Consider the following 72,089-nt stretch of genomic DNA (forward strand, 5'->3'; position numbering starts at 1 on the left):
CCTCATAGTCGATATCTGCAGCAGTTGTCGGAGTAGGGGCAGAAGCTCTCGTTCCCCTGAGGCAGAGCAAAGCCGACCGAAGGAGAGAAAAGGACAGTCGACATCTCATCCAGGCTGTGACATAACTTCTGGGCTGCTGCTTCTGTTCGGAGATCAGCTCCGCGAGTCTGGCGTAGAAACCTCTTGCACTTGGGCCCATCCCACCAGAGGTTGTGAACACTAGAGGAGTGAAGCTGCCTTGATCAACATTTTGAATTCTCTCCCCATATGCCCTTCTCTTGTCGTTCTCGTTCCTCCTATGCGCAGCATCGAGAGCTAGGTTACGGTGACAAACGGCCATGGGATCAAAAATCCTGATGTCGAAGAAAGCTCGCTGTCCCCGCGTCCAGAATCCTCGAGCACTGACGTCCACACGGGCTTCGTTAGATGTGTTTGAGGTCCTGTGTTGGAGGATCTCGCCATCCAGTGGAAGGAGTGTCAGTTCTACCATGACGTCCCGGCAGATTTCCTTCAACATATTTGCTGTGAGATCCCTTACCTCGTCATGCCTCATGCATATGAAGCCCCCCTTCTTGCAAACCATGGCGTGATCGCCATCATAGGAATAGCCACACACGCATTGGGAGGGCAAACCATCTACTGGCCAGCCGTACCTTAGAGCAATGGCATCTGTAAATTCTTGTTTGTTAAGGCTGAAACCATTTGCCCTTATCGGTAACGTAGTTAACCAGTTCGAGGCGCCCACCTCCTGCGCTATAGCTACTTTTTTTGTCAGATTTTCTGGAACCTGCAGCAATAGTTGCTGCAACATGTCATTTTGGCAGTGCTGCCGATCTGTTGTAATGGATCTACGGATCTTATTAACTTCGCTGGTGTCCACTTCCCCTGTTGCATTCTGGGCTATTATGTGGTCAGTGAGGGCTGCCGTGAGCTTAAATGAATTTTGATGTTCAGAGTCAGCGATCTCCTCTGGATTAGTTAGTCCCATCCCTCCCAATCTTGGTGGAAGTGCAAGAAGTGTTCTTTCTACTAGGGTTAAGTCGTGGTGTTTCACTAGTTTGGGAATGAACTTGACACCGATTGCTTCTTCCAAAGGGTGGAGGAGGGGTCGGATCTCAGGGATGGTACGCATCAGGTAGTTCCAACGATGCTTGACTCCATGTGTGAATGCTGCAAAGGCCGCATGTGGCTCTGTGTTAGCAATCTCCGATAGAGCATGGATTTCGCTAACCCACTCATTCACCTTTCCCCCTACGTACTGGGTCTTGAAGTCCGTAGTGCCAATTACTGCGCCTAGATGTCTTTGGCCGTCCTTAGTTATTTTGACCTCACTTTCGCCGAAAACCTCCACAGCCCGATCATAATGATCTGGCTTCACGATGAGGAAGGATTTGCTGGCGTTTGGGTGGTACCCTATTTGTGGACCTCGCGATGTTACCAGGTCCCACCACTTTTTGATGTCCTCCACTTTTCCTGCTCCTGTGAGGTCATCAGCATATGCCACTTGTTTGACCCCAGTTGTTTCATACTTTATTTCTTGTTGGAGCACTGATAGGCCTATTGCATACATTGCCATTGCAACGGGGTCCCCCTGTGTTGTTCCCTCGGTCGACTGTAGGATGGTATCACCTCGTAGAGCCTTGTTGTTTACTACGTAGAGGTCTGAAGGATTCCTATACGAATTTTCAACATACATCGCAAAGCTAGGACACTTGATCTTGATGTTGTGCAGTGCCGCCTTGCGGTTAAGTATGTTGAATGCGTTTGAAGCATCCACCAGGAGAACGGCCTCACAATCACGCTGCTCAAATATCAATCTCATGGCGTGAATGGCCGCCTCCCCACCAGCCTGGTGGCCAGCACACACTTGTAGGTTCCCTGCTGCTGCCCTGACATCATCCTTTACCACCTCCATTATACACTTTCCGATGATCCGCCTCAGCACTTCCCCCACCCCTATAGGTCTACATCCTGGTTTCTTTTCCAGAGGAATAAGGCGGCAGGCCGTCAGAGCCTGGAGGTGATGGCAGCAAGAGGATGCAAGCTTTCTTGCAAGGGTGGCAATGGCAGTGCAGAGATCGCTTGCTACAGGGCCAAACTTGTTTGTGCTGAGGATGACTCTCCAACCGTTTGCATCCAGACCTGAAGGGCCGGCTCCGCCTCGAGTCTTCAGTGCCTTTTTCCACACCATCTCTCCTGTTATTTTCTCGAACAGGACAGCGTTTGGTGGGATATAGGCACCCTGGAGCCTGATGCCTTCATCTTCGCTTGCAGGGGGATGTTTCTCTTTCAATAGTTTTAATGTCGCTCTGTTTATTGGCATCACTCCACCGGAGGATTCATGTGTGAGAGATCTTACCGCGAGAGACACTTTTCCCACACGCATTTTGTTTCCAAATTTTCTTGCCACGTCATCGGTGTTTTGCTTTCCGTCACCCGTAAATTTTAGTCTCTCCTGCAGTGTTCTTGCTTCACATAGGAGATCATCTAGGGCCCCAGTCTGCCACATTGTCAATCTACTACTACTACTACTACTACTACTACTACTACTACTACTACTTTTTTTTTTTAACGTGGCCTCCAGCCTCCCCCAATAGCCACACCTTCGCCACCATTTATTTACCTTAATATTAAATATCCTAATACATAAGAAGCTATCCTATCTGTGTTATACTACTACTACTACTACTACTACTACTACTATTACTAGCATCACCACAGGTATGTAAACACTAATTGGCCTTGGTGTTACAGGTGACGGGCGTGACGGTGATGGTGGTGGGGGTGTGGTGCGTGGCGGGGGATGGGCGTGACGTCATGCTAGCCCTGGCGCCCACACCCGCCCATATGCCCACTCTCATCCACCTGGCGTACGGACTGGTGGGCGCGGGGGGCGTGGTGCTCCTGACCTCCGTGCTGGGCGTGTGGGCGGCCTTCAAGGAAAACCAGTGTGGACTTGGATTGGTAAGATGAATGGTATTAGGTACTGTGTGTGTGTGTGTGTGTGTGTGTGTGTGTGTGTGTCATAACCCTGGGAATCATTTAGGGGCGTAGCGGATACAGCACACTGAATACCAAACCACCAAGGCACTGTACTCGACCGCTTTCACTTCCCCAACAATAAAATTAGGTACCCATCCACAGCTGGGTCGACTAGGAGGGGGAGATGCCATGGGTGTGAACTAGTGTACTCTTATAACAGGAAGTGAATGTTGTTTCCACTCACCCACTCTACTATGGTGTACAACCTAAACTAACCTAACCTAACCTAACCTAACCTACCCTAACCTAACCTAACCTACCCTACCCTACCCTAACCTAACCTAACCTAACCTAATATTAACACATGGTAAAAGATGTGTTGGTATTAAGAAACCTGATACAATGTAAATTAGTTTAGTGAAAGTTGATTAGATTTCATGTATGTATGTATGTATGTATGTATGTATGTATGTATGTATGTATGTATGTATGTATGTGAGAATGATAGTGTTATGCATAAGTAGAAGACCTGACGATAAATATTTGTTTATAGAGAGTTTTGATGCTGTCTGTGTGTGTGTACGTGACGTGTGTGTACGTGTAGGTGACGTGTGTGTACGTGTATGTGACTGTGTGTACGTGTAAATGACTGTGAGAGTACGTGTTGGTGACTGTGTGTGTGTACGTTCAAGAGGGGAGGGTAAAATGGCATCAGGAAATAAATCATTCTTACGACATCGTTTAGAATGTTTTAGGAGACCGTTCATCCCGTTTATTCCAACAAGTAAAATTCACTTAAAAAATGTCCCTTAAAATGTTTAGGTGAACATTCTATCTATTTTCCTCTAACGGTTAAATTCCTTAAAATAAAATATACCCTGAGATTTATAAACACAAGATGGAGTACTTCCCGCCATCTCCTCTCTCCCTCTGGTGGCGAGATTCACAAGCTTACGACATAAACACACACACCTGGTTTATTTAATGACGTCACGTATTAAAAGTATTATTACACAAACATGACACCTGTGCGCTACTAACCCCGTAACCATGTGAGGCTTTTTGATGAGGTGACGGTGTTACGTGTTGCTGGAGAGGGAGGGAGGAAGAGGGGGGGTTTGGGGGTTCCTTTTGTACGTGACTTGTGACGTTGGTAGTGGTGATGGTTGTGGTGATAATGGTGGTGGTGACAGTGGTGGTGACATAGGTGACGGTGAAGGTGAAAATATGATACTGTGACGGTATCTTAATCATTCTATTCCAGCAAGTGACGGTGATTGGTGACGCAGTATGGATCTATAAAGTGACGGTATGACGGAAACCCAACCCCAATCTAACCTAACCTAACCAATTCTCTTTCAGTACGTGACGTTGGTGGTGATGGTGATTGCTGGAGAGGTGACGGTGGGGATCATGGGAGTCTTATATCAGATCAAAGTGGTGGAGAACATGGCAGCCTCCCTCACTGCTCGCCTCAGGACTCACTATGCCTCACCTGGCCATGAAACCTTTACCTTGGCCATCGATTACGTCCAGTACCAGGTAAAAGGGTGGGAGGAGGGGAAGGGGAAAAGGGGAGAGGGGAGGGGGAAGGGGGAAGGAGAGGGGAGGGAGGCGGAAGAAGAAGAGAAAGGGGTAGGAAGGGGCATTATTGTATTCTCTCTCTCTCTCTCTCTCTCTCTCTCTCTCTCTCTCTCTCTCTCTCTCTCTCTTTCTCTCTCTCTCTCTCTCGTCTAGTGATGTAATATTAAAGGCGGTAAAAATATTACCACACACAGTGAAGAGATAAATAACAATGTCAATATGAATGGAAAAACAATGACCAAATTTTAAATGGTTTTATAATAGAATTTGGGCAGATCTTTTTCATGACCCTATATATCTTCAAGATGGGATCGAACCCGAGTTCTTTCGAGTGTAAGGCTAGTGTCGTGCCAAGCTTTCATACGGTGGTAAGCTATCATTCAGCGCCAGGCTATCACCGAATGCCATATGTTTTATGAGTCGACAAAAACTATATAGTACTCTTGCTGCTCGATATAAGCTCACACAAAAGAATATAAGGCTTTTGTACCCATAGCTCTGTCTGTCTGTCCGTCTGTATGTATGTATGTCTCGCTTCCTCTTTCTCTCTTTATCTCTCCCTCCCCTTTCGGTCCCTGCTGCTCCTTGTCTCTCTCCTTCTTTCTCTCTCTCTTTCCTATCGCTCTTCCTCTCTCCGTCACGCCCTCTATCTCTGTCTCACTCCCTTCTGCTTTCTCTCTCTCTTCCTCACGCCCTCTCTCTCACTCCCTTCTGGTCTCTCTCTTTCTCTCTCTCCCCCTCTCTCCCCTCTCGATGCCTGTCTCCTCTCTGTCCAGGAAATATTGCCAGATCTCGTATTGTGTGAGGCTGGAGCAGAGTAATTCATTTTTGAGCTCCCAAGCCAGCAGCCAGAGACTCAGAGGACCTTACGTTAACTATGGCTCGCCTCAGTATACGACAAATTACACTATAAATCCTGAGCTAAAGTCTAGTCTCGGGGCAGTTTTTACGCCATATTGACGCCCAGGTTAGTGTTACAGTTTAATTAAGGTATTTACCAGGTATCAAACACACGTAGTAAGGGAGAAATTGAGAGTGAAAGTGTTTTTGTAAATCCAAGGACAGATTAAAAGCGTTACCCCTGAGGCTACCCAGCTGACCAACTCCCAAACAGAAAACGGTATTGTGAAAGTCTTGGGACACGAATGAAGGAAATAAATAATTACTTTTTTCCTGTCTTTGTTTTTTTCTTCTTTATATTAAATCTTCCATCTTGTGTCGTTGTTAAGAAATATTCTCCACCCTCTAAGAGTATTGAAACGTTTTATATAATTGAGGAAAAAATGTGATGGGGGGGGTTTGTAGTTTGTGTGAATGTAATTATATGATGTGGTTTTTCTTGCTATTCAAATTATTATTATTATTACGTAATTTCCACATATATAGTTAATACAAATAATAATATGTACCTTTATAAATATTTAGATAAACAAACAATACCAATAACAAACAAGGGGAATTTTATCTCTTTAACCCCACGTCATTAATAACCAGATAATCCTCACATTACATCTGTTAACACAACCCTTTAATCTGGATAACATAATACACACACACACACACACACACACACACACACACACACACACACACGAGATAAACATCTTAACGACAACTTGGGCGTCCGGGTACGATAATCAACGCTGCCATTTTCCTTGCAAGTAAACAAGTTATCGTACTGCAGAACATTAACACTCTCGTCTGCGATATTCCAAATGTATGAATTAGCCCCACTAATCATACATAATCATTCTGGAGAACACAGTGCTATGTCTCATACATTTCGCACGACAGATCACACATACGTCACCGTGAGTAATGAGTCCTACGTCTGGCACCTCCTGTTGGGTATTATCCCTTGTCTGTTTTATTGTTTTTGTTGTATTTACACTTTTCTTCTCTTTTTTTCTTTATAATTGTCTTCTCTTTTCTTTTCATTATTATTATTTTTATTAGTTAATTTTACTGCTACTGGTATTATTATTATTATTATTATTATTATTATTATTAGCACAATAATACAGTAATTCACAAGTTACATTGATCCATTTGGGACTATCAGGGAGGCGCCTTGACCAACTGAACTAGTGACCTTGAACTCTGACCCAGGATAACCTAAACTGATTCAAGGTCATCTTCAATGTTATGTGAAAAAGGTTTAAGTTAGGAGACTTTTCTTTATGGCATAGATTTTTGTTCAATTGGATTCAAAGTCAATAGGGTTCATAAGCAGTGTATGGGAAATCAATTTATGATGTTTGGCTGTGATCCTTACTATAGAACTGTAGTTATTGTGCTGACACCATTAATATATTGACTGACGGACAAACCAATGGATGTACAAGACCCTCAATCTATAAGGGGAATAATAACATGAATAAAGCACACGATAGGCAATAAGAAAAATGGCTAAAATAAAAATCAATCATTACAACCATATAGTAAAGTAAATACACTATACTTTTACTTACTTACAATACTTATACACGTACTTAAAAAAATACATGAAAAAAGTGAGGCCTGATGTCTGTATGTCCATCCATTTAATTGGCAATACAATAACCATCACATGGACGAATGGGTTAATGGCTTTGCTAGATACACATTTAGGACTCTGTAACTGGTCAATGTTCCTTGATCTTCCCAGTCCTTGTGTTGTGGCCCTGAGGTGAAGACTGGTTCAAGTGGGATCAATGTTAATATTGTGTTCTTTAAAGGCGATGCGTGTGTATTACCGATCGTAAATATGGACTTAATTGACACTGTTCTTCCTTTACGTTAGTCTAACACGAGGGATAAGTGTGTGTGTGTGAGTGTGTGTGAAGGAGGTAGGTGTAAGTGTGTGTGTGTGAGTGTGAAGGAGGTAGGTGTAAGTGTGTGTGTGTGTGAGACGATGAGTGCAAGAGGATTCGTGTGTGAGGAGATAAGTGTGAGTTTGTGAGGATAAGAGTGTGATGGGAAAAGTGTGTGAGGGGGAAAGTGTGTTAGAGGATAAATGTGTGAGGATGAGTGTGTGTGTGTGTGTGAGAGGATGTCACCCGCTGCAACAAACCAATGTACAGTATAATCGCCTTTACAGAACTCAGCCACAACCCATAGCTACCCATGATCCAAGAAAAAATTAAGATTAGCAGAGCCAATAACCCATTACGAGAAACCCATGCAGATCTTAACTATAGCGAGTGACTTTTAACTCAGCAACAACAAACCCATTACCATACGACCTAACCTAAACCTGTGCAACATTGACCCAAAAAATCCTTCGTCTAGGATTCGTGCAATTGGACCAAAAACCTTCTTTGCAACAACATCAACTCTCCCCCTCGCCATTACCCATAATCCATGCAACACTGCGACAACCACCCTCCCCCCCCTCCCTTGCAAGAGCCTTTTGTCGGAGTAAGAAAAGGCTATCCTGAAGGAAGCAGCAAGCCTCATTCCTACACAATGTCGTCTTTAAAATATGCAACTTTCGGGAAGGTTACAATGCCCAGTCGCCCCTTTTAACTTCAAGAAGAATTGATCCTTTCCAGAGATGAATGTCGGGCGCCCAGGGAATGAGGCTCGCGTGCCTTCCACCTTGGCCAGCGAGGGAGAAAAGTTTACAGGGGCAAATCTATTTCATCCTGGGTAATATATATAAAGAAATATACATACAGACGTTTATTGGTCGCTGGAAATTTTCAATATCCGCAAAGAGAATATTTTTCATTAAGTAAATCATACCTGCAATATATTCTGGGAACAGCTTTAGAGAACTACATTTCACCTCTCGGATATTTGATACATCCAGTTATTCTTTCTCAACAAACACGTATGTTATTTTCACTGGTGATTTGCTATAACCTTAAGAGAATGTTTTTTAGTGATGTGTCTACCATTACATACGAGATTTACTGTAGGTTGAATGTAAAATTGCTGGAACATTATTTGATCTAAGGCAATGTTGTGTGTCGCTGGTATGTGAACTGACAAGACCCTCAAGGATGAGTGAGTGTTTGTCAAGGTATACATCATCTTCACAATGACTCTAAGTAGATGTTTGAGGTGATTTTTCATGTTGACGACTTGCTACAACATTCCTTCGTAATTTCGTAGTGTTAACCCTTTTATTACGTTGACTTAACCCCTTGAGTAATATAATTTAACTGAGTACGATATCTGAATCTCTTGAGTACGATGCGCAAGATTACTTACTATTTCATCTACAGGTTTATTTTATTTGTTAGCTTGTCATCCACACTCACTTTTACCCACACTCACTCACTCACTCACGCCTCTCTCTCTCTCTCTCTCTCTCTCTCTATCTCTCTCTATCTCTCACAGCTGCAGTGTTGTGGTGTGGGCGGCCCTAGCGACTGGGCGGAGTCTCTGTGGCGCGTTGAAAGTATGGGCGGACCTGGGAGGGAAGTACCTCTCACCTGCTGCACCCTACACCCCGCCCACGCTGCCCACATCAACCCACGACCCATCAACATGACCCTATGCCAGAGTACCAAGCCCGCCTCTCATCAAGTAGCCAGGAACCAGCAGGTGTGTGTGTGTGTGTGTGTGTGCGTGTGTGTGTGTGTGTGCGTGTGTGCATATCCCTCTTGGTATTGTGGTGCAGGTAAGAGGTAGTTACACCTGTCCTCTCTCTCATTACAGGTATTGTACAGGTAACACCATGTTCGGAATAATAAGAACGGCTGTACGATTTATATTCGAATGATATACGATTATTTTACACATACACACACACACACACACACACTCACACACACGCACACACACACACACACACACGCCAGTCCCGCCCACACAGGAAGTGCACAACTACGACGCAACAAAGACTGACCTGCGAACTGACACACACACACACACACAACACCTGTCCGTCCTTGGTCAAGATTAAGATTATGTGTACATGGATAATATGACTATGTGTGGTGTAAGGTCGAATACAGGACACTAATCCCCCATAAATTCTACCTTATTGACACTTCTAGGATGAGTGTACGTTTTCCTACCAGAACGAGGTATTGACACGCATGACACACACCCCATGACACCACAACTAGGTATTGACATGCATGACACACACCCCATGACACCACAACTAGGTATTGACACGCATGACACACACCCCATGACACCACAACTAAGTATTAACACGCATGACACCCCATGACACCAACAGTATTGACACGCATGACACACACCCTATGACACCACAACTAGGTATTGACACGCATGACACACACCCCATGACACCACAACTAGGTATTGACACGTATGACACACACCCCATGACACCACAACTAGGTATTGACACGCATGACACACACCCCATGACACCACAACTAGGTATTGACACGCATGACACACACCCCATGACACCACAACCAGGTATTGACACGCATGACACACACCCCATGACACCACAACTAAGTATTAACACGTATGACACCACATAACACCACAACTAAGTATTAACACGTATGACACCACATGACACTACGATTAGGTGTTGAAGATAGCCGAAAATTGTGATGAAAGAGAGGGATTGTGTCACTTGGGGTGAACCTGACGCACGTAGCCAGGGTGAGGGTGTGTATGAGTTGGCTTAAACTAGAGAGGTATGGTGAAGCGAGAGTCTTTTATTTTTCTCTATAACTTCTTCAATAAAAAGGTAAATCAAATAATTGTGTGTTAGTGGAGTGTGTTATATTGTGTGTGTTATATTGTATGTTATATTGTGTGTTATGTTGTGTGTTATAGAAGAAAATAGAATTGTTTAGTATCTGTTAATTTAAGGAAGAATTTTGTGGGCTGTGGGAAAGCAAAAAATTCAGGACTTACCAAAAATTGTCACACACACACACACACACACACACACACACACACACACACACACACACACACACATGCATTATATAAGCCCATCAGGTGGAGGAGACAGAGCACCTGGGGCCAGTGTTTGTACAGGTATTATACTCTAATTAGTAATTAAGAAGGATGCCGCCTCCCCGTTACTATGACAACACCTGACGAGTCCGATGACCTCCTGATGGTGGTGTCGTGGTGAGACTCATTACTGCCAGGTGTTGGAGGTACGGCAGGGCATATGGTGGTGGTCTAGGGAAGGGATATTGGTCTCTCTCTCTCTCTCTCTCTCTCTCTCTCTCTCTCTCTCTCTCGTTGTGTTTTGCTCTAAATTTATTGTTTATGTCTCATTTTCTCACTTCTCTTGTTTGATCTCGTTTCTGTCTCTCTCAATCTCTACCTCTTCTCTTCTTTTACTACCTCCATCTCCTCCTCCTCCTTCAATCTCTCTCCTTCTCCCCTCCTCACTCCCTCCTCCTCCTTCAATCTCTCTCCTTCTCCCCTCCTCACTCCCTCCTCTTCCTTCAATCTCTCTCTCCACATCCAATCCTTCTTCAGCATCGTCCAGGGTGGGGAGATCAAGTGCCACAAGTGCCACCATGTGTCGTGGAGGGCGCGGCAGGAGCCAGATAGTGTCACCTAGGAGTGCCACTTACTCTCAGCTGTGCCTCCAGAACTTGGGTGTTTCCTAAGGGTCATTTTTCTCCCCAGTGCCGCCATGGTGCCAGCTGGGTCATTTAATCTTCACCTTCTTATATTTGATGGAATCTTTTTTTTGTAATTATCCTCCGCAGACAATGATAAAGCTGTCTGTGTGTCTGTCTGTAAGTCTGTTCTGTGTGTCTGTGTGTTGGTTGTGTGTGTCTGTCTGTCTCTGTACAATGTGTCTCTGTGTGTTGGTTGTGTGTGTCTGTCTGTGTGTTTGTCTATTGTGTTTATTTGTGTGTGTGTGTCTATTCTGTGTGTCTGTGTGTTGGTTGTGTGTGTCTGTCTGTATGTTTGTCTGTGTGTTTTGTTGTGTGTGTGTGTGTCTGTTCTGTATTATCCTGTGTGTTGGTTGTGTGTGTGTGTCTGTGTGTTGGTTGTGTGTGTCTGTCTGTCTGTTTGTCTGTCTGTCTGTTTGTGTCTCTTTCTGCCCTCAACTGGAAAATTCGTGAGTGTAGAGTCTCGGTGTAGTTTGGCCGCCATTACTGACCACACATACCATCCTTACAATTTCAGTAACGAGGGAAATTTACCGTAAGAGCCTTTGAGAATTCAGGTGTTGCTATTACCACAGAAACACTATTAAAGGGAAGTGATATGTGTTGCGGTGACCGTAAACAACACAACACAACACAACACAACACACACCTGATACCTGACGATTACCTGGCAAATACCTGTGTAATTAGAGGTAAGAATCACCTGAAAATCTATGAATAAATAAACACTTAAAAATGATTCACAGATGTTATGAATTTGAAACGTGACGGCCAAGTCTTTTACCGCGATGCAAAAAATATAGAATAATGCGGATCAACGTGGAAATCAAGCGTGGTTGGTTAGGTTAGGTTAGGTTAGGTTAGGTTAGGTTAGGTTAGGTTAGGTTAGGTTAGGTTAGGTTAGGTTAGGTTGCTGTAGTTGCTTATAAAGTCTTATTGGTGGTACATGTTTGACATTCGACTAATACCCAACTGAGACACACTCGACTGAGACAAGCTCGACTAAGAAACACTCTGAGATATACTCGACTGAGACACTCTGAGACACACTCGACCAAGAAACAGCCTGACACACACTCAACTGAGGAACAATAGACATTAAAGTCGACTGAGCTGTGATCGACTGAAGGACATTCGACTGAGACACCTTTAGTCATGCACACCTGTTAATAATTAAGGCAGGTGTTCTGACTGCCTGACTTATTGATTCAAGAGTCAAAAGTGAACTGTTACTCTTAATACAGACGTCTACAACCACAACTACCACCATCACAACCACTGTAACTACGACCATCATGACTACTACACCAACCACCATCACGACCACTACATAATCATAAACAAAACTACAACCATAATCACTACAACCACAACCATCACGACCACTAAAACTATCATCATCACTTCTACCACCATTATCACCACAATTACAACCTTCTTCACAACTACAAAAACCATAATCACTGCAACCACCACTACCACGACCACTACAACCACCACCCCACCACCACAATTACAACCACCATCGTAACCAGAGACCCTTTAAAAATGCAACACATAAAAGGCTAAACCACTCCACACGAGGCGACACTATGGCTGGCTCCACACGTAACCCAACCTAACCCAACCTAACCTAACCTAACCTAACCTAACCTAACCTAACCTAACTTGTAACATTAGGTACCCATGGACAGCTGGGTGACCTGGAGGTACCCCGGGAAGGTAATATATATCAAAATACTGATCATAATTATTTTTAACTTATGAACAATTAATTAAAAAAGTTTCTCTATTTTACCTTTAATTTCCAGCTGAATAGATCAATAAAAATTACTCTGATATCAAAGGATTTTTTTTGGTTCTATAGTGAAAAATATTTATGTTTTTACGTGTGAAAAATATTAAGAATTAGTTTGCTAGGTGTGTGTGTGTGTGTGTGTGTGTGTGTGTGTGTGTGTGTGTGTGTGTGTGTGTTGCTTGATATACAGTGCAGTACTTAATATTTGTGTATGTCTCTCTCTCTCTCTCTCTCTCTCTCTCTCTCTCTCTCTCTCTCTCTCACGCTAAGCTCCCCTCCATCACAGCTGGCCTACACACGCACGACACCGTCTCTAATTTCACCTCAAGTCCTTCTTACCCACGCACGGCGGCCCTCCACAAGCACATGAGGCCCTTCACAAGCACATGAGGCCCTCCACAAGCACATGAGGCCCTTCACAAGCACATGAGCCTCCATGAAGCAATATGAGGCCCCTTCACACACACATGAGGCCCTCCACAAGCACACATGAGGCCCCCCACAAGCACATGAGGCCTCTGGGGCACATGAGACCCTCCACAAGCACATGAGGCCTCCTCCACAAGCACAGTGTGCATTAAGACCACACACACACACCCACACACACGCACACACACACACACACGCGCACACACACACACACACACACACACGCGCACACAATGCACACACACACACACACACACACACACACACGCAGGGCTTTTCCCTCCACGTCATTTGGGAATAAGTCCACCTTCTCCTCTCTATCTTACACTTCCCATTTTCTTTCTCTTGCTGTACCTCGGATATCTCGGTTCCTTCATTAACTCTCTGCTATCTTTACTATCACTGTTGCCTGTCTGTTCATCCATGCGTGTCCATAATTTGTCAGGAGGGATGAAGCAGTGGAGGTGGAGGTGAGGTGGAGGTGAGGTGGAGGAGGTGAGGTGAGGTGAGGGGCGTAAGGTGAAGTAGGGGGTGTTAGGTGATGGATGTGAGGCAAGGGGGGGGGTGAGGTGAGAGTGAAAGACGATGATGATGAATGGATGGTATTTTTTCACGTGTCTGCGTTCGTCCGTCTGTACGCCCGTCTGCTTCAGAAAATGTCCGTCTCTGCGTCTGTCCGTCTGTCCGTCACGAAAAAGAAAGGAAAAGGAGAGAGAGAGAGAGAGAGAGAGAGAGAGAGAGAGAGAGAGAGAGAGAGAGAGAGAGACTGTGAACTAAACCCCACAAATTAACAAGTAACTTTACCACTATGAAACGACATAATTAAAAAGCGAGAGAAATGGCCAATAAAATATGTAGAACAAGAAAAGTATAATAAAAATAGATAATAAAGGCAGAGAGGAACAAAGGGTGGGTGGAGAGAGTTGATAAAGTTGGTATAAAATTCACTAATTGTCTTAATAAATGTCAAGGTGTAAAGGTATGTTGGCGATAATACTACATCACCTGATTAAGTGCGTGGAAGACCGTGTGAGGTGTCCTGTGTGTACCTCTCTCACCCACACACTCACACACACACACACACACACACACACACTAAGAAAACATCAAACACTCTTGACTACCAAAATATCGTAGACTCATAAGAAACAAATTATCGTAGACTCATAAGTAACACCTACATAGACTCTCGCTGTAATGAAATACAATACAGCAGTAGTAACAACAACAATTCTCTCAGCAACAACAAATTATATCCAGCTAACTGCACAGTGTTGGTAGTTTACTCAGCACATACGTAGCAGCTAACGATACATGGAGCTAATGAACTAACTCAGCTAAAACACCAAAGCTACATCCTAATATTTTCAAAGATTGTTAATACGTGTTTTCCTAAGTCACTGTTATTCGTAATTTCCGATATGTGAGTCGACTTTTGGGATGGTTATTGTGTTTACTGTTAATTCGTCCAGGAATGAAAGTAATTGATGGTACAGGTACAAACACAGATACAGGTACAAACACAGGTACAGGTACAAACACAGATACAGGTACAAACACAGGTACAGGTACAAACACAGGTACAGGTACAAACACAGGTACAGATGCAAACACAGGTACAAACACAGGTACAGGTACAAACACAGGTACAGGTACAAACACAGGTACAGGTACAAACACAGGTACAGGTACAAACACAGGTACAGGTACAAACACAGGTACAGGTACAAACACAGGTACAAGTACAAACACAGGTACAGGTACAAACACAGGTACAGGTGCAAACACAGGTACAAACACAGGTACAGGTACAAACACAGGTACAGGTACAAACACAGGTACAAGTACACACCCATTTGTAGTTACAGGTAGGGGGGGTCATCCATTAAACACCAGGTAGGGGTCGTCCCGTTAAGAGACCAGGTAAGGTGGTCGTCCCATTAAGAGACCAGGTAAGGGGTCGTCCCGTTAAGAGACCAGGTAAGGGGTCGTCCCATTAAGAGATCAGGTAAGGGGTCGTCCCGTTAAGAGACCACCAGTAAGGGGTCGTCCCATTCAAGACTCAAGACAACTCAGCGTCATTAAGGTAACTAATAAGCACAGATAAATCCCCTTATGGACACAGGTCAGGTGAGGTCAAGAAGCCGAATAAGATAATTAAGAAGAAAAGTAAAGCAGATAAAGGCAAGAACTTGAGAGAGAGAGGAGAGAGAGAGAGAGAGAGAGAGAGAGAGAGAGAGAGAGAGAGAGAGAGAGAGAGAGAGAGAGAGAGAGAGAGAGAGAGAGAGAGAGAGAGAGAGAGAGAGAGAGAGAGAGAGAGAGAGAGAGAGAGAGAGAGAGAGAGAGAGAGAGGTTAAATAATGTTAGGCAGGAGACTGAACAACCATAATATGTCCAACAACAGCAACAACAACATCTGCAACAACACAGGAAGCAACATTCACTGCAGATACAAGGTGCAACATACATCTCCTCACCACCATGTTTTTTTAACGAATAACTAAACTGCTTCACATAGTTTATAACAGCTGGGACTGCCATTTACACAAGCCTGGCAATTTTTTTTTCATCACCAATTACATTCTGGGATTAGTAGGGAAGACCTCTCCTCCCCCTCACCTCCCGAGTCACACACACACACACACACACACACACACACACACACACACACACACACACACACACACACACACAAGGATGAATTTCTGTTATGTCTCTTCAATGTTTACAAAAGTCAACAGAAACAGACCAAGGGAAGACAGGAACATTTAATATCGTTTAAATGTTTAGGTTAATGAAGTTAAATTAATGAACAATAAAAAAAGTTTATATTCAAGTAAAATTTATCCTAAGGTAAAGACTTAAGAATATATTTGACTCATTTATCAGATTAATTACGTATTTGAGAATCTAAATTTTTACGGATTTTTACGACGATTATCATCCTATAGCGACGATTATATAACGATTATATAACACTCTTATGGTTACATGTCAGAGGCTAAGGAGGACACGAACAACTGATTATAACTGGAGGGAATTATTTTCAGCACCATATTTCAGAGATTTTGTGAGATAATACCACCACAATGGGCCTCTCCCTCCACACTAAAACACACAACGTAGCAGAAACAGATATACCTAACCTGTAAATTTACGACCCCAGCAGAAGGTAGTATAGCGTGCTGGACCACCGTGGGGGTTTACTCCTGGTAGCGTGTTAGTCGGACATTGGAAATAATTAAGCATAAAGTTGACGGTTTTTGTTGAGCGTGAAGACTAATGGGGAAGTCGTTTTGTATCTTGGTTACATCTTGGTCGTTGTTCTCGTCAAGATACACATGGATGAGGTCACACATTTACCGTGGATAATTCTGCCTTTTTTTCAGTTTTTACTTCATGATCAGGTTGTCATTTCGTTACGTTTTATTCCTGAAAATTTTCTCTCCGTCACGATAAAATAGTTTAAATGACACCGAAGCAACACACATTACTGTCTCATTTATAAAGTTGAACATACAGTGAAAGACATGACTGTATGTTGAGGACCTGTCGGTATTAGAGGGCTGTAGTTAACCTGTATAGAGATGAGCTTCTCTTTTTTTTCTAATCCATCGTTTCAATTTACTCTCCCTAAGCTGTTATTACTTCAGACTACCTCACCTGATTTGAATCTTTTCCGTTTTACGTTTAATCTTCTGGTATTAATAGTCTAAGAAAATCCCATTACTCATCATAACTACTATACTAACTACGTGTTTTTCTCTCTCCCCGTGTGTGTGTGTGTCCAGGGCTGCGTGGGTCGTGTGATGGGCTGGGTGCAGGCTCAAAGCGGCATCATTACGGGCGTGGGTGTGGGTGTAGGCGTGCTGGAGGTGGCTGGTTTAGTGGCTGCTGCTTCTCTCTGCCGCGCCATCAAATCCCTACAGGACTAGCGACACGCCACCACGCCCACTCTCACCCACAACACCAACCTCAACCACCAGGGCAGCAAGTCCAAGACCAACTCCTCGTCCAAGCCTCGCCAGCAAGTCCAGAAGACCAAGGAACGCTGTGCCCCAGAAGTCCCCTCGCAAATCCAAGATGGCTTCAGCTTCAGCAGGAGTGAGAATGCACGTGGGCGTGGTCAGTCCCGTCGTCCTGGTAGGCGGAGTTTGGGCGACGTGGAAGAACTGACCCGTATGGAGAAGATCTTGGATGAGTGGACTCCATACGCCTCCCTGGACCACGTCGGGGCGTCCAATTGGCGGACTCCTGGACGTGGTGGGCGTAGGGGTAGTGGGCGTGGTGGTAGTGGGCGTGGTGGTGGCAGGGACAATTGTCACATCAGTGAAGAATTAAGTGTTGGCAGGCGAAAAACTGGTGTTGGTGGTAGTTACAAAGATGAAAGTAGTGGACGTGGTGGTGGCACTGACAGGCATCGTCATACCGGTCGTGGTGGTTATAGAACAGGAGACGAACTGAGAACACTAGGAAAGAGAGACAACAAAGAGACATACAACGAGGACAGGAACGAGGACAGCGGCTTCAGAAGAGACCCTAACACGTCCTCGTGGCGGTTCAGACAAGACAACATAGCCAGAATGACGAAGGAGAAGAAAGGTAAACAAGGTGGTGTTGAGGGACGAGTAGTGAGGAAGAAGGAGGAGAGACTCAACACCCTCAAAGCCTCAAGTAACAACACCTTCAGGAATAACTGGCTGACGGAGGCAAGTGTAAAGAACTTCGACGATTTCCACAGCGATGATTTCACAGAAATTAACCGCAGAGATAAGAAATTCATCGTTAATCTGGGAAATTTATCCAGCGATGGTTTTATGGAGATGACGCCTCGGGAGAGAAAGATCACCAGAAGTCTTGGAGATTTACGTAGCGATGACTTTAAGGAGATGAACGCTAGAGATAAGATGTTAAGCGTTACTACTCAGACTCCTTCGTCGATGTCTCTCAAGAAAGCTTCAGCCTCTAGCGTCGACACAAGAGACTCCTCGTACTCATGGGTGTCAGGAAGCATCCAGGAAGAAGAGGAGGAAGAGGAGGAGGAAGAAGAAGAAAGAAGAAGAGGAATAATAAGAAGGAGAGAAGATGACGAAGAGGATGAGGACTTTGGTTATGTGAAACGAGGGATTAGATTCTGGGATGGAGAACGAAGGAGAAGAGAAGATGAACGAGAGAGGAAAATCCGTATAGCGAAATGGAGACAGAAAGAGGAAGAGAAACGAGTGAGAGAAGAAGAGTGGATATATAAAGAGGAAGACACGGTGTGGGTAGCCAAAGCGGACAAAAACATACGAATGAAGAACCAGAAAGAGAGAAAACTGGAAGAGGAGAGGAAGAACGCAGGAGAACGGAATAAGAGCGGAAGAGAAACGAGAGAACGGATATACACAACAAGAAAAGGTTTGCAGAGTCAAGGAAATTATTGGCGAATAGGGTATGGCGATAAGGGGATAAACAAGGAACTGAGAGTGGTAAGAATAAGTGACGAACAGATGACGAGTTTCTGAGTGACGTCATATGTTTATTGGTCGCTTATAAACTGTTATCATCCTCAAGTAATTATACGTTTTACCTCAATAATCTCACTTTATCGTGTACTATTACGTAACAAAATTAAATATAGTACCTAATCTCCGCTACATCATGATTAAAAATTAATCTATTTGGCCTACATGGAGATACAATAAATAATCTACTTTTTACCACACGACAAATAATTACATAATTTCCCCTTTCTACAATGTCAACTTAATTCATCATTTACAATATTACACAACACAGGGCAACAGAAACAATGGAAATTAAGTAAAAACAATAACATAATTTGTCTACATTAAGCTGTACCCAATACGGAATCAATCCCTCACTTGTCATGTTTACACTGATGCCTTCTGGGAGATCGTCGGGTACTCGCTGCGCCATCTATGTTTACTGAGATACTAAAACTCGGTAAGATCTATCACACGCCGAGTCTAAAATGTAAATTCGATACTTGAGAATTTTCATGGCACATCTGGTCGGAGGTAACTGCTGTATGTTGGCTTTTCTGTGTCTGTCTGTCTTTCTCCTGCGTCAATTTATGTGTGTGAGCATTAGTCAGAACGTCGGACATTTTTAAAACAATTAAATTTCCCACAATGCACCAAGTAGTAAATAAACACGGCATCATTAACTCATAGTGGTATTAAGTAATTTTATCGTCTATGATGATATACTTAAGAATAGATAAGAATTAAGTATATGTAAGTTATAATGTAAGTTAGGGTATATTTACAGTACTTACAAAATAACATAGGGAATATTTACTTACAATATGTATCTTTATGTAGGGGGAATGCATGTGAGGTAAGGAGAGGGGGGGGAGGTAGGGGGAGGGGTGTTAGGTAAGGGGAGGGGAGGGAGGGGATGTACAGGGGTGACTCAGCTATAATCCCTGTCCATTGTTTTGTGTAATATGTAAACAAACGTCTATGTAAATTCGTCGGATCTTTCACTATTAAAGTTTATTCACTTTTATATTCTGATTTATTCCCTATTTATCGTCCCTATGACTTGGTGTATAGGGTGGTGATATTGATGCCTATTGGTGGTGATATTGGTGCCTATAGGTGGTGATATTGGTGCCTATAGGTGGTGATATTGGTGCCTATAGGTGGTGATATTGGTGCCTATAGGTGGTGATATTGGTGCCTATAGGTGGTGATATTGGTGCCTATAGGTGGTGATATTGATGCCTATAGGTGGTGATATTGGTGCCTATAGGTGTGATATTGGTGCCTATAGGTGGTGATATTGGTGCCTATAGGTGGTGATATTGTTTATGCAGGTGGTGATATTGTTTTATAAGTGGTGATATTATGCCTATAAGGAGGATATTGGTGCCTATAGGTGGTGATATTGAGCCTATAGGCGGTGATATTGTGCCTATAAGTGATGATATTGGTGCCTGTAGGTGGTGATATTGGTGCCAATAAGTGGTGATATTATGCCTATAAGTGGTGATATTGGTGCCTATAGGTGGTGATATTGATGCCTATAGGTGGTGATATATTGGTTCATAGGTGGTGATATTGGTGCTCATAAGTGGTGATATTGGTGCCTATATGGTGATATTGGTGCCTATAGGTGGTGATATTGATGCCTATAGGTGGTGATATTGTTTTCCATATAGGTGTGATATTGAGCCTACAGGTGGTGATATATTGGTGCCTTATAAGTGGTGATATTGGTGCCTATAGGTGGTGATATTGGTGCCTATAGGTGGCATATTGCGCCTATAGGTGGTGATATTGGTGCCTATATGATGATATTGGTGCTCATAGGTGGTGATATTGGTGCCTATAGGTGGTGATATTGGTGCCTATAAGTGGTGATATTGGTGCCTATAAGTGGTGATATTGCGCCTTATAGGCGGTGATATTGGTGCCTATAGGCGGTGATATTGGTGCCTGAGTAGGCAGATATTGAGCCCAGGTGGTGACATTGGAAAGCTCATAGGTGGTGATATTGGTGCCTATAGGTGGTGATATTGGTGCCTATAGGCGGTGATATTGGTGCTCATAGGTGGTGAGATAGTTGGTGCCTATAGGTGGTGATGGTTTAAGTTTGCAGGTGGTGATATTGGTGCCTATAGGTGGTGATATTGGTGCCTATAGGTGGTGATATTGGTGCCTATAGGTGGTGATATTGGTGCCTATAGGTGGTGATATTGGTGCCTAGGTTGATGATATTGGTGACAAAGAACCAGAATAAACTCTCCTAAGTACAAGAAAATATCAGATAACTGACTGACTGACTGAACCACTGACAGAATTTTTCCTCCTGGTCAGTACTGTGTTGTGGCCACGTCTCCCTAAACCCTCCTCCCTGAGACGTGGCGACGAGTAAAGAGTGGAGTCGTCCTTCTCGTCGTCACAAACAACTTACTGTACTGCTGGGAGACCAATGAATGAGGTTTAGTGATTGATCCTCATGAAATAACTCGACTCATAACGAAGCATCTTCAAAACAAACATAAAAGAATAAGAACAATAAAAAAAAGGAAAAAAAACACTAATATAAAAACGAATAAATAAACACACACAAGTTATTAACAAAAACACTCCTGCCTTCAAAAAAAAAAAAAAAAAATATCAAATCAGGAAAATAGAACATTTACGACATATTTCTTTTACCAGGAAATTCCGTAATCTTTAATTTAGTTTCGGTAATCCGGTAACAAGAGAGTCTTTCTTTACGCTTGACGCTCGTAATTCCAGAGATCATCCTGATACCGGGAGTATTTTCTCGTCGAGTTTCACGTATAATCGCTTGTGACTTACGATCTTAAACATTACCACGATATTTTTACAGTAATGGCGAGGGAAAAAAAACGATTCTCTTAAGATTTTTTTATTTATTTTTTTTTTTCTTTCATCTTAGTTGTTTGATTTTGAGAGGTGTTAACCCTTTGAGTACGGTGTTAACCCTTTGAGTACAGTGTTAACCCGTTGAGTACAGTGTTAACCCTTTGAGTACAGTGTTAACCCTTTGAGTACAGTGCTAACCCTTTGAGTACAGTGTTAACCCTTTGAGTACAGTGTTAACCCTTTGAGTACAGTGCTAACCCTTTGAGTACAGTGTTAACCCTTTGAGTACAGTGTTTACCCTTTGAGTACAGTGTTAACCCTTTGAGTACAGTGTTAACCCTTTGAGTACAGTGTTTACCCTTTGAGTACAGTGTTAACCCTTTGAGTACAGTGTTAACCCTTTGAGTACGGTGTTAACCCTTTGAATACGGTGTTAACCCTTTGAGTGTGGTGTTAACCCCTTGAGTACGTAGTTAACCCTTTGAATACGATGAGTTGATCCATTGAGTATAATTTCCCCTTGATTATGATATTAACGTTTTTGAGTACCTGTACTATGCTAGCTCCTTGAGTACGGTGTTTATCCTTTTGAGTACAGTGTAAATATACCTTACATTCTGTCATCATCATCATGTTTGTTATTGTTGTAGAAGCCGATAAAGCCCACTATATCTCCTCCAACTGTGTGTGTGTGGGTGTGTGTGTGTGGGTGGGTGTGTGTGGGTGTGGGTGTGTGTTGTGGGTGTGTGGGTGTGTGTGTGGGTGTGTGTGTGTGTGGGTGTGTGTGGGTGTGGGTGTGTGTGTGGGTGGGTGTGTGTGGGTGGGTGTGTGTGTGTGTGTGTGTGTGTGTGTGTGTAATCATCTTCTCTCTAAACACCAATTTCACTTCGGGATTAACACACTTCAATCTCCTGTCATTACAACTCACAACGTACAGTAAGTTACATGAAACAACTAATGGTTCAGTAAAACACAAATAATAATATTTTTCACATATCTTATTATAAACAAAATTTACAAATATTGGATAGACAAACAAAAATACAATTCACAACGTAGACAAGATGAAGACAAGACCCATCGGGCACCTGTGACTGACATGAAGACAAGACCCATCGGGCACCTGTGACTGACATGAAGACAAGACCCATCGGGCACCTGTGACTGACATGAAGACAAGACTCATCGGGCACCTGTGACTGACATGAAGACAAGACCCATCGGGCACCTGTGACTGACATGAAGACAAGACCCATCGGGCACCTGTGACTGACATGAAGACAAGACTCATCGGGCACAAATATAAGCAAACACTCAGGCTACGTCTGTGATGCTGGCAAAAATGTCTTAGTATCTTTTGAGTTTAGAGATCTTAGAACCAGATTTAATTCTTTCAGTGTGTGAATGTGGATGGGATATTCCTTTTTCATTTAGTAATTTATAGGAATACCTAGATAAAATGACAACGTAAGATATCTACCTGACTATAGGGAAGTTATCTGCGATATAGACTATAGAGAAAGACTGCTTGATGTCATTTGTAAGGTGACGAAATATTGTAGTTTCAGTTGAGAAAAACTAAATGAACTAAGAACAATTATTATGAACAGGTGTTAGGGAGACTCTCCAAGGCTCCAGGTATGAACAAATGTATGGAAGAGATATTTTGAACTTTCAGCTTTGAACAAGTGAGGAAAACTTTGAATTTCCAGCTTTAACAAGTGAAAATAAAGCAAATCAACGGAACTTGCAGGTGATGGAACGGGTGGAACAGAAGTTGCAGGTGATGGAACGGATGGCTCGGAACTTAAAGGTGATGGAACGGATGGAACGGAACTTGTTGGTAATGGAACGGGTGGAACGGAACTTGCAGGCGATGGAACGGGCGGAACAGAAGTTGCAGGCGATGGAACGGATGGAACGGAACTTGCAAATGATGGAACGGGTGGAACAGAACTTGCAGGCGATATAACGGGTGAAACAGAACTTGCAGATGATGGAACGGGTGAAATAGAACTTACAAACTGTGGAACGAAGCTTAAAGGTGATGGAACTTAAAGGCCATAAAATTACACTTAAAAGCTTGTAATTATATCCAGGTAATAAAATAAACTACAATTCAAAATATATATCAATGACTATACTGTAAAATTTTCCCTCTGAACAAGAATGACGAAAATATTCTTAACCTCTCAAGAATAAGTAGATGTGAAATAGATCGCTGAAATAGAGTTTTGATATTTTTTTGACGTATGAATGATTAATTAAGAGACGCAGGTTCTTAGTAGGTGGGAGCCAGTGTTGTGTTTACGTCCATGTTGGGGAGGAGGAAGAGGAGGAGGAAGAGGGGGGTGGGGGAGAGGAGGATGACTGTTCCCCTTGGAGTGCTTGTAGTCAGTGGCCCAATATGGTTATGGTACTTAAGGTGTCACGTGAAGTCCTCATGGTGTTGTGATGGTGCATCCTTACCGCCCGTAGCCGCCGCCGCCTCCATATCCACCGCCATAGCCGCCGCCACCATGTCCACCGCCATAGCCGCCGCCTCCATGTCCACCGCCATAGCCGCCGCCTCCATGTCCACCGCCATAGCCGCCGCCGCCATAGCCACCGCCTCCATGTCCGCCGCCTCCGTAGCCTCCACCGCCTTTGCCTTTTCCGCCGCCATAGCCTCCGCCGCCCTTACCTTTTCCGCCTTTGAAGAGTCCACGGAAGCCTTTGAAAAAGCCGCCACCCTTGCCTTTACCCTTTCCACCACCATATCCACCACCGCCCTTTCCCTTTCCACCTCCGTAGCCGCCTCCGCCTTTACCCTTTCCACCCTTGAAGAGTCCACCGCCAAATCCACCTTTGAAAATGCCACCGCCCTTTCCCTTTCCACCTCCGTAACCGCCGCCGCCGTGTCCGCCCCCGTAGCCGCCACCGTAGCTGCGCATCACTATGACTGGGCGATAGTAGTGACCTCCTTTCCTTTTCTTGAAGGGCTCGGGGTCAGGGGCGGGTTCAGCGCTGACTGAGGTGAGGACCCCCATCAGCGCCAGCAGGAGGGCCAGCGCCCAGTGTGTCTGAGGGAAGAAGAGAGAGAAGCAAAATAAAGAAACGATAAGAAAACACCTGAATATTCCTGGGCCTCGGCTGTAGATGTGATGGACGCCAAGAAAACACCTGAATATTCCTGGGCCTCGGCTGTAGATGTGATGGTTCTCTCGGGTCAGGTCTGCCCCAGGGTTGAGGTAAGGACTCGTCATTACCTGCCAGAGTCTTTCCATGAGTGTGGGATGAAGACTTAAGGGTCAGTCTTTCTACTAAGTTCCATCTCACTGTCACCCGTGGCGACTTTCACACCTGATACATACATACATACATACATACATACATACATACATACATACATAAAAAACAATGCCCAATTTTAATACATAAATTAAAATCTGAGAATTCTCTTTCGACGGTCTTGTATAAATAATATCAAGTAATGTAAAGAAATAAATCCCTTTATCCAGTGATGTAATCTCTCAAGTAATCCTGGTATGGGCTTAATCCGCTTCAGGTATAGTAAGAAATCCTATTGAGAAACGGTGCCCTGTCTCTAAGGAACAGGACAACAAGTATCACTCAAGGAAATGACCTTACACTCAAGGTCTATAGCCACCCTTGTGCTCATCCTCGAGGTGAAGTATGCTTGTTACTCGAGTCATAAGTTAAGGTAGAGTCAAGGAAGAGTTTTGATGTCATAATGGATGACTACTTTGTGTTTAAGTGAGTCGTAGAAGTTAGGTGCTCTTGTATCAACACAGTAACCACACACAAACACACACACACACACACACACACACAGTTTCAAGAATGTTGTACAAAGCTTTAAAGGTGTTTTATAAAGCTTCAATAACTTATTTAATAAAACTTCAAGAACATAATGCTTCAAGAACGTTTCATTAAGCCTCAAACACACATTATAATGAAGCATCAACAAACGTATCACGGAGCCTTGAAATCATTGCTGAGTATCGTATATAAACTTTGTAACAGTGTCTCATGAAAGCTTCGAACACCACAACTGTGACATATAACAGACTCACACAATAAACACACAGTACGTCACATACACCACAGTTCATCACATACACCACAGCACACCACAGTACACCAGCCGTGACACCATACTCCCGGGAGATATTCAATACTCACTACGTTCATTATGGTTCTATGGTAAAGGCAGTCGTCCTTGGCCTGAGCGGAGACGGAGAGAAGAATGGTTCCTCCTACGGTTGTCTGCCTCTTAAATAGACGCCCAACCTGCTGCTGCTGGGGAGGTGACTGGGAGGGGGTTGCCAAGTAGTGTGTTTACTTCTCTTTCACTTTCTACCTGAGAGAGAAACGGAAGTAAACAGTTTCCTGGCGACCACGATTAGTCTCTCGTGGGAAAATCAGGGTGGTGATATCTTTGTGCATTGTGATGTAATAAAGTGCATGAACTCTATCGTATATTCTCCTGTATGAGCTCTGTAATACACACACACACACACACACACACACACACACACACACACACACACACACACACACACACACACACACATAATGGAAGGATGAATTAAAGTTTTTTGAATAATTAATTCCAAGACATTTTCAGTGAGTCATGTACCTAAGCTCTTGTCTCCTTGTACCTGGCAGCTGAGGTCAATACTTAATACACGTCTTAGGGATTGTGTATTATTATTATTACTATTATTATTATTATTATTATTATTATTATTATTATTATTATTATTATTGTTATTATTATTATTATTATTATTATTATTATTATTATTATTATTATTATTATTATTAACGACAGATGTTAACAATAATCACTACATCAGAATTTGTCAACGAGTGATGGAACGAGAATTTTGTCAGATGTTTTATGACACAAATGACATAAACCGACACACAATATGACGCAAACAATATAATGACACACATGACACACAATATGACGCAAATGATACACTATGATACAACTTACACACTGTGACACAAATGACACAAGATATGACACAGATGACACACTTTCTGATGCAAATGATACCATGACACAATTGACACACACATACCATGACACAACTAGCACACTATAACACTACTGACACATTTATGACACAAATGACACACGATATGACAAAACTGACACACAATGACACAACTGACACACTATGACAAAAATGACACAATATATGACACAGTTGACATACTATGATACAACTGACACACTATGACACAACTGACACACTATGACGCAACAGACACACTATGACGCAACCGACACACTATTACCCAAAACACTATGACACAACTGACACACTATGACACAACAGACACACTATGACGCAACAGACACACTATGACGCAACCGACACACTATGACGCAACAGACACACTATGACGCAACCGACACACTATGACGCAACAGACACACTATGACGCAACCGACACACTATGACGCAACCGACACACTATGACGCAACCGACACACTATGACGCAACAGACACACCATTACGCAATAGACACATGCGGAAGAGCTGTAGCTATTAAAAATCTAATGGGGGGATAAAAAAAGACCACATTAGTAAGATTATTATGGAGATCACAACAAAAACAAACAAACAAACAAACAAACAAACAAACAAACAAACAAACAAACACAATAACAACAACCCAGGTGAGATTATTTACAGGTGAGAGCTACGACAGAAGACCCCGGAAGTGAGATAATCCCTTGGCGTAACCTTGACTCTCTACAACACCTGGCCAAACCTGTGTCCTGCCTCTACTGCCTCTACAACACCTGGCCATACCTGTGTCCTGCCTCTACCACCCTCTCAACACCTGGCCATACCTGTGTCCTGCCTCTACCATCCTCTCAACACCTGGCCATACCTGTGTCCTGCCTCTACCACCCTCTCAACACCTGGCCACACTGTGTCCTGCCTTACACCCTCTACAACACCTGGCCATACCTGTGTCCTGCCCTACCACTCTCAACACCTGGCCATACCTGTGTCCTGCCCACCACCTCTCAACACCTGGCCATAGCAACACCTGGCCATATACCTGTGTCCTGCCTCTACCACCCTCTCAACACCTGGCCATACCTGTGTCCTGCCTCTACCACCCTCTACAACACCTGGCCATACCTGTTCTGCCTCTACCACCCTCTACAACACCTGGCCATACCTGTGTCCTGCCCTCTACCACCCTCTACAACACCTGGCCACACCTGTGTCCTGCTCTACCACCTCTCAACACCTGGCCATACCTGTGTCCTGCTCACCACCCTCTCAACACCCCATACCTGTGTCCTGCCCTACCACCCTCTCAACACCTGGCCATACCTGTGTCCTGCCTCTACCACCCTCTACAACACCTGGCCATACCTGTGTCCTGCCTCTACCACCCTCTCAACACCTGGCCATACCTGTGTCCTGCCTCTACCACCCTCTACAACACCTGGCCACACCTGTATCTTGTGTAGCTGTGGTTTTGTAGGTGTGTGAGGGTGAGTGCGTAGAAGGTCGAGGTAAAGGTGAGTGAACCAACACAGCTTCAACTAGTGATTTATTCATCACTGGTGACGAAGAAGGAATAGGTGTAAACATCCGCGTTCTTGGGTGACAAACACACACACACACACACACACACACACACACACACACACACACACACACACACACACTCTACAATGACTTAAACCCACGAATACAATGACTTACCATCTGACCCCCTTGAGTTCAATGATTTATCCCCTTGAGTACGATGAATTAAGGTAAGTGTCATTAGCAACACGTTTAAACAGGTAATAATTATGTTTTGTTATTCAGTTCATCAGTGGAAGAAATGAAAGACAAAGAATGTGGATTAATGTAATGTTTTGTGTTACTTTACATCAATGAGTAGATAAACAGGAATAGTATTTAATGTATTACAGTTTGAGAAGGAAACGTCATTAGCAACACAAGTTTAGGTCATAATAATAAAGAAACCAATAAGGTCTATTTGTGAGTCTATGATACTGTTGTAATAATCTTGTAGTTACAAAAAGTTACTGTTTATTTTTCTTGCCTCGTCAGCCAGTTCATGATGAATATCCTCCATGTGTGAGGCAATCGTTCATGACCAAGCTGCTGGGTAGGAGGACCTGACCTCATCACCCATAGCTGCCACGCCCGTATCCACCGCTGCCACGCCCGTACCCACGCCCACCACTCACTCCTCCATATCCACCACCGAAACCGATACTGACGCCGCCACCGTGGCCATAACCACTGCTGAAACCGCCCCTGTGTCCTCTAAATCCTCCGCCACCATAGTTGCCTCTGTATCCACCGCTGCCATAGCCGCCTCTGTATCCACCGCTGCCATAGCCGCCTCTGTATCCGCCGCTGCCATAGCCGCCTCTGTATCCACCGCTGCTGTAGGCGCGTCTGAATCCGCCGCCGCCGTAGCCGCCTCTGAATCCGCCGCCGCCATAGCCGCCTCTGAATCCGCCGCCGCCGTAGCCGCCTCTGAATCCACCGCCGCCGTAGCCCCTGCTAAAACCACCTCCATGACCACCGTGGAAGCCGCCTCTAAAACTTATGCCGCCGCCAAAACCGCCACCGTGGCTGCCGAAGGAGACGTGGGACCTCCTTCTGCCCCCCTTGAATCCCTTACCCTTGGTGGGCTCTGGGTCAGCGCTGACGGAAATGAGCACCGCCATCAGCGCCAGCAGGAAGGTGAGAAGCACAGTTAAATAGATAATATATAGAGACCTAGGGAAGTACAACGATGAGAGACACAAAGATGAACTAAAAAAAATAGCCAAAAGCTGTGTTTGAGAAGAGCAGCTTAGACACATCCTGACACCATCATACTGTCATAGATACTGAGTTAGTGATGTTTGGCAAATTGGCAGGGTGATGCACCTTGGCCAGGCACAAGTTATCGTACTGGTTAATAAATATTGTTTATCTACATCTTTAATGATAGTATGAATAAGATACAGTATTATGTAGATCAGTATTTTTACATGAAGATGATGGGTGAAATTTGTAACCAGATCTGGGAATATGTATCATTATTGCTGCATTATTTGTACGTCTGGCAGCAACACATCCACCGGCATGGCTTCTTATAAGATTCTTTCGATGAGTGAGTGAGTCAAGATTTTCATTCACTGAGCCAACTTAACTCTATATATTAACCCCTTGTGTACAGTGTCGCCTTAGAGCCGGCACTGATCAAATCGTCTGACGTTGGTCAAATAATACATCAAAAGTGACCTCCCTGTAGTGAAGGGGTTAGAACAGGTACAGTCGCTTCATGTCTTATTTACCTATATGACAATTACCTTCAATTTACATGATGCGACTTAGTGAGGTTAGATCAAGGACAACATTGATTAAATTACAAAATAAACAATGACTCGAGACTCTAATAGAAGGTGAATGAGAACCTGACGTCACGACATGTTTCATACAATACTGATGGAGAAATTAAACTAATGGACAAATTTTAATTGAATCCCAGTACTTGAAGATCCTTGTTGTTGAAGCACCTTAATAACTGGATCCCTCTCCATTAAGTTTAAAATATAATTAAAATGAATATCATCAGTTGATTTTTTTTGTCGTCACGCAGAGAATTAAGAGTCACCACTGCATGCGGGTCTGATGTGACACAGAGACGCACCGCAAAGTTAGTCGTGTTGGGAATTGTTACGACGATTTATTTCCATTGCTTGACGATGAGCAATTCTGTGATGACAACGATGAAAGCGACGATATTGACCATGAAAATAACGATAAGGATGATAAGGAAAACGATAATAACGATGGAAGTACCGATAATCACGATCAAAATAACGATATTGATGATAAAGATAACGATAATGACGATGAAGACGACAATAATGACGATGAAAGCTACGATATTGATGATGTAAATAACGATAAGGATAATGAAGACAATAATTACAATAATAAGAATTAAACCGACGATACTGACGATGAAAACAACGATGATGAAAGCGACGATATTGACGATAAAAATAACGATAATGACAATGAGAACGACTAGGACAATGACATTAAGAACATTACACTGCACTACAATACAATGAAAAGAATCTAAGGAAAATAAAGTATAAAAATCGGTGTCAAATAGTGCCAAGTAATATCAAATAGTGTTAAACAGTGCCAAAGAATGTCAAATATTGTACATTATTCCCCCAATCAAGTACAGGGTCCATATTCCCAAAAGGACACGTACAGTACCATATACCATTCTTATTCCGTGTTTACTGAGCAACAAAAACAACAACACAACAAGGTAGAGTCTGTGCATTACATCCCCGCCATAGTAAAACTCTACCTCAAGTTATCGTATAGTATAAGTGAATGATATCCTAGATGATGTCCCTTCTTAAATCCTATAATCCTACGATGTCCTTTTGGAGGAGAAATATTACTCACGAATTTCATTTTGGCGGTGTCCTGGGTAATGACTTCCCCCTTACTATGAACCTGGTCCTGCTTGATACACTCCTTGGAGGTGGTCTAGTCAAGCACAAGATTCGGACATCCCTTTACACCTTCTCCCCATCCCCCCTCCCTCCCCCTTCTCATCATCTCCATCTCCACCCCCTCCCCCTTTTCCCTCCCCTCTTCCCCTCCCCAGATCAACAGGTGTCAATTAGTGATTTTATCCAGTTTTTTTATATTTTTATTCCAAGAGTTTATAAAAGCTTATAGACAAGTTCTTTGAAGTCGTGAGTAGTGTGTGTGTGTGTGTGTGTGTGTGTGTGTGTGTGTGTGTGTGTGTGTCCATAAATAAAACTCTATTCTTCTTAAGTTTCTACATACGACTCTCAACTAGACGGAGGAAGAGAGAGGAGGAGGGGGTGGAGGAAGGGGAGGGATTGAGGGAGAGGGGGGGGAGAGGTGAGGGGGGTCCTAAGTCACCCCAGTCCACTGTCGTAGGTAAGATTACCTCCACCTTTTCTTTTAGATAGCCAAGGTCACGAGTTCTAGCAATATATAAGTAAACACCTGACTTAATATACACAAAGAGATATTAAGACAAAAAACAGAGGAAAAACAAAGGCTCATTATCACACATGCAAATACAAGCACTCAGGAATATGTATGTAAATAAAATCACATTAAAGAAAATATACATTAATCCAGGTATACTGAGGTTAATTAAAGGTAAATACAGGTATGTTTTTAGGTAATCACAGACAAATTATTGCAACAGGGTAATCATAATACTTAATAACTATAACTACCTGTGTTAATTGGTGTTATTGTTCGTTCATTGGTGCTGGAATAGAAGCCTTTTTGTGTGTGGTATCTGTTGACACAGATTGTGGAGAAGGGGGGGAAGGGGAGGGGAGGGAGGGGAGGGGAGGGAGGAGGGGGAGGAAGGGGAGGAGGGAGGGAAGGAGAGAGGAGGAGGAGGAAGGGTGGGAGGAGGAAGGAGGGAGGGAGGAAAGGGGGGGGTGGGGGGAGGGGGGGAAGGAGGGAAGGAGGGTGGGTGAGTGGGAGGAGAAACGGAGAGAGGTAGGAAGGAGGAAGAAGGGAGGACAGGGAAGAGTAAGGGCAGAAGTAAGGTGGGGGAATGGGAGACTGGGAGATTCAGGAAGGAGGAGGGTGGAAGAGAAGGATAGAGGAGCTGGAATTGAGGAGAGAGAGAGAGAGAGAGAGAGAGAGAGAGAGAGAGAGAGAGAGAGAGAGAGAGAGAGAGAGAGAGAGAGAGAGAGAAGCAGAAGTGGAAGCGAAAGAGACGAAAAGGAACGAAGGAGACAATAAAGTAAAATATTTTCACTTCCAAATTATTACTCAATAACCTAACACAACCTAACCTAACCACCTGTCTTACCATAGACTAAATCAATTCAGACATAATAACTAAAGCAAATACCTGCTTCATAACACACACACACACACACACACACACACACACCTAAAGTTTAGTGTAATCACCCCAGGTATTGGTGGCGGTGTAGTGTCAGGACCAACACGACTACAACACAGCGGTAAGTTGGTCAGTCAATACCAGAAGCGTAGGAAGGCGCCTTGGTGGACTCTACTGGACTCTGCTGGACTCTACTGGACTCTACTGGACTCTGCTGGACTCTGATGGACAATTGAACTCGGGAATGGTACTGCTACACATTTCTACCTACTATCAGCCTAATGACATTCAACATATTGAGTTTAATGGGGGAAGGAGGGGGGAGGGGAGGGTGGAGGGGGATGGGGGAGGGGGGAGTTGGAGGAGGGAGGGAGGAAAGTCAGGGTTGTGGAGACGTGGCCGACTTTCTGTCTGTCTCTCTGTCTGCCCTCTGTCACGTTCTCTGCTGGCTGAAGGAGCGGGGAAAATAGAGAAGGAGGGAAGAAGGAGGAAGACAAGGCGTGGAGGAAGGAGAGGAGAAGAGAGAGAGAGGGCGAGGAGGGGGGGGGGTGAGACAGAGGAGGGACTGAGGACTCTTATCACATTGTACAAGCATAATGTTATGTTGATGACGTAATGCTGTTATACGTTTCTCCTGTTACCTGTTGGGGAGAATCAATTAAGTGAGGGAACGTAGAGGGAGATGGGAGGGATAGAGAGGAGGGGAAACAGGGAGTAGGAGAATAAGAAGGCAGGGAGGAAGGAAGGAAAATGACGGTACAAATGGAGAGGTAAAGAAGGAAGGAAAGGGAAGGAGAAAAATAGGATGAATGAATGAAAGGAAGGAAGGAAAGAAGAGCTACTTTTAACATCTTAGGTTACCAGATTTAAGAGGCGAAGTAACTTGCTCGCCAGGTAGCTACGAGGCGAATAATAAATTCCTTAAAATAACTCCTTTAAAAATATATACTCACTTCGGAGACGACCTTGCAAGCTTTGATGGTACACACGATGACCCGGTAAACTTTAATGGCACATAAGACGACCTGGTGAGATTTAATGGCACACAAGACGACCTGGCAAGCTTTAATAGGACACACGACGACCTGGTAAGCTTTAATAGGACACACGACGACCTGGTAAGCTTTAATAGGACACACGACGACCTGGTAAGCTTTGATGACACACAAGACGACCAGGTAAGCTGTCCATTAATTTCAGACGTGTCGTTCTGGTCGTTCCTATCACGTCTCCTGTCATCGCCAGCAGAGTGAAACGGGGCGGTATATTATTGTGGTGGTGCTGGTGGTGGTGGTGGCTGAATGGATGGTTGGTTGGCTGGTTAGCTGACTGGATGGTTGAAAGGATGGCTGACCTATTACGTTTGTATTATGGTTGTGATGGTAGGACACGTGGGCTGGCTGCCTGACCTATCCCGCTTTAAGTCGTGGGTAGGACATGTAGGTTGGCTCGCTTCTAACCTAACCTAACTTCTAGCTGCACCCCTAATCTACATATAATGTAACGTAACCTACAAGTGAACTAACCCACCTTAAGTTAGGCTAGTTAGAGAAGGTTAGGTTATGATAGATTAGGTTAGATTAGGTTAGGTTAGGTTAGGTTAGGTTAGGTTAGGTTAGGTTAGGTTAGGTTAGAGTCGCCGGGTTTATTTACAACTAATGTAGAGACACTTTCTCCCTATGGTAATTATCATACAAGTCTATGTAAAGTTCAGGTGTATTCTCTATCGCTTGACTTGTTACTGTAATAAAAATAATAATGTCTGATAATATAATAAAGATGTAAACGTTGTGTTAATAAGACCTGAGACACCTTCATTGGCACAGGTGAGAAGGTGAGAGGTGACCTGGAGCAACACTGTCACTTCTCTCAGCACTCCCTGTACAACACAGGGATTTTTCCAGGTATATAGAACAAAAGTCAAGGACAAAGTTGGGCCTTTAAAGACAGGGAGGGGAGAAGTGATAAATGGCAGTGAGGAAATAGGCAAAGCATTGAACAACTACTTATCAGTTTTCACAGAAGAAATTCGCGAAAAAATTCCAGAGGTGGAACTGATATTTAGGGGAAAGGAAGAAGAGAAATTAAAGAATATCACTATCAGAAAAGAGGATGTTCTTAAGAGGATAAATAAACTAAAGAAGACAAAATCCCCAGGGCCGGATGAAATTTTCCCTCGAGTCTTGAAAGAGTGTAGGGAACAGATTAGCGGACCCCTCGTAAATTTATTTACAAAATCATTAGACACCGGAGTTTTGCCAGACTTGTGGAAACAGGCAAATGTAGTACCCATATTCAAAAAGGGAGACAGAGCATCCGCGTCAAATTGCCGGCCGATCAGTTTGACGTCAGTAGCGGGGAAATTTCTTGAATCAATTATAGCAGATAGCATTCGATCGCATCTAGAGAAAGGCAAATTAATCTACGACTCGCAACATGGGTTTACAAAGGGGAAATCTTGTCTAACAAATCTGCTGACGTTTTTTTAGGAAAGTCTTCGAGGTAGTAGATAATGACGAAAATTACGATGTTATTTACTTAGACTATAGCAAAGCATTCGACAGAGTACCGCACCAGAGGCTTCTGAGAAAAATTAAGGCTCGTGGTATCGAGGGGAAAGTTTTAAATTGGATAAAATCATGGCTCACCGATAGAACGCATAGGGTCAGCGTAGATGGTGTTAAATCTGAGTGGGGCCGTGTAATCAGTGGGGTCCCCCAGGGGTCAGTACTAGGCCCACTCTTGTTCATAATCTACATAAACGATCTAGATACTGGGATCAGCAGTGACATAAGCAAGTTTGCGGATGACACCAAAATAGGGCGGCAGATTAATTCAAGGCAGGATGCAAATGCATTACAGGAGGATCTAAATAAACTGCAGGGGTGGTCTGAAAAATGGCAAATGAAATTCAACACCAGCAAGTGCAGCGTACTTAATATTGGAAGAACAAATACTGACAATGTATACAGCCTTAACAACATCAACCTAGAGAAGTCGACTTGTGAAAGAGACCTAGGGGTACTTGTAAGCCCGGACCTACGGCCTAGAAAACAGTGCGTTAATGTTCGAAATAAGGCAAACAGAGTATTGGGTTTTATATCTAGAAGTGTAAGTAATAAGAGTGCAGAGGTCTTATTGCAACTATATCTTGCGCTAGTCAGGCCGCACCTCGATTATGTGGTTCAGTTCTGGTGCCCTTATTATAGAATGGATATCAATTCACTAGAGTCGGTGCAGCGAAGAATGACGAAAATGATTCCGGGACTTAGAAACCTTCCATATCAGGATAGGTTAAAGAAACTTAACTTGCATTCCCTAGAAAGGCGAAGAGTGCGGGGAGATATGATAGAAGTATTCAATTGGGTGAAAGGAATCAATAAAGGGGATATAGATAAAGTTCTTATAATATCCGAGCAGGATAGGACTCGGAGCAACGGATTTAAGTTGGATAAGTTTAGGTTTAGGAGGGAGATAGGAAGAAACTGGTTCACAAATGGGATGGTGGACAGAGTGGAACAAACTTAACAACTTTGTATGAAAGTAAGTGCAGGGAACTCTGGAAAGTTTCAAAAGGAGGCTGGAATAGATTCATGGATGATAGAGGTAGTGTGCTTTCGACAGGAGCTGCCATGCACAGGCCAACCGGCCTATTGCGAACTCCTTATTTTCTTATGTTATTATGTTCTTATGTAGGTAATGAAAACCTATTGGTATGGGGTAGGGAAAAATAAAAAAGGGAGATTTTTGGTATACGTATCATAACTAAAGGTAAAAAGAAAAAAAACGTGAATTACCAAGACGAAAAAACAAACATGTTAATATAGGTATGGGCAGGGGGGGGCGGCTGGGGGAGGGGAGGTCAACCATGACGTTGGTCTGTTTAGATCATTCGTCTGTATTTTGGCGGTGTCCTTTGCCACCATCTACGGACACTGGACACCCCCTTGACCATCATCTCCTGCCACAGGGACACCAAGGCTTGCACCTGCTGGGAGAACGTCTCCTCCAACTTACCCCAAGAGGAGCGGTCGCGGTGCTCAGGGTGTTGCGGGAGACTTTGCATGTAGTCTGGCTGCCTGGCGAGGGAGCATCGGCCAGCTTCGTCCTTCTGTAACCTCCTGGAGGAGTCCATGAGGGTGGTCTGCGCCCGTTGTATTATTTCAGGCCCCTCCAAACTCCCCCACGGAGAAGACCAGTGGTTGGGAGTCTGCAGCCTGCCTAATGGACGAGAGAACTGGCTGGGCTGCCCGACCCGTGGTGTGTTGTCACCCATCAGCCACAACAAGGCGTAACACAGCCAGCACCGTCCACACCCAAAGCTTGACCATGGCTCCCTTACCGAGATACTTGAGTTAGACATCCTGAATTGGGTTTGAGAACTTTTATTTTACTTATGTTACTAAAATTATTGTTTCTGTATTACTATTATTTTAGTTTTTTCGACTTATGAACAGAGTTTGATATATAACTCAAACGCTTGGCAGCCAAACATGAACTGTGGTCGTTCCTTGACCCAAGTTTCTTACTAGTGACTGAAACTTGACCCGTGGCCGCGATAAAGGCACGACGCAGAGCCCTGGCACCTGTGGGATACATACGACGAAGTCACTGTATCTCAGGTGAATATTACACTGACCAACACAGAGTGAGACATTTAGTAGTGGTCAGGTGAGAGCCCATGAAAGGTCAAGGGTCAGTGTAGCACCCTCCATCACAGGGTGGGTCAGGTCACACATCTAGGGGGCTTCGATTCTGGTAGTTATCAAAGCTAGTCCAAGGGCTACTCTTAACCTCTTGGGTACGGGGTTGTCACTGTACTCAAGGGGTTAAAATACACTTGTCCATCATATCCTCGTGTCTGTCCTCTACTGCCTCATCCAGCCCAGCTTATTTCACCTAAAGATTAACCACCCTAACGCTGTTTGGGAGGGATGGGGTTAGGTTAACGTTAAGTTAGGTTAGGTAGGTTACGTTAGATTGGGTTAGGTTAGATTAGGTTACATTAGCGTTAGGTTAAGTTAACGTTAGGGTGGTTAATCTTCAGGTGAAATATGCTGGGAGGGAGATTCTACAGGTGATTCCTCTTGTGAATGGGAGAGCGTATTGTAATCAGCTTGTATGCGAGTGAGAAAAGTACTCAACTATTTTACATATTTTCCTGAACAATATGGACACAATCAACAGGTACAACAAATACTTGCCTTGGTCTTATTTACTCCCACAGGTGAGTTTATTTACCTGGATGGATAGAAAGTTACACACAGATATTACAGTTAATCTTTGTTTAATTTTCCTTTACCGCAAAGAAAAAATTTTGGCTGCTGAGAAAGTTCCTTGTCTAAGTGTTTATATGAGGCCCAGGTGATGAAACAGGAGTGGGTGTAATTCGCTTTATTGTACAGAATAAGAAAAGTTATGATGTAAAAAAAATGAACAGGAAGCTGACTGATGGTGGCTCCTCTAGCGTCCGTCCAATTAATATAAATAATAGCGTTAAGTTGTAGTGTAAATTAGGTCAGGGTGTTACTGTTGTGTTGTTATCTATACCTTTTGATCCTGTGAAGGTTAGATACACGACCTTGTTTCAGATGAAGACTAAACACCCTGACGATACCTGGGGTGAGGTTAGGTGAGGTTAAGTGAAGTGAGGAAGGTTAACTGTACATATGGTTGGGTTAAGTTGGATTAGATTAGTTTCCCGTTATGTTTAAGTTAGATTAGGTTAGGTTATGTTAAGTCAGATTAGGTTAGGTTAGTATTAGTGTGATTAATCTCAAGGTTATATAAGCTTTGGGGCCTAATCTTCACTTGATCTATAATCTTTCCTCCACAGATGAAATAATTTAACACACTGGATAAAACATACACGGCTGTAGAAATAGATAAGATGAAAATATTAACAAAAAACTTAGAATAAATAATGTTTTTTAATAACTGGTAATTTTATATCAATACTTCCCTGATTTAAATTTTATCAGATTATTTGAGCGGAACTTTGGATCACGTTCTGCATTTACCGACTGAATAAATTCCCTCCAAACTGTTAAGTAACTTTAAAGGTAAATTTTGTTTAAGTATGTTATTAAGTACTTATGAGAATTACTTTGTGGAAGTTTAAACTTAACTTCTGCAGAAATTCAATAGGGAATAACAGATGTGTGTGTGTGTGTGTGTGTGTGTGTGTGTGTGTGTGTGTGTGTGTGTGTGTGTCTGTGTGTGTGTGTGTAAATAAGACATTTAAGTGTGTCTATGGACCAACACAGTAGAATGTCGGCACTATACAACACTTGAACTTAACACCGGGAAAAAAAATCACTCACTTTTACAGTTTCTTTACACACACACACACACACACACACACACACACACACACACACACACACACACACACACACACACACAGCGAGTCCCCCCACCCCCCAAAAAGAAGGTAACTTGACCTTAATACAAACCAATAAAACACAATGACAAAACTTACCGACAAGCCCTTGTAATATTTTAACACAAAGCAATATCATTTCTTGTCACCTCCACATTCCGTCACCACCCTTGCCTCTCACCATCACCATTCCTAACCCTGTAACCGAGACCTAACCTAACCCTATAACCGAGACCTAACCTAACCCTGTAACCCAGACCTAACCTAACCCTGTACCCAGACCTAACCTAACCCTGTAACCCAGACCTAACCTAACCCTATAACCGAGACCTAACCTAACCCTGTAACCGAGACCTAACCTAACCCTGTAAACGAGACTTAACTCAACCGAGGGTCACAGAAAACTACATACACACTACCTGGCAGATCTTCTTGTCGCATTGTCTGACTTGTCGTTGATATGAGAGGTCTCCTACAAGTTAGGGATGACAATGTTGATGATTTAATACAAGCATTGACATATAATCTTCATGGAAATCTGCATAATTTTACTCGGAGACATTTGGTATAATTTCTGTTCCCTCGTGGAGAGTATTTAGTGAGTGGTCAGTGAGGACTGGTTAATGGGGCCGGCTCTATTAGACTCCCAGCTCTAATAGGTCCGTCTCTGATAGGCTCCAGTTCTAATAGGCCCCAGATGTAGTATGCCCCAGTTTTAATAGACTCTTGGTATGGTAGGCCCCATTTCTAATAGTCCTCCAATTCGAATAGGACGCAGGTTAATAGGTCCCATTTCTAATAGACGCCAACCTAACCCATTCAGCTGGGTAAAGATGTCCAATCCTGAGAGATCAATAAGAACTGCCCCATCGTCCAATCAACACCTTTGTCTCAGCGTGGCATCTCATCTCTCTCTTTTGTCATGAAATTCTCAGATACCAGTGAGAAATCAACCTAACCTAACCTAACCTCACCACCATATTATTTACCTTCGCTAAATCACAAAGGAGGAGAGAGATGATGAGAGTTAAATTGTGTTGGTGTGAAACAAATCGTCGACGTCTTGAAATTGTTTCTAGTTTACTCGATATATTTATTCTAAGATTCCACAGGTTTATTTTTGTCTCTTTAACCTCTAGTACCTGTGTTAATAACCTCTAGTACCTGTGTTAATAACCTCTAGTACCTGTGTTAATAACCTCTAGTACCTGTGTTAATAACCTCTAGTACCTGTGTTAATAACCTCTAGTACCTGTGTTAATAACCTCTAGTACCTGTGTTAATAACCTCTAGTACCTGTGTTAATAACCTCTAGTACCTGTGTTAATATAGTTATTAATGAGATGCACAACGTTCCTCAGATACCAAACGTTCCCCTTCTTCTACTCCTCCTTCAGCCAGAGTGACCAAATACTCCTTCTTCAGGTAGGTGTTGTCTTCGTTCATTATCACCACCGTATTTTGCTTTATCATGACCACAATACCAGCTGGAATTTTATTCGTGTCAACAGCTGGTCAATAGTGTTAATTTGGTCTCCAGGTGGCCTCCGTCCTCCTACACCCTACCAGCTGAGTGTCAACTTGGTCTCCAGGTGGCCTACGTCCTCCTACACCCTACCAGCTGAGTGTCAACTTGGTCTCCAGGTGGCCTCCGTCCTCCTACAGTCACTCCCAGCTGATGCAACACTCGGGACTCAATGTGAAACGATGAACTGTATGTGTGTTGATATCCACTGTTGTATTCTTGATCTGTTTACAACTTTCCTGTTCGGAGTAGTCGAGGCTTTTGTGTTAACAGACGGCACAGAATACTAACTCTCTCTCTCTCTCTCTCTCTCTCTCTCTCTCTCTCTCTCTCTCTCTCTCTCTCTCGTATTAGTGACCCCGCAGCAGTTGAATAAATAGCTAAATGAACAACGGAAGAGAATAATTCTCTCGACACCTGTAGTTATTTTGGGTTTTTAGATTAATTTAAGATTTTCTCACCTGTTGGTTCTCAAACAATAGTGGGAATTATTTTACTTTTATTTCACGTTTCAAAGTTTGTACAGATTATGGGTATAAGAAACAGCGACAGTCTAGTTGTGGTAGAGTGTAAGGAGCAGTGACAGTCTAGTTGTGGTAGAGTGTAAGGAGCAGTGACAGTCTAGTTGTGGCAGAGTGTAAGGAACAGTGACAGTCTAGTTGTGGTAAAGTCATCTGTTGTGTTGATGGTGAGGCTGTACAGGTGAGTAAGATGACTCAGGTGTTGTGACCTAGAGGCTGAAGAATATTCACGCAACTTGCGACAATCTTCTGCGACTAAGAAGCTTCTTCTAGCTGCCCGATGGTGGCTCCTCTAGCGTCCGTAGCCACTCTGATGTCCGTAGCCAGTGCTGTGTCCGTAGCCACTCTGATGTCCGTAGCCAGTGTTGTGTCCGTAGCCCTTGGAGACGTGAACTGGTTGGTGGACGTAAACTGGGCGGTGGACAACATGGACGGGACGATACCCGTGTCCTTTCTTGCCGTGTTTCTTGAACTTCCCGAAGAATGGTTCCGGGTCGGCGACGGGGTCAGCGTTGACGGAGGTGAGCACCGCCGACAGCGCCAGCAGGAGGGCCAAGACTAGACTCACCTGACGGAGGAGGAGGAACAGGATCAACACACAGACACCCACTACAAGAGTCACCTGGTTAGTAGGAGGTAATAATGAGTTATTTAGGAAACTTTAATGTATCTTGCATCTAGTGAGTTGTTGACACCCTGAGTTATGTACAGTATATGACACTTGACACTGAGCTATGGAAGAGTTACTTTACACACTGAGTTATGGAGGAGTTACTTGACACCCTGGGCTATGTGCGCGACACTTAAACGTCGCGTGCCAAATACTACTTGAAGTCCTAACTCATCTAGCACTTATAAGATAAATGACACCCAGAGCTACTTGATATATGACACCTCAAGTCACAAGACACAGGGCACCCTGGGCCACCAGTCTCACAAGTCAAGTCATAATGCTGTGCTGAACAGCTGCTGTCTAAGACTCCTTCACGCGCTGTATGTTAAAAGATTCACTCGTATATTAACTCTTGTCTTCGGGTATTTTATGTTAATTGGTCATCAAAAAGTTGTTGTTGACCGAGACATAAAACTCTTGTGTTCGTTACAGCTTCTCTACACCACACATTGTCACACTGAAGCAAAGGTTGCTTCTTCTTCTTTTATATAAAACAAAATACTAAAAGTCTTTGATAACGTAGTGTTGCTACACACTCAGTCTTAAGGTGTAACATGTGCGTTGGTAAACATGTGAGTGGACACACCATCAGGAGAGAGAATAATACTCACGAGCTTCATGTTGAACACTTGTGACAGAACTGATGTGTGCTGCTGCCCTCCCTCACCTCTTATATATACAACCTTTCCTCCCCTATGTAGGTGCCAGCTAGTGACTTATCACCCATTAACACCCACAAATAAAAAAAAATAGTTCAAGGTCAGAATAAATATTTTTTGTCCCTCACCTGGGAAGACACAAGGCCAGGTATGTTACACCCTTTTACTTTTACGATGTTGATGAATTGTTAAATTTTATCTAAGTTTTTAGTGAAATTATAACAAGGAGGAGAATATTACCTATATTTAACACCTGTAGGAAATCTAGCACACCTGTGGTTGGATCTTCACAGGTACACTGTTTTCTCAGGTGTATCGGCATAATCTTACCTGAACAGTACTACCTGCCTCAGCGCCCTGGTATACCTTCGTCACCAACCAAATATTTCCGACAGCTTCACCTTTCTCTCCCCTTCACATCCTCCTATTCATTCATTTCCTTCTTCTCGTCCTATTTAATTATTATCGCTACTTTAAATATTGTTATTGTTATTATCGCATTTAATTCTGTTAATGATCTATATTTCTTTTTTTTTTTAGTTTGAGACAGACAGACAGACAGACAGGCAGACAGACTATTCTCCCCGCATGACCCCGTTAGCGCGATATATCAAGTAATTACACTCGGTTATTTCGCGTAATTAATCCTGAAATTATAGCAAAAATCCGTAATCTGAGAATAGTGAATTTATTATCACAGATTAGCGGATAAAACAAAAATGTATTATGTAACCGACGCTGTATTTCGCCCGAACAAGACCCGGCATTAATAACGTTATTACATTTGATATAATTCTTCAATAAAAGATCTCATAAGAACTGTAGTGCAGGTGTGGTAAGTGGTGTTAATAATAATAATAATAATAATAATAATAATAATAATAATAATAATAATAATAATAAACGGTTTATTAATAGAGTTGTTATCCTCTTTTTATGGCATAAGATAACGTTATGATATCAGTGTATGAACGACTTGTAATATACCTAACCTAACCTAACCTAACCTAACCTAACCTTCCTTAATTTTGAGAGCTCATGTAACTTTGTATACATAGAGCCAAAAACTACTTACTGATACCACGAGTGACTCAAGATTAACCTCGAAGTGACACTCAAGTCAAGGATCAACTCCAATCTCTTCCTGTCTAACTTTAAGCTCTTAGTACGTGATGGGATTTGTAAATAATAATCAACCTTACAAGGAAATACTGCATGTAGATCACCCTGAAACTGTAGTAGATTGGAATTGTCTGGTGGAGGATCGGGTGAAGTGTCGGGTGGAGGGTTGGGTGGAGAGTTGGGTGGAGGGTCGGGTGGATGGTCTGGTGCAGGATCGTGTGGAGGGTTGGGTGGAGGTTCGTGTGGAGGATAGGGTGGAGGGTCGGGTGGAGGATAGTGTGGAGGATAGGGTAGAGAGTTGGGTGGAGTGTCGGGTGGATGGTCGGGTGCAGGATCGTGTGGGGGGTCGGGTGGAGGTTCGTGTGGAGGTCCGTGTGGAGGATAGGGTGGAGTGTCGGGTGGAGAGTTGGGTGGAGAGTTGGGTGGAGTGTCAGGTGGATGGTCGGGTGCAGGATCGTGTGGGGGTCGGGTGGAGAGGTTCGTGTGGAGGTCCGTGTGGAATGGGGTGGAGTGTCGGGTGGAAGTTGGGTGGAGTGTCAGCGGGCGTGGTTACAGGACAGAAGCATGAAGTGGCAGTAATAGCACTAGTCACGACCCGGTGGCAATCACAAGTGGAGTTAAGGCTCAGTACTTGGACATTATTGTTATTATATACGCAAACGACATAGGAATCGGCATAAAGCAACAACATAATAGAATTTGCTGATGACACTAAAATAGGACGTGTTATTAAATCTGACGAGGACTCGGCAAAACTACAGGAAGATCTAAACAAATTTTTCGAATGGTCTGAAAAATGGCAGATGAAATTCAACGTCGACAAATGTAAATTACTCAGTATAGGAGATGTAAACAGGCAAACCAGATACCAGATGAACAACGATGCCATAGAGAAATCCGACTGCGAGAGAGATTTAGGAGTAATGATAAGTAGGAACCTTAAACCAAGTAAACAATGTGTTTCTGCTCGTAAAAAGGCTAATAAAGTACTTGGGTTCATACAAAGGAGTGTTAGTTACAAGACTAGCGAGGTCATCGTAAAACTGTATCTTGCTCTTGTGAGACCACACCTGGACTACGCAGTTCAGTTCTAGTCACGTACAGAATGGATATAGAATCATGGAAAGAATTCAGAGGAGAATGACAAGACTAATCGGCATTAGGAACCTTGAGTATATAGAACGGAGTTAAAGCATCTTAATTTGCACTCCTTGAGGGACGTAAACGAGGGGCGACATGATAGGGGTGTATAAGTGAAAGGCAGGGCTAAACAAAGGGACATTACAAAGGTACTCAAACTATCCAACCACGAGCGAACTCGTAACAATGGTTTTAAATTAGACAAATTTAGATTTCGGCGTGAAATAGGTAAACACTGGTTTGGAAACAGAGTAGTGGATGAATGGAACAAGTTACCAAATATCATCATTAACTCGAATACGCTGAATAGCTTCAAACATAGGTTGGATGCTTATATGAGCAATAGAGGTTGGGTGTAAACGGGACTGCCCAGTATGGGCCAATAGGCCCGCTCCAGTTTCCTCCATTCTTATGTTCTTATGCGAGTCGGGCGATGGGACGGGTGGAGGGTTGGGTAAAGGAGTGGAATGATACAACAGGGAGCTATCATTACCATTAAACCAGAAGACTTTCTCGCATTAACCTCTCACAACCTAATCTAACCTAACCTAACCTCTCACCACCAGACCTAACCTAACCTAACCTCTCACCACCAGACCTAACCTAACCTAACCTCTCACCACCAGACCTAACCTAACCTAACCTCTCACCACCAGATCAATACAACAGTTGTGAGGAAAATAAGTTGATACCAATATTTTCCATCATCTCTGACAGTTGTTATCTTGGGTGTCGACCTACAGTCAGTACATAATTAAAATACCATAGTTGTTTCAAGTACACAAGTTCTTATAAAGATCTTAATAACAGGTTTAGACATCCTAGTTTATTTCATCTGATGATTAAATATCCTAATGCTAAATGAGGGAGTGGTTAGGTTAGGTTAGGTTAGGTTATACTACGGTGCCTAATATTCAGATAATCCGAAGTTGCGCCGTTTGTTAACTGGGTCCATTTTACATCAACTAAAAAAATCTCCTTCAAAACCCATATATTTTTGTGAGTGTTGTCAGATAAAACTAAGACGCTGACCCCTATGGGGGATGGTGGGACATTTAAGAGGTGGGGGAGGGCAGCAGCACACATCAGGTGCTGTTCAACATGAAGCTCGTGAGTATTATTCTCTCTCCTGATGTTACACCTTAAGACTGAGTGTGTAGCAACACTCTACGTTATCAAAGACGTTTAGTTTTTTGTTTTATATAAAAGAAGAAGAAGCAACCTTTGCTTCAGTGTGACAATGTGTGGTGTAGAGAAGCTGTAACGAACACAAGAGTTTTATGTCTCGGTCAACAACAACTTTTTGATGACTAATTAACAAAAAATACCTGAAGACAAGAGTTAATATACGAGTGAATCTTTTAACATACAGCGCGTGAAGGAGTCTTAGACAGCAGCTGTTCAGCACAGCATTATGACTTGACTTGTGAGACTGGTGGCCCAGGGTGCCCTGTGTCTTGTGACCTGAGGTGTTATATATCAAGTAGCTCTGGGTGTCATTTATCTTATAAGTGCTAGATGAGTTAAGACTTCAAGTAGTATTTGGCACACGACGTTCAAGTGTCGCGCACAAAGCTCAGGGTGTCAAGTAACTCATCCATAACTCAGTGTCAAATGTCATACATAATTTGGAGTATCAAGTGACCCCTGACCCCTGACCCTAGATGCCGGACCCTTGATACCTGACTACGATACATTTAAATTTAAGAAAGCATGCATGAACTCGCTGCTTTCCTGTTGGGCGCTGCAATGCTTTTGTGCTTTTCTTAACTAAAGGCTGTAAGAGGGTGCTCAATAAACTAGTCCTCGTGATGTGTGGGTCGAATCTTAATGACAAGCGGCAAAGCAGAGTCATGTGTTGATTTGTTGTGTGTATAAGATGACCACCAAATGATTTACTTCCGTGTGGTGGTGGGGGTGGTGGTGGTGGTAGTGGTGGGGGTAGTGGTAGTGATAGTGGTGGTGGGGGTAGTGGTGGTGGTTGTGGTGATGGTGGTGGTTGTGATGATGGTGGGGCTAATTAGTTGGGGTGTGGTGGGGTGGTGGGTGGTGGAGGCAGTGAGGGTGGTGGTTGTGTGGTATTAGTGGTGGTGGTGGTATTAGGGATGGTGTGGTGGTGGTGGTGGTGGTATTGAGTGGTGGTGGGGTAGTGGTGGTGGTTGTGGTAATGATAGGGATGAGTGGTGATGGTGGGGTTGTGATGGTCCTTGTGGTGATGGTGGTAGTGGTTTGGTGGTGGTAGTTGTGGTGGTGGTAGTGGTGGAGGGGTAGTGGTGGAGGGATAGTGGTGGAGGGGTAGTGGTGGTGGTTGTGGTGATGGTGGTAGTGGTGGTGGTGGTTGTAGGAGTGGTGGTAGCGGTGGTGTTAGTGGAGGTGGTGGTAGTGGTGGTGGTGACGGTAGTTGTGGTGGTAGTAGTGGTGATGTTAGTGGTGGTGGTGTTAGTGGTGGTGGTGCTAGGGGTGGTGGTGTTAGTGGTGGTGGTGTTAGTGTGGTGATGTTAGTGGTGGTGGTGTTAGTGGTGGTGGTGCTAGGGGTGGTGGTGTTAGTGGTGGTGGTGTTAGTGGTGGTGGTGTTAGGGCGGTGGTGTTAGTACTGATGATGGTGATGATAGTGATCAGGTGTATTAGACTGAAAGATATAACAGTATAATGACTTATACTTGTTATTGTGGTGTGATGTGAGGGCCTCTTGTGATGGGATAGACAACAAGGTACTTCAAGGTGATCTTTGATGCATTAGTGTGTATGTGTGATTTCCAGCACCTAGGAGTAGCATACCAAGTGCTGGAATGATCTTGTTATTAACTCGTATAGAAACATCAAAAGACTGTTTCTTCCACAATTTCAGTTCTGTATTAAATTTCAATATACCAACCTTGAATTAGGGAACTGAGGTAATATTTCGGCTGCGTTATGACAGGTGTTTTAAACTAAGATACTTCAATCAGTTTCTTTGTCGTTATTGGGTAAGAAATAAGTAGCTGGCACCTACAGAGAGGCATGGTGGCACATACAGTACAGTATAAGAGGTGAGGGAGGACAGTAGCACACATCAGTTCTGTCACAAGTGTTCAACATGAAGCTCGTGAGTATTATTCTCTCTCCTGATGGTGTGTCCACTCACATGTTTACCAACGCACATGTTACACCTTAAGACTGAGTGTGTAGCAACACTCTACGTTATCAAAGACTTTTAGTATTTTGTTTTATATAAAAGAAGAAGAAGCAACCTTTGCTTCAGTGTGACAATGTGTGGTGTAGAGAAGCTGTAACGAACACAAGAGTTTTATGTCTCGGTCAACAACAACTTTTTGATGACCAATTAACAAAAAATACCCGAAGACAAGAGTTAATATACGAGTGAATCTTTTAACATACAGCGCGTGAAGGAGTCTTAGACAGCAGCTGTTCAGCACAGCATTATGACTTGACTTGTGAGACTGGTGGCCCAGGGTGCCCTGTGTCTTGTGACTTGAGGTGTCATATATCAAGTAGCTCTGGGTGTCATTTATCTTATAAGTGCTAGATGAGTTAGGACTTCAAGTAGTATTTGGCACGCGACGTTTAAGTGTCGCGCACATAGCCCAGGGTGTCAAGTAACTCCTCCATAACTCAGTGTGTAAAGTAACTCTTCCATAGCTCAGTGTCAAGTGTCATATACTGTACATAACTCAGGGTGTCAACAACTCACTAGATGCAAGATACATTAAAGTTTCCTAAATAACTCATTATTACCTCCTACTAACCAGGTGACTCTTGTAGTGGGTGTCTGTGTGTTGATCCTGTTCCTCCTCCTCCGTCAGGTGAGTCTAGTCTTGGCCCTCCTGCTGGCGCTGTCGGCGGTGCTCACCTCCGTCAACGCTGACCCCGTCGCCGACCCGGAGCCATTCTTCTTGAAGTTCTTGAAGTTAAAGAAGGGTAAGAAAGGAGGCCACCGAGGACCTCCCGTCCATGTTGTCTACCGTCCACCTCCTCCCCCCAAGGGCTACGGACATCAAAGTGGCTACGGACGCTAGAGGAGCCACCATCGGGCAGCTAGAAGAAGCTTCTTAGTCGTAGAAGATTGTCGCAAGTTGTGTGAATATTCTTCAGCCTCTAGGTCACAACACCTGAGTCATCTTACTCACCTGTACAGCCTCACCATCAACACAACAGATGACTTTACCACAACTAGACTGTCACTGCTCCTTACACTCTACCACAACTAGACTGTCACTCTTCCTTACACTCTACCACAACTAGACTGTCACTGCTCCTTACACTCTACCACAACTAGACTGTCACTGTTCCTTACACTCTACCACAACTAGTGTCACTGTTCCTTACACTGTTTCTTATTGTACTTACTGTAAATTCAATAATTGTACTTCAGATTATTTTAAGAAACAAAATAAAGGTACATTAATTCTCACTGTTGTCTGATAGATTAACCTGTTATAAAATTATTCTAAATATCGCTAATTAATTATCTTTCCTAAATGGCTGATATCTTTTGTTTAGAGACAAGTAAGGCTGGAGGGGTAGGTTGAGGTTGACACAGCCTTCTGGGAGGCTTTTCCCCTCTGATAGGCGGACGTTTCGGGCATTGCCGTGAGTCAGCATTGTGCCAGCCACCACAATTACAACACCTTGCGTCAATAACATAGCCCACACCACCACCATTGAGGTGGTCTTTAATTTTCTGGGCACAGACGGAGGAGTGATGGTTAAGCGAACAAAAACGACATCTGGGACGATCACGTCGGCAGCAGGCGGTGACGTTGTGACCCCAATGAAAGCAGATGACACAAAAAGCAGGCCCGGGGTGATAGGGTTCTGCATACAGTGGACGAAGGACTGGGTGGGCATCAACAGTGGTTGGGCACTCCCTCCCCTTCCATTTAACTATGACAGCTGCTTGTGGGGTCTTCCCCCGGTAGTGTCGACGTACACTGAGTATACATGGATTAAAGTCACGAGCATCTTCGACTTCAGCGTATAGAGGGAACTGTTTAACTAGGAAGTGCCAACATTCATCAGCATCTACTGAGAAAGGGGATGGGGCGCTCAAGGACAACCCCGTCAAATCCAACAGTACTAAGTGTTTCATAGACCTCAGGAGTCTGACACTTGATAAAGTTACGGTTCTTACCTTTTCGGAATTGAATGGAGAGACCGTGTTGTCGCCAAAACTTAGTTATCCAATTAAACCGTTCCTCGACTGTTTTCAGTGAGTCCTTGGGGAAGTGCAGATTCAGCTTACTTAATTGGTAGGCAGAGGGGAGGGTGGTGAGGGGAAGCTCGCTGCCCTTGGCATTGGTGTTGCCACTCCGGCAAGTGTTTCCCATAGAAACATTACTGTCACTATCACTGAGGTCTGACTCTTGCAGGGTGTGGGATGCAGTATGACCAACCATATCACAAATGTCTGTATCCATGAGAGGGGACTCCTATTCTGGGGCGTTTACGCCGACCCCATCGCTGGCAGCAGCACTTATCAGCGAAGGGGTCGGGAGAGATTGAGGTAGCCCTTGTGGCCTCAGTGCACTTTTTTTTTAGTTAGGTTAGGTTAGGTTAGGACGTGACCTGTTAGGTCAGCTATCCTAACCTAATCTAAACTAAAAAAAATAGGTTAAGTTAGGTTACCTGACCTAACAGGCTACTTCCTAACCTCCGAACCTAACTAAAAAAAAATTAGGTTAGGTTACCTGACCTAACAGGTCACGTCCTAACCTGACGTAACTAAAAAAAAGTGATTTGCCCCAAAGACAAATGTCAGAATCATCTGAAACAGCAAGAAAATTATTGAAAAAATATATTTTTCACGTGAAAAAAGGTGATGGGTGGTTAACAAAAATTACCCAAAGAGGACATGGCTGGAAATCACCATGAGAGTCAATGCTGTGCGTTTCCTGGTGTGGTGAGGTCAGTGGCAGAGAGTGAGACACGCTGGTTCTCAGTATTGTCCAAGTCAAGAAGGAAGATCTCTGATATAAAGAGGGAAAACACACACATGGTATCAACTAACAGAGGACTATTACGGGACTTAAAAGTGCTCCCGAGGTTTTTTAACTTAACAGTACTATTAAGGCCCTTAAAATTTTTCTGTATGTACTATTAGTGCTAAACAGGTCAGCCTTAACAACTGTTTGCTGGCACTTAATAGTTTTGTGTACAGTATACCGGCCCTGGACACCGGTAGACTGGCTATCACCACCCACTTGTACAGTTAAACAAATATTCGTCAACAATAGACTGAACAAACGGGTAGTTACAGGCAAATGCACCAAGAAACAGATTCATAACTTGACACCAAACACCTGAAGCAATATACAACTAACACAAGTCTCTGGATGACAATGAACACACTCCAATCATTTCATTCAACTCCTTAAATTAAAACAAACTGACAGACGCCCATACACAAACACCATAACAATTTAACAGATGCAAATATTCACCAAAAAATTAATTCAAAGATAAAAAGTAAAATATCTAACATAACTAAACTTAGATTGATATTAATTAAGAATATATGTGAGGTGAAACTCTTAAGAATTACAAGAAGACAATCCAGTCGTAGAAGGAACAGCCTGAGGAGTTTTGGTAAAGATCACAGTTCACATTATGACAAGTGAAAGGTTGAACTGGTGACATGTAAATAAAGTTAGGAAATATAGTACACGAGGGATGAAGATAATGGAAGAGAGAGAGAGAGAGAGAGAGAAAGAGAGAGAGAGAGAGAGAGAGAGAGAGACGACCACATATATATTCTAATGAACCAAGATAAAGGTACGAACTGGCATCTATATCCAAGCAGGTACAGAAGGTTATATAAGGGAGGGGCGGGCGATAGGGAAGACCAGACATTCTTCCCACCTTGTCCTTGGAGCATCTCTTAAGCCTTACACCATGAAGATAGTGTGTCTGTCGGCAGAGAGAACAGTAAGTGTATTAGTAAGTTCGTTTTAATCTCTCTTTCTTCCTTAATCTTTCTTCTTAATCTATATTTTATTATAATTTTTTTTTAGTGAGAGAAAAAATAAGTGAACAAATATCGTGTGTTTATGTTGTGTACCTTCACCAGAGATGGACGCCATGAGGCTTCCCTTCACCCCACCCAACCCAGCCCAACCCAACCCAACCCAACCCAACCCAACCCAGGCTCCGGACCTAACCCAACCCAGCTCAACTCCCAACCCAACCCAGCCTCCAGCCCGACCCGGGACCCAACCCAACCCAGCCCAACCCAACCCAACCCAGCCCAACCCAGCTCATCCCAACCCAACCCAACCTTTAGGACTCCATCCCAACCTTGACCTGACCCAACCTAACCCAACCCAACCCAACCCAGCGCCCAACCCAACCCACTGCCTAACCCACCCCAGCTCAGCCCAACCCAACCCGTGACCAAACCCAACCCAACCCGACCTGACCCAACCCAACCTAGCCCAACCCAGCCTGACCCAACCTGACCCAACCCAACCCAGCCCCAACCTGACCCGAACCCGACCCGACCTAGCCTAACCCAACCCAACCCAGCCCAACCCAACCCAACCCAGCCCAACCCAACCCGACCCAACCCACCCAACCTGGTAGCCCAACCCAACCCAACCCAGACCCAACCCAGCCAACCCAAACCCAACCCAACCAAGAACCCAACCCAACCCAACCCAGCCCAACCCAACCCAGCCCAACCCAGCCCAACCCAACCTCACCCAACCCAACCCTCACCCAACCCAGCCCAACCCAACCCAACCCAGCCCAACCCAACCCAACCCAACCCAGCCCAACCCAACCCAACCCAACCCAACCCAACCCAACCCAACCCAACCCAGCTCCAGCCCAACCCAACCCAACCCAACTCCAACCCAGCCAAGTTCAACCCAACCCAACCCGGACCCATCCCAGCCCAACCCGACCAAACCCAACCCAAACTCCAACTCCAGCCCAACCCAACCCAACCTACCCAGCCCAACCCAACTCCAACCCAACCCAGCCCAGCCCAGCCCAGCCCAACCTAACCTAACCCAACCTGACCCACCCAACCCAGCCCAACCCAACCCAACCCAACCCAGCCCAGCCTCCAACCCAGCTCCAACCCAGCCCAACCCAACCCAACCCAACCCAGCCCAACCTAACAGCCCAAACCTCCAGCCCAACCCAGCCCAGCCCAACCCAACGCAACCCACACAGACACATATTACTTTTATTTTTTTTAATATATGAATACCTGAGTCACCTGTGCTGTAGCTGCCCTTACCAGTCTCATACCGGGTCTTTCAGAGTGTCAAGGAGATAGATAGATAGATAGATAGATAGATAGATAGATAGATAGATAGATAGATAGATAAATAGATTCATTCATTTGAGTTCCTATGTTCATTTTAACCGTCTTCCATCAGGCACTCCTCGGGCTGCCGCTCCTGCTGGCACTGTCGTTGGCACTCTCCACCGCCAGTGCCAACCCTGAGCCCTTCAATAAGTTCTGGAAGTTGGGCTGGAAGGAAAGTTATCGACCACTTCGTGTACCTGTTGTCTATCGTCCAGTTTATGTCACAAAGGATTACGAACATCCCAGCAGCTACGGACATCTCAGCAGCTACGGACACACTAGCAGCTACGGACATCTCAGCAGCTACGGACATCCCAGCAGCTACGGACACACTAGCAGCTACGGACATCTCAGCAGCTACGGACATCCCAGCAGCTACGGACATCCCAGCAGCTACGGACATCCCAGCAGCTACGGACATCCCAGCAGCTACGGACATCCCAGCAGCTACGGACATCCCAGCAGCTACGGACATCCCAGCAGCTACGGACATCTCAGCAGCTACGGACACACTAGCAGCCACGGACACACTAGCCCCTACGGACGTCCCACTGGCGGCCGCGGCAGACCAGACTCACAGGCATTTAAGGCCTCAGTCCCACCGATGGCTCCCTGCATAACTGATCCAGTCCTAGTAGCCCCAGTAGCGCTAGCAGCACCGGTAGCCCCAGCAGCTCAAGAAGCCCCAGCTAACCCAACAGCCCCGGTAGCCCCAGTCGGCCCGGTAGCCCCAGTCGGACCGGTAGCCCTAGTCGGCCCGGTAGCCCCAGTCGGCCCGGCCCCAGTCGCCAGTAGCCCCGAGGTAACTGATCGGCCCAGCCCCAGTCAGCCAATGACCCCAGTCATGGTACCTCCAGTCGTCCCGGTACCCCCAGCAGCCCCAGTAGGCCCCGGTTTGTCTCAGTAACCCTATTAGAGCCAACAAGCCCACCAGCCCCACTAACGGCTTTAGAAATAGCTGCTCTAGCCCCAGAAGACCGACCATCCAGAGTAGCCCCGGTAGCCCCTTTAGCTCCAGTAGCACCAGTAGCCCCGGTCGGTCCACTAGCCCCACTAACAGCTATGGACATGACTGATCAATCTTTGCCATCCATTTTCTTAAGAAATTTGGCTTAAAGAATATACATCAAGATCCAGGCCTCCCTCCCCCCCTTTACACTCAAGACGCCACAGAGCCCACCACTCACCAGACGTCACAGAGCCCCACTCACCAGACGTCACAGAGCCCACCACTCACCAGACGTCACAAAGCCCACCACTCACCAGATGTCACAGAGCCCCACCTTCAAGACATCACAGAGCCCCACCTTCAAGAAGTCACAGAGCCCACCACTCACCAGACGTCACAGAGCCCCACCTTCAAGACGTCACAGAGCCCCACCACTCACCAGACGTCACAGAGCCCCACTGTAAAGGCCTGGGACTTAGGGATAGAAATCCCTTACCAGCCTAATCAGGTTCTTAATAAAGGAAAGTCAAGGACCATGGTTTTCTGAGGAATAACAAACAACCGTTTGAGATTGACATCTCTTTACTATAAAAATATAACACAAAACTCTGACACCACTCAACAAACACCAAATAACAATTAAAGGGAGCAAACAATTAATGGGAGTCAGCAATTAATAGAATCAAACAATTAATGGGAGTCAACAACTGATGGAATCAAACAATTAATGGAAGTCAACAACTGATGGAATCAAACAATTAATGGGAGTCAGCAATTAATGGAATTAAACAATTAAATGGAATCAAACAAACAAGAGAATCAAACAATGAACAGATAATTCCTACGGCAGCGGCCCTGGGGAAGGTTCTGGAACGCTGTGATCCACTCTCAGGGGGAAGGTCCATTCAGCTCCTCACTGAGCGACAGCGGCCGATGTCTTGATACAGCGGGAGAAACACCGGGGCACAGACGGAGATGAACTGACGGTCGTGGCAGCCGAGGTAGTGGTTTGGGGCAGGTGTCCAGAGATTAACAGACGAATTGTGAAAGGTTTGGGCAAACAGCTCACAAGTCCAGAGCCTTTGATGAGATCACAGCGAGAATTTGACGAACAGCGGGGAGGTAGTGACTGTATTGACGGCTGTCAGCGACGTTCTCACCTCCGTCTAACCCCCCAAGTGGGGGTCACGCCAGCAAACGAGCGAGTGAGCAGCGGTAACGAGCAGGAAGATCGTTTCTGCCCTTACACCCACCCCAAAGACGTCACAGAGCCATAGTCTTGACAGAACTTACTGGAGATCCTTCTACGAGATCCTTCAACGAGATCCTTCAGGCACTATAGGAGGGATGCCACCACCACCTAGCGACATCCTCTGAACAATGGAGTTGTTTTTGTTCAGCATCGACAACAAGAGGACAAAAATAAACTGTTAATGACTCTTTCATTGTCTGTGTGTCTGTCTATTTCTTTTTACTGTCTGTTTATCTCTCACTGTTTCCCTTCCTCTAACTGTCTGTCTCTCTTTGTTTATCTTTCTCACTGCTCGTGTCTCTCTCTCTCTCTCTCTCTCTCTCTCTCTCTCTCTCTCTCTCTCTCTCTCATGTTAAAACTGTACGTATTATAGACTCGTTAAAGTAGTAAGTAAACCAACACTTTCTTTTAAATAACCTTGTGTGTATATGGCTGTATTCACTCTCTGCGTCACCAGATTCCTTCCTTAAAAATAGGAAGATGGAATTTGCATAAAGAGAAAAGAATGAAATAACAAGAATAATGATAAACTATAAACATAATAATAAAAATCATAAACAATATTATAAATTATGCAAATATGTGACAGACAGACAGACAGACAGAGATATAATTGACAGACAGACAGACAGATAGATACGTGACTGAGACTACTAAACATATAGGTGAAAAACAGACACGATAGACAAATAGACAGAAGGATTCGTGGCAGACAGACAGACAGATAGACAGACAAACAGACAACACATCCTAGAGGACCACCGTCTAATATGATGACTGTCAACTGGTAATAGTTTGTGGGAGAACACTGTCCATCGTCCGTGATCTGTCGTGCAGTGTCCGTAGTCCGGGGTCCAGTGTCCGTAGTCCGGGGTCCAGTGTCCGTAGTCCGGGGTCCGGGGTCCAGTGTCGAAAGTCCGGGATCCAGTGTCCGGGGTCCGGGGTCCAGTGTCCGTAGTCCGGGGTCCAGTGTCCGTAGTCCAGGGTCCGTAGTCCAGTGTCCGTAGTCCAGTGTCCGTAGTCCAGTGTCCGTAGTCCGGGGTCCAGTGTCCGTAGTCCGAGGTCCTGTGTCCGTAGTCTGTCGTCCGTGGTTAGGTGTGTGTACCACCACTCACCTTCACCTGTGACGTAATTAAGGTCAAGGATGAAGCTCTCCCTCCCTCCGCTTTCCTTTCTTTCTTCCTCTCTCCCTCCTTCCCTCCCTCCCTCCCTTCATCTCTCCCCCACTTCTTCTTCTTCTTCTTCTTCTTCTTCTTCTTCTTCTTCTTCTTCTTCTTCTTCTTCTTCTTCTTCTTCTTCTTCTTCTTCTTCTTCTTCTTCTTCTTCTTCTTCTTCTTCTTTTCTTCCCCTTGTGTGTGGTTGAGACCGAGAGGTGAGAGAGACATTGTCTTGCGTGTTAGTACTGTCTCGTTAGTTCACCTGAGGAGAGCCATTCACCTGCTTTATTATGCCCTGGTAACAGGAGGAGGAGGAGGAGGAGGAGGAGGAGGAGGAGGAGGAGCCATTGTTGTCTTAACCAAAAGAAGAATACAAATTTATCTATACTTTTTGTGGTTTATTTTTCTTATACATCAAAGTCTGTAAACTTTTGACTGTCATGAGAGAGAGGAGGAGAGAGTGGGTGGTGAGTGGTGGGTGAGGGGTGGGTGGGTGAGTGGTGGTGTGAGGTGAGGAGGAGGTGGAGTGGTGGTGGTGGTGGTGGGAGTGGGGGTGGTGAAGTGAGGGAGTGGTGGTGGTGGTGGTGGAGTGAGGAGGAGGTGAGTGGTGGTGGTGGTGGAGTGAGGAGGTGGGTGAGGGAAGGAGTGGGTGGTGGTGGTGGAGTGGGGGTGGGTGGTGGTGGGGGAGGGAGAAGGTGGTGGTGGGTGGGGAGGTGGGTGGTGGTGGAGTGAGGAGGAGGGGGTGGTGGTGGTGGTGTGGGTGGTGGGTGGTGGAGTGAGGGAGGGTGGTGGTGGTGGTGGTGGAGTGAGGGGGAGGTGGGTGGTGGTGGTGGTGGTGGGGGGGGAGGAGGTGGGTGGTGGTGGTGGGTGAGGGGGGAGGTGGGTGGTGGTGGTGGTGGTGGAGGGAGGAGGTGGTGGTGGTGGGTGGTGGTGGTGGGGAGGAAGAGGTGGTGGTGGAGTGAGGGGTGGTGGGGGTGGTGGTGGAGGAGGAGGAGGGAGGAGGGGAGGGGTGGTGGTGGTGGTGGGTGAGAGGAGGGGTGGTGGGTGGTGGTGGGTGGGGAGGAGGTGGGTGGTGGTGGTGGTGGAGTGGGGGGGAGGGTGGTGGTGGTGGAGTGGGGAGGAGGTGGTGAGTGGGGAGGAGGTGGGTGGTGGTGGTGGAGTGGTGGTGAGGGTGGAGGGGAGGTTAGTGAGGGTTGTAAAGAAATATGATGGGGTGGGGAGAAGGTGTGTACAGGAATGGGGAGCTAATGAGGCCAGGTGGAATATGGGGAGGTGTGTGTGTGTATCCCATCCTCCCCCATGACGTCTCCCACCCCCAACCAACAGTCCCTTACCTGAGCTGTAATGATTTCTTTTCACAGGAGGTACAATTGGTTCCCCTAAGGCGCCAGGGTCATGAACGGTCTTTCACCCTGGGGGAAAAAACACGGTGGTTTCACTTTCTTGACCCAACTTTGCATTTTAAAACATGTGTGTTATTATTAATGAAGCCAAATGTGTTTGTTTTGTAGTTTGCTGTATTTGCCTGTTTTTGTTAGAGGTGTATTTTACTGTATTGGTCTTATGTTGTATTTTGCTGTATTTGCTGATGTTATTTTATTACTGTAATAGTGCTGTTAATTTACGTTCAGGTATTGCATGATGTATCGTTGTATTGCTGTATTATACTGTATCAATGCATCATCTGTAAGCGTCGTTCTATGTTGTTTTAGTAGACAGACAGTGTATGACTGTATAATTACAAAATTACAGTATGTGACACGACTGTATCTTGTATACTTGTGAGGAATAATACCATCTATATATCAGGACACACACACACACACACACACACACACCTGTACCTGCAACTTAATTAGGATCCTGTATCTTGACACGAACCTGTTACTCATAGTCTACCTACACGTGTACAATGGGCCGCCCCCCCCACACGCACGCACGCACTCACGCACGCAAAAAACAGTACCGTGGAAAAAAATTACGGTGTTGTTGAGTCAGGTGTGGTATACCTGTAGGAGTCGATGGCAGGTGTAGAAAGACGTACCCTCATCATCTGTCCCTCATATACCATTTTTTTCTTTACCTGTTTCCTCTTCCCTTCACCTCACCTCTCACTTCACTTCTCCCTGACCACTCTCCTCATCTCTCCCTCACCTCACCTGACCTCACCTCTCACCTCACCTGACCTCCCACCTCTCCTCTCCTGACCCTCCTCATCTCTCCCTTCACCTCACCTCTCACTTCACTTCTCCCTGACCACTCTCCTCATCTCTCCCTCACCTCACCTGACCTCACCTCTCACCTCACCTGACCTCACCTCTCCTCTCCCTGACCACTCTCCTCATCTCTCCCTCACACCTCTCCTTGTAATTGAGGCGGCGCCCCTTTTGACCCCCCTCACACACGCACACACGCACACGGGCTCATACAACCACCCGCATCAGTGATTTTCCGAATTTCATCTTAACCCAACATGGAGATGAAAGCTGTCACGGAGGAGGGGTGAAGGAGGGGTGAAGGAGGGGTGAAGGAGGGGTGAAGGAGGTGAAGGAGGGGTTGGAGAATAATCAATGGTAGAACAGAAGGGCGAAGAGGTGTAGGTAAGGGAGGAGAATCAAGGGAGAATGAGGAGGAGATGGAGGAGGTGGAGGAGGAGGAGGAGGAAAGATGAGAGGAGGAGGTGGAGGAGGAGGAGGAAAGATGAGAGGAAGAGGGGAGAGGTGTGGTGTGTGGCGGTATTTCTGGAATGAATCAAAGTTTCTCACTGTAGAACATGTCTTTCACTGCATCTATGCCATCATTACGTCACTGTAGCACTGTATTTTAGTTCACCATCACATGTCACTGTATCACGATACCTTCTGTATCATTACGTCACTGTAGCACTGTATTTTAGTTCACCATCATTACTACGTCACAATATAATCACGTGTGGGTGTTATATTGTAGGCGTGCGGGTGTGATGTTGTAGGCGTGTGGGTGTGGTGCTGTGGGCGTGATGTTGTGGGCGTGTGGGTGTGATGTTGTGGGCGTGTGGGTGTTATGTTGTGGGCGTGTGGGTGTTATGTTGTGGGCGTGTGGGTGTTATGTTGTAGGCGTGCGGGTATGATGTTGTGGGCGTGTGGGTGTAGGATGTGGGTGTGTGCATGAGTGGTTGTGAGTGTGTAGGTGAGAGGTTGTGGGCGTGTGGGCGTGTGGGTGTAATGTGTGGGCGTGTGGGTGTTATGTTGTAGGCGTGCGGGTGTGATGTTGTGGGCGTGTGGGTGTTATGTTGTAGGCGTGCGGGTGTGATGTTGTGGGCGTGTGGGTGTTATGTTGTAGGCGTGCGGGTATGATGTTGTGGGCGTGTGGGTGTAGGATGTGGGTGTGTGCCTGAGTGGTTGTGAGTGTGTGGGTGAGAGGTTGTGGGCGTGTGGGCGTGTGGATGAGTGGTAATGGGTGTGTTTTAACCATATTTAGTCACTGTCAACGTTTCTACACACACACACACACGAGGGGAAAGTAATGCAACACTTACTCATAAAAACTTACTTCTTTAAATAACGCGGAGTTTCGTAAGTGTGCGCGCGTGTGTGTGTGAGTGTGTGTGTGTGTGTGTGTGTGTGTGTGTGTGTGTGTGTGTGAAAGGTTCGTGTTCTTTAGGTAAACAAATAGATCACTAAAGCAGTTCTTCAGTGTCCCATAATCTTGTGTCCCATATATTAATTAGCCAGCGGTGTCTGAGGCCATCTAAAGCCATCTGAGACTTTGTGTGTTGGTGAAATAGTCGATGTGCTTGACTGGTGATTATCTTGGGGTGATATTTGTGACCTTTGGACTGGTCTCCTCTGAGGTATTTTGTGATCAATATATTCTCATTTTTCACACTTTGATTCTTTGTAATGGTTGTGACCCTTGACCTGTTTTTTGTTGTGTTTGATTCAATTGTTTTATACCTGTGACCTCTATATATTATGTCTGTGATTTATTTTCTAATTATTGATCTTTGAATTCGTTGGGCAAATTATTTCTTAATTTATTTTTTACTTTAAATAAGAAATGGTTTAACTTTCTACCCATGTGTGGTGAGTCTTATAATTGTTCACCTTTGACTCATAGAACTCGAGCCGGACTTAAAATAGAAGAAAAATACGAAAAAAATATGAAACATTATTCTGAGTTAACTGGAAACAGTTACCAATTGTCAAGGTGAAGTGTGTAGTTACTGAGGTGTGTGTACGTGTGGGAACCTTCACCTCTGTATCTAGAATAATTATGCAACGAGGGTGGTCGGCCCTAGGGCCACCTTGGAGTGAATTTGTTTAAAGTGTAGAAGCTGTCGCCAACACAACAACCACACCCTAAGTTAACGAGCTGCATGACCCAGTGTCAAGGAATAGTCCGAGAAGACCGGACAACTCGCCAACTGCACTGGCTAACCATTACCCCGGAACACGATCTGTACATCGATTAATATCCAGGTTCCCAATTACTGCTGGGTAGACAGAGGCAAATGGCGTAAAGAAACTTGCCCATAGTTTCACCCCGCCTGGAGATAGAACCCGGGTCAGCTCGCATTACACCACAGGTCATGTAGAATACCCACCTAACCTAACCATAAGACGTTATTACCTTCCTACAACCTAACTCAACCTAACCTAACCTAACCTAACCACAACCCATCATTAGGTTCCTATCACCAACCCCGATATACACACCACCCCCTCGCCTAAGGCCGTCACACTCAGGTAAGTAAAGTCAGGTACACGAACCACATCTACAGGTTAATCACATCCAGGTGGACACGCCCACATGTAGGTCATTGACTCATTACTATATAAGAGGATTAACATGAGTCTGAACCTCAGTCACCTCCACACTCCCACACACACGTTACACTTCTTTTCTGCGTTCCTCTACGACTTCCAGTGATCCATTATGAAGCCGGTGAGTATAAGCTTTTTTTTTCTTGGTAAAGCTGAAGTTAAGCTTAAATATGTTGGTAATGTAATATATGTTCATGTAAAGTATTATATTTAAGTTAAATCATGTTTATTGTTCTGTGTGTGTGTGTGTGTGTGTGTGTGTGTGTGTGTGAAGGATTGGTTAGAAATTCTGCCAGGTGATCAGTCAGTCAGTCAGTCAGACAGAACAGGCAGGTATTGAGCTGACTGACCCACCAACAGGAGGAGGTCCCGTGTACAGGTGGACGTGGTGGTGGTGATGATGATGGTTGTAAAGTGAAAGTGGTAGTATTAGTGGGAGAAATGATAGTGGTGGTGATAATAATAATGGTAATAGTGGTAGTGGTCACACACACACGCACACACAAACACACACGCACACACACGCACGCACACACACACACACACACACACACTCTCTTTTTCTCTATTTGTCTGTCTGTCTCTCTTTCTCTATCTAACTTTTCCCTTCCTTCTCTCATATTTCACCCAGTTTGTCTTTCTGGTTTTCCCTGTTTTCTCTAATTCTCCCCTTCCTTTTCTCTCACCCACCCTTTCCGTCTGTCTCTCCCTCACACCCAATACAATCATACAACATTTGCAAAGATGAGCTACTCACTGTCTTCCCTCCTCATCCCCCCCATCTCCACCCCCCTGTTCCGTCAGACGTGTGTAGTGCTGATCCTGCTGGTGCTGACGGCGGCACGTTCATTTTGTGTCAGCGTGACCCGGGCCATCCTTCTTTGAAATTAAAAGTTTAACCGTACCACCGTGGCTCGGCAGTGGCTACAGACTTATACAGCTATGGCGGTGGCTACGGACACGGCTATGGCAGTGGCTACGGACACAGCTATAACTGATAACTGCAGCTTTACCATTAGGTGCTGTCAGGTCCTCTTAGCTCACGGACATACCTTTTAAAATATGTTGTTTATATTGTTTATCATTTTGTTTCACAGAATATGTCGGAAATGAGTAGTGTGGAGATATGACCTCCCATCACCATCATTGTGGGGGCAGAGACACCAACAACGACTCTCAAATAACAGCATACAAGTCTAACCTAACCTAACCTAACCTAACCAGAGAAACCAGAAGGACCTAACCTAACCTCCTATCCAGGTGTGTCAACCTAACCTAACCTAACTTTACCTGACCAAAGCTTACCGTAATTAAGAGATGGAGGAGGATAGAATTATACCACGTGAAGGAATGCCAATAGAAACCTCCACGCCATCTTCCCACTTATCCAAATTCACATGACATAGAGACTGGCGCTGATTGGCTGAGTTAGAAGTAAACAAAAAATATACCCACAAACATATAGTTGAAATAAAACCTGAAAATAAGTTGAAATAAATATTTTGTACCGGGAAGCCGTAGAGGAAATTATTATTATATATTTTTCCTTGAAATAAGAATCAATAAAGTTTCGTTAACTGTCTCTATGGAATCGCAATCTTTTAATGGATATATTTGTTATTATATATTCTCAATTACCGGAATATTATAGACACCATAAAAGATAATAATAATAATAATAATAATAATAATAATAATAATAATAATAATTTGTATCATTATTTATCTATTTATTATAGTTTCTTCTCGTATTTCTTTCTTTATCTTTCTCTTATTATTTATGATCATTGTAACTGTGTCTGTCACCATTTTCTTATTTATTAAAGAGATAATTATTCATTGAGGTAATTATGTTTGTCTTGACCTTACACATGTAACTACTCTGGGAAATAGACACACGCACACGCACACACACGCACATGCACGCACACACACACACGTAAGTACAGATGGAGAAACAGATACACAGAGAGCAGACACACAGGAACACAGACATGTACACATACACACATTAACAGTTATACAGATAGACAGAGAGATAGACAGAGACAGACAGACATATTAACTAGGTATTACACTATAAACCCCCCGTTAGGATAACGTTTTCAAAACATTGTGTCAGTTTTCTTTTAATTAACCATTTTGCATTTTTTTTAAGGTCATAAACAAATAAATTTATTCACCAGGAATTTATGTTTTATTCAGAAATTTATTCCACAAAATATTAATCTTAAAAAACAGAATAAAATGGTTGTATTCGAAAGGTATTTTATGGCTAATTAGTTATAAAAGAAAGGTATTTCATGTTAGGATGCCAATAGCTGAAGGATACCAGAGCCTGTAGGTGAGGATCCTATGAAGGAGTTTTGTACCATAAGGATATTGAATTCCTTACCATAGGCCAGATAATGACTTTCAGGAGGTCGTTAGGTTAGGCCTCAGCTACCACAACAGGGGAGGGTGTTGATGCCCGCGTGAGTTGTGGCATTCTGAGGTAGCCGGAGTCGTCAACGTTCTCTACCAGCCTCCTGGCCTCGGTACAAGACTAGCGAGGTCATCTTAAGATTATATCTTGCGCGTGAGACCACACCTGGATTACGCAGTTCAGTTCTGGTCACCGTATTACAGAATGGATATAGAATCCTTGGAAAGAATTCAGAGGAGAGTGACAAGACTAATCCCGGGCATTAGGAACTTTGAGTACAGAGACAGGTTAAAGCAGGTTAAAGACAGGTTTTAAATTAGACAAATTTAGATTTAGGCGCGAAATAGGTAAACACTGGTTTGGAAACAGAGTAGTGGAGAAATGAAACAAGTTACCAAATATCATCATTAACTCGAATACGCTGGATAGCTTCAAACATAGGTTGGATGTTTATATGAGCAATAGGGGTTGGGTGTAAATGGGACTGCCCAGTATGGGCCAATAGGCCCGCTGCAGTTTCCTCCATTCTTATGTTCTTATGGTAGCCTCCGTAGCTGCCTCCACAGCCGCCCCTGTGACCGCCTCGGTAGCCAGAACGACCACGGGAACCACGACCGAATTTCCTGAACTTATTGAAGAAGAATGGCTCCGGGTCGGCGACGGTATCGGCGTTGACGGAGGTAGCACGGACAGCGCCAGCAGGAGGGCCAAGACCAGACGGAGGAGGAGGATCAACACGCTACAAGAGCCACTATACACCTGAAGAAAATTAACTCCGAAAGATATTAAATAATTTATAATAATATTCTTGAAGTCAAAAACCCCGGTAGAATAATATTTAAGAATAATTTCATAAATAATTACTTCGCCTAAGCAATAACTAATACCATTAACCCTATTCCTACGTATATCAACATTTAATTAGATCACCTGTTGTCACATGTTACCTGGCAGGTATTTTGCAATCATAATAGAATTTGTTTATTAAGTTTTCTTGGGTAAAATAGGGAGGTAAACGGATCGCATGTAGATAAAACCCCCCAGTCTATTTCACCTGAAGATTAATCACCTTAACGCTATCTTGGTGGGGTTAGGTGAGGTTAATTTAGGTTACGTTACATTAGGTTAGGTTAGGACAACATTAGGTTAGTTTACATTACGTTAAGTTAAATTAGATCATTCAAGTGGTTAACTTCAACTGATCCAAGAAAACAGACGGAAGTTAAATTTGGTGATCGTAGCTGTTACGTGTTCTAGTGTTATTCCCTTTAAATTTACAATGAAAAGAATTGCGTTTTTCCCCGACCGACAGTAAGCGTATCAGAGGCTTACGTTGGCGGCTTATATGTGCATGTTTTGGGGTGGTAGGTTAGGTTAGGTTAGGTTAGGTTGTGGCCACGGTGGAATTTCCTGTTCGACTTTAGGCTTAACCTCTTCAGAATACATGTTTATTTCCTCACTTACTTATTTACTTACAAACTTATAAACATAATTTCGGATACTTAAATCACAGTTCGACCATACTTAGAATATGTCAAATATAGGTAAATCACTTAACATTATATTTTTATACTTGCTACTTAAAATTCACTTTAAACGCTTATATGTAAACCAACGAGCGTAAGTTCTTCCACACACACACAGAATATGTAAAGTATAAATGTACATCAGATTACTTTAGATCCATTACACACTTTAATACTTACAAACTTCATATTGGGGGGATTTGAGGAGAGCTGTGTGGCAGACGACTATTAAGCCCAGGTGACGTGTGTCAGTTCCCAGGTGTGTCGTTCAATTTATACCTCTCACCTGTCAGTTGATTGGATAAACATGTCATATAGGGATTTTACCTGAATATTTTAGCCTCTAGGTACTACCATAACATTGGTTTAGGATGGAAATTTCGACCCTATTGTTGTAGTGATTGTTGGGTATATCGAATGAGCTTGTTAGGTGGTATGAAGTAGTTGTTACCTGTAGGATGTTGTACCTAGGCGATGATTTAGGCAGTTGTTAATCTATTGGAGGTAAAGGCAGGGGGTGGGTGGGGGATTGCCCTCAGAAGGTTACTGCTACTACACAGGCAATGCTACTTTTATTGTTCTTATTATTGTCTTTTCTTGTTCTTCTAGTACTTTTTTATTATTTTTCTTCTTGCTCTTGTTTTTATTCTTTATTTTCTTTCTCTTTCTGACTTCTCCTCCACCCCGCTCTTCTTTAAACCTCATTAGTATTCATAACATTATTGCAGCTGCTCTTCTTCATCAACCAGAGAACCGTCTTCAAAGTTCTCCACCGCACCCACAGCTGCCTCTGTCAGCCTCAGGCAACACGGGAGAGCAATAAGATTTCACTCTAAAAGATTAATTGTAGGAAAGTCTAACCATTCCCTCCTCCCTCAACTAATTTGCTCTTAAAACAACAATATTATTTTAACCTACATTTAAATAACTTTTGTTGCCTCTACAAGATATAGATTCAAAAAATCTGTAATCCATTTGGTCATAAATGTTTCTACAAAGGAACACCTTACTTAGAACATAAATTCACCCTATTGAAACTTTGGTATTTTCATCTGGCTCTCGCTAGACGATTACACTCAGCTGAGGAAACTTCGTCTATATTGTCAAAGTGTTATTCTGAAATGTAATCTCTCCTAACTGATATACTGAACACACTTTCCTTCCTCACCCCGAGTTCCCCGTCTACCCCCCCCCCTCTCCTGAGAAAGACACCTACTCCGACACACCCTCCCTCCCTCCCCCACTGGGCGAGTAATTCGAATTCACACTTCAGGGAGGATTGGCAACGCTAAGTGGAAAACGGAAAAGTGGAGCCAACTGCACATATAATTTTGATTAGGTAATAGATGCTCAGTGTGGATACAGCTTTAGTATATCAGCTACCTTGTCATCAGAGATAAAGTGCTGTGCCAATACACAGTCTGGTTGGATTTGTCCAAATGGACTTTTCAGCAGTCTAAGACGTAGTGTTGGAGTGTGTGGCGATATGTCTGATTGTCTGGCCACACACTTTACATTTAGTCTTGTTCACATCTGCCTGAGAGACATACTGCCAGAGGTACATATATCCTAACCTTAGTCTAGCGGTTACAACATCTTGTAATCTAGTGATCTTGTTACTTGCTCCATATACATGTTTCACTTGATACATCTCATCATGGTAAACAATGACTGGTCGGTGTGTGAGAGGGTGAGGAGGGTCAGAGTATAGGGGGGTGGGAGAGAGTTAAGGAGTTACCTGTACAACTACAACGCAGGATACATTAAGCAAGGATATAAATACGTTGTGCAAATCACAAATTATGAGCAGAATGTGTTCCCGCACATTAGGTAGGTATGATCAGCTTGTGCTACAGGTCTGAACCATTCTATGCATATTTACTGCTCAGAATTTACGAGATAATAGGCCGCTGTGATAACAACACATCCCCCCCCCTCCCCGTCTGTCTCGTCGACAGAAATCTGAGGATTAATAGAGCGTAATGTGTGAGGGTGAAACTGGCTGGTGTCTGCAGAGCCAAACAAACCTGGCGAGGGGTGACGCAGTACCAGCTTCTGGGAATTTGAAACATTTATTATGATACTAAAATTTCCCAATTCAGCTCTACTTAGTAACTAAAAGTTATTAAAACAATTTAATATAAATAAATTATTAAGAATTATATTAACACTTATTTGGATTTTCTCTTAGATATATATATATATATATATATATATATATATATATATAAATATATATATATTTTATTTATTAATTTTTTTAAGATAATTTCTTTTATGTTTTCAGCCGTTTTCTATGACTTTCACGCTTCCAGACATACAGTACAGTACGGTTCTCACGGGTTCTTTATTTACATATTACCGTCAAGCATTACAACTAACACTCACACTCATCTCATAATAGGATAACAAAACTCCTGAGACAATATTTTTATAATGTATTTTGTATAAGAGTCGAAAGTTTGGTGTACATGTTAGCCTTAAGACAGAGAGCGACTCTCACTTACTGGCGGGGGTCACAACACAAGAGGGAGGAAGGACCTTTAGTAGAATAGTTGAGGCTCCAGCCACCAGGAGGATACAGAGAAGACGTTGAGAAGAATATCCATAAAGTTGATGGCAATCTTCTCAAGGCGTTCTTGTGTTGTGTTAGCTCAAGATGTTCCTTACTAGCCGTGTCCGTAGCCGCCATGATGGATGTACACAGGTCGTGCGACGCGGTGGAAGGAGGGACGACGATGCCCATGTCCGCCGAATTTCCTCTTCTTGAACTTCTTGAAAGGTTCTGGGTCGGCAACGGGGTCAGAGCTGACGGAGGTGAGCACCGCCGACAGCACCAGCAGGAGGGCTAGGGCCAGGTAAGCCTGATGGAGGACGAACATAAAGAATTGACAAAAAAATCCAGGAAAATAGGTGAATTATTTGGGTTTCTTATACACACAATAATCTAGACATTTATTGTAGAGAAACTGTACGGCCAGGGTGGTGAGGGTCCACTATACAACTGACAAACAGGTTATTTGTTTATATAAGAAGATTAAAGTTACAAGGAATTGATATAACTGAGCCCAGAAAAGAATCTGATGCCCTGGAGTACACACACACACACACACACACACACACACACACACATCCTCCTGTAAATGTGTTTTGGATCCTTCTGTCACCCGCGGCTCAAACAACATCTTCAGACAAGACTAAATATTTAGCATCAAAAGATGAGACGAGACGAGTTGTTTCTCTCTGTCTCCTGAACCTCACTCATAATGGGACCAGTGGGAGTGACGCCATTTATGTACGTAAGACTTTAGGCAGAAGGTCACACATCACTGTTTCTGCCTGACGGGGAAAATCATTAAAACACTCCTGAGGTGCGACTCCCAAATACGGTCTGGTCCACTGGGGTGTTGATGGTCTCACTCCCTTCTAGCGGTAATGACGGGAAACTTGTTCACCATTATAGATAACAACCATTGAGGCTCGAACCTTTAAACTTCCAAGTGAGAGACGAACACGCTATCCACTAAGCTACCAAGTTTTACAATAGGAAAAGATTACATAAACTTTGTTGTATTTTTATTTGCTTCAGGATCGAGAGATTTACGAATTACGAGGACACCCAACACTGTAACTTTTTAACACGTCTCTGAGTGTCCACGTTAGTTGTGTGTGATTGTTGGAGTGAGTTATGATGTTATTACTGCCCTTCAACAACTAAGGTCTTCATGTGCTTTACTAGATTAGAAATTACGTTTGTTGTTAATAATTTGTAATTACGAAAGATGGAACGCTATGTTGGACTGAGTAACTGACTGAATGACTGACTGATTTATTCACTGATTGGTGTCATACGGAGTCACTTATTGAGTGACTTACTGACTCGTGAATTGAATACCGAGTCATTTACTGCTTTCACTGATTGGTTGATTCATTTACTCACTAACTGGCATATTCATTGAAAAACTGACTCATTCATTGATGATTGACTGACTCACACACTGACTCACTGACATACAGACAGATTATAACACCTCCTCTCCTTCTTTGGGACGAGTTAATAAATCATCACCGTTCCTAAACACTAAAGCGATAATTTTCACTTGTTCAATGTATCACTGAAGGGTTCTGGTCACGGGTCGTCCAGCGTGAACCATCAGTTGTTGTAGCAACCTCACTCTCACCACAAGATAATAAAATGAAGGGAATGTGGAGGCAGAGTGGATACGGCTTTCGTTTCCTCTCCTAAGGGTAGCTGGAAAAGCATCCCTAGTCAACCCGGCTGTGAATGGGTGAGTGAAGATGGTGGAGTGCCTAGCCACCTGGTAAGTATGCAGTATGCTGTATTCACACTGCCCCTAATTGGTTGTCAAGCCCACGGGACTCGCTTCAAAATTAAACGATGGAAAGATCTCTCAGAATTAAAAATTTGAATATTATTGAAGAATTTTGTATCCCACCGCCACTGCAAAGTCTTACGTCAATAATTCACGATATCTACCCCTTGAGTAGTGATTTAGCTGAGTACGTTGATCACTCTACTCAACTGGCCAAGTCACTGTATTCAAGGCTTTAAAACTGGATTGCTTGAAATACTATACCATTTATCTTACACCCCCTAAAAAAAGAAGAAAATATTGTAAGTCAATAATCGAGAGGTGTCAAATACTTACGACTTTCATATTGAAGATTCGTGAGTATTGTGGATCCAACAAGGAGCTCAGCTGCTCTGTGACATTTTCAACTGGGGCGACGATATTTATACCTTCACGCTGAGGGCAGGGGAGTTGGATGGTGATTTTTTTCCTTCTCCTTTAAGAGTGTCAGAGACATTGGATCAACACAGAACTCTCAACTTTAATAACAAACGTGAAATTCTCGAGTTGTGTGTTGATGGTACCTGGTGAACCCTCCTCCTGTGCCATAACTGTGGTAATCAGTTAAAAAATATAATAACACAGCACTTATAGTCTTGAAGGTCGGAGGAAATTCCCATTGTAGTCACATCATCGCCATCCTGGATTACCCGTTTGATCCCACCTCCTGGCCTGTGTCTGTTTTTATTATGTTTTTTTTTTATATTTTGTTTGTCTGTGTTTTTATTTTGTGTTAGGTCGTGCATGTGTGTGTGTGTGTGTGTCTATTTATATGTGTGTGTAGCGGTATACCGTTTAAGGTGTGTTCACTCCCATGTGTGTTTATGTCCGCTTCTGCGCAGATACGCTTATTCAATACAGTGTATATAACTTTGCTTATTGGAATATTTTTGTATTGCAAAATGTATGCGGACATCACACACACACACACACACACACACACACACACACACACACACACACACACACACACACCTTGCGTGTGTGTCTCAGAGGATGGGAACATCTACAGTAATTGTCGTGCCTAACAACAAGGTCATGAGGATTTTAAGTGATGGACGACCAAGACGACCCATCTGACTCTTACCTGGGGAGGACCTACCTGATGGGGAAGACCTACCTGATGGGGGAGGACTACCTGATGGGGAGGACCTACCTGATGGGGGAGGACCTACCTGATGGGGCAAGACTACCTGATGGGGAAGGACCTACCTGATGGGGAGACCTACCTGATGGGGAAGACCTACCTGATGGGGAAGCCTCCTGATGGGGAGGACCTCCTGATGGGGAAGACCTACCTGATGGGGAAGACCTACCTGATGGGGAAGACCTACCTGATGGGGGAGGACCTACCTGATGGGGGAAGACCTACCTGATGGGGGAAGACCTACCTGATGGGGAAGACCTACCTGATGGGGAAGACTACCTGATGGGGAAGACCTACTTGATGGGGGAAGACTCTTGATGGGAGCCTGATGGGGAAGACCTACCTGATGGGGAGGACCTACCTGATGGGGAAGACCTACCTGATGGGGAAGACCTCCTGATGGGGAAGGACCTACCTGATGGGGAAGACCTACTTGATGGGGAAGACCTACTTGATGGGGAAGACCTACCTGATGGGGGAGGACCTACCTGATGGGGAAGACCTATTGGGAAGACCTACCTGATGGGGGAGGACTACCTGATGGGGAAGACCTACCTGATGGGGGAAGACCTACCTGATGGGGAAGGACCTACCTGATGGGAAGACCCTTGATGGGGAGACCTACTTGATGGGAAGACCTACCTGATGGGGAGGACCTACCTGATGGGGAAGACCTACCTGATGGGGAAGACCTACCTGATGGGGAAAGACCTACCTGATGGGGAGGACCTACCTGATGGGAAGACCTACCTGATGGGGAAGACCTACTTGATGGGGGAGACCTGCTTGATGGGGAAGACCTACTTGATGGGGAAGGACCTACCTGATGGGAAGACCTACCTGATGGGGGAAGACCTGCCTGATGGGAAGACCTACCTGATGGGGAAGACCTACCTGATGGGGGAGGACCTGCGTGGGAAGACCTCCTGATGGGGAGGACCTACCTGATGGGAGACCTCCTGATGGGGACCTCCTGATGGGGAAGACCTGATGGGGAGGACCTCCTGTGGGGAAGACCTACCTGATGGGGAAGACCTACTTGATGGGAAGACTACCTGATGGGAAGACCTACTTGATGGGGAAGGACCTAGCCTGATGGGGGAAGACCTACTTGATGGGGAAGACCTACCTGATGGGGAAGACCTACTGATGGGGAAGGACCTACCTGATGGGGAAGACCTACTTGATGGGGAAGACCTACCTGATGGGGGCCTACCTGATGGGGGATTGATGGGGAAGACCTACTTGATGGGGAAGGACTACCTGATGGGGAAAGACCTACTTGATGGGGGAAGACCTACTTGATGGGGGAAGACCTACCTGATGGGGGAAGACCTGCTTGATGGGGGACGCCTGATGGGGAAGACCTACTTGATGGGGGAAGACCTACCTGATGGGAAGACCTACCTGATGGGGAGGACCTACCTGATGGGGAAGACCTACCTGATGGGGAAGACCTACTTGATGGGGAAG

At 44.3% G+C, this 72,089-nt stretch overlaps 5 protein-coding genes and 2 long non-coding RNA genes across 8 annotated transcripts; 4 read left to right on the forward strand and 3 right to left on the reverse strand.

Annotated features, from left to right (window-relative positions):
- Positions 1 to 2,754: 2,754 nt before the first annotated feature.
- On the forward strand, positions 2,755 to 5,715 carry LOC121866120 (CD82 antigen-like; the record flags this gene model as incomplete). The annotated part of the gene is made up of 3 exons (XM_042365716.1): positions 2,755 to 2,964; positions 4,345 to 4,524; positions 5,632 to 5,715. Coding segments are annotated over 3 exons (474 nt in total), but the record flags the coding sequence as incomplete, so codon positions are not given.
- Positions 2,761 to 19,703, forward strand: LOC121866094 (trichohyalin-like). The gene is made up of 4 exons (XM_042365691.1): positions 2,761 to 2,964; positions 4,345 to 4,524; positions 8,893 to 9,099; positions 17,154 to 19,703. Exon 4 carries the CDS (start codon positions 17,544 to 17,546, stop codon positions 18,867 to 18,869), a length of 1,326 nt encoding a protein of 441 aa, XP_042221625.1. The 5' UTR covers positions 2,761 to 2,964; positions 4,345 to 4,524; positions 8,893 to 9,099; positions 17,154 to 17,543; the 3' UTR covers positions 18,870 to 19,703.
- A 2,987-nt stretch (positions 19,704 to 22,690) lies between these two features.
- Positions 22,691 to 25,999, reverse strand: LOC121866096 (acanthoscurrin-2-like). 2 transcript variants are annotated; one of them, XR_006088888.1, is made up of 3 exons: positions 25,896 to 25,999; positions 23,009 to 24,772; positions 22,691 to 22,973 (listed from the first exon to the last, which is right to left on the reverse strand). XR_006088888.1 is itself a non-coding variant. In XM_042365692.1 (2 exons), the coding sequence occupies exons 1-2, from the start codon at positions 25,902 to 25,904 to the stop codon at positions 24,176 to 24,178; spliced, it is 606 nt and encodes a 201-aa protein (XP_042221626.1). In that variant the 5' UTR covers positions 25,905 to 25,999; the 3' UTR covers positions 22,691 to 24,175. The 2 variants fall into 2 exon arrangements, 1 of the variants encoding a protein (XP_042221626.1); XM_042365692.1 differs by having other exon boundaries at positions 22,691 to 24,772.
- Positions 26,000 to 28,897: 2,898 nt separating this feature from the next.
- On the reverse strand, positions 28,898 to 29,449 carry LOC121866103 (glycine-rich protein DOT1-like). The gene has a single exon (XM_042365700.1). It carries the CDS (start codon positions 29,447 to 29,449, stop codon positions 28,898 to 28,900), a length of 552 nt encoding a protein of 183 aa, XP_042221634.1.
- An 18,239-nt stretch (positions 29,450 to 47,688) lies between these two features.
- LOC121866117 lies at positions 47,689 to 49,079 on the forward strand. The gene is made up of 2 exons (XR_006088891.1): positions 47,689 to 47,753; positions 48,472 to 49,079. It is a non-coding gene; the product is annotated as an uncharacterized LOC121866117 (long non-coding RNA).
- Positions 49,080 to 51,521: 2,442 nt separating this feature from the next.
- On the forward strand, positions 51,522 to 53,889 carry LOC121866104 (collagen alpha-2(I) chain-like). Its single transcript, XM_042365701.1, has 2 exons — positions 51,522 to 51,592; positions 53,053 to 53,889. The coding sequence occupies exons 1-2, from the start codon at positions 51,560 to 51,562 to the stop codon at positions 53,887 to 53,889; spliced, it is 870 nt and encodes a 289-aa protein (XP_042221635.1). The 5' UTR covers positions 51,522 to 51,559.
- Positions 53,890 to 67,519: 13,630 nt separating this feature from the next.
- On the reverse strand, positions 67,520 to 69,867 carry LOC121866097. The gene is made up of 2 exons (XR_006088889.1): positions 69,767 to 69,867; positions 67,520 to 67,960 (listed from the first exon to the last, which is right to left on the reverse strand). It is a non-coding gene; the product is annotated as an uncharacterized LOC121866097 (long non-coding RNA).
- Positions 69,868 to 72,089: the final 2,222 nt, after the last annotated feature.

This window comes from Homarus americanus, unplaced genomic scaffold, assembly GCF_018991925.1.
Source record: "Homarus americanus isolate GMGI-L3 unplaced genomic scaffold, GMGI_Hamer_2.0 scaffold9514, whole genome shotgun sequence".
Classification (NCBI taxonomy): domain Eukaryota; kingdom Metazoa; phylum Arthropoda; class Malacostraca; order Decapoda; family Nephropidae; genus Homarus; species Homarus americanus.

Excerpts from the sequence above, each read along its gene's own strand:
- LOC121866094 (XM_042365691.1), top strand. The coding sequence starts at position 17,544 with ATGGAGAAGATCTTGGATGAGTGGACTCCATACGCCTCCCTGGACCAC.
- LOC121866103 (XM_042365700.1), bottom strand. The coding sequence starts at position 29,449 with ATGGCGGTGCTCATTTCCGTCAGCGCTGACCCAGAGCCCACCAAGGGT.
- LOC121866104 (XM_042365701.1), top strand. The coding sequence starts at position 51,560 with ATGAAGATAGTGTGTCTGTCGGCAGAGAGAACA. Across the intron at positions 51,593-53,052 it reads GTCTGTCGGCAGAGAGAACA|GCACTCCTCGGGCTGCCGCT; the intron begins GTAAGTGTATTA and ends GTCTTCCATCAG.